At 42.1% G+C, this 72,089-nt stretch overlaps 1 protein-coding gene across 2 annotated transcripts; it reads left to right on the top strand.

Annotated features, from left to right (window-relative positions):
- Positions 1 to 594: 594 nt before the first annotated feature.
- ADTRP (androgen dependent TFPI regulating protein) lies at positions 595 to 55,085 on the top strand. 2 transcript variants are annotated; one of them, XM_089682162.1, is made up of 6 exons: positions 595 to 912; positions 8,820 to 8,954; positions 12,635 to 12,736; positions 41,435 to 41,550; positions 53,498 to 53,649; positions 54,654 to 55,085. In XM_089682162.1, exons 1-6 carry the CDS (start codon positions 760 to 762, stop codon positions 54,686 to 54,688), a joined length of 693 nt encoding a protein of 230 aa, XP_089538288.1. In that variant the 5' UTR covers positions 595 to 759; the 3' UTR covers positions 54,689 to 55,085. The 2 variants fall into 2 exon arrangements, with proteins under 2 accessions (XP_089538288.1, XP_089538289.1); XM_089682163.1 differs by having other exon boundaries at positions 54,657 to 55,085.
- Positions 55,086 to 72,089: the final 17,004 nt, after the last annotated feature.

Below are 72,089 nucleotides of genomic sequence, written 5' to 3' on the forward strand. Positions count from 1 at the left end.
GAAAGTTAGTAGAGCTGCTCTTCCTAAACTGACAGTCCTTTTTTTCGTTCAGCCCACTGGGTTGAACAAAAAACCTAGTAGTGTGATCTAGGCTTTAGGTTGCTGCAGGTTAGTATTTGTATTGTTAGATAAGATTACATGTCTCACAAAGAATCTTTCATAATGATTAAACAACCTTCATCTTTCAAAGAGATACTGTGATAACATTCACTCTTTCCTTTATTTACTTTATACAAGCTTTATTAGTCATCATACATACATTTAAAACAGTCCAAAACAAATCCAGTACAAATAATGTACCGGGAAAGGGTATTATACAACTTAATGCAACTCTTTATACAACAGTTCTATGTAATAGTTACATGTGATTGAATTTCTTGTGTTAAAATCATGTAGTGTCTGTACAAAAAATGACAGCTTGAATTAGTTATTTAATAAAAAAAGCTTGGAGTGAGAAATCTAACAATGATCCTTGTTTCTTTTCACATAAGAGTCTCGAAGAAACAAAGATCTTGCTTGTTTCATATGACATTACATAACCTTAATCTTCTCTGATTTAGACTGAATCTTTAAAATCCACAGTGTACAAGAACGTTTCATGAGCACTGTTAACTAACACCAGAGAACCAATTTATTCTAAATCTAACCTATTAATCACAACAAAGCTCAGTGCTCCTCAGTGCTTTCCATGAAGCTAGCACTGCAAGAACCGTTCAGAGGAACTAGTCATTAGGCCTATTATCAGACTGCTGGATCATCATGGCCACCGTTTCTCTACTTATGTATCACTGTTCAGTTTTTACATGGTATTTTTTCCTAGCCTATTTACTTTTTTCTGTTAGTCCAAAAGATCCTCCAGCTGGCGTTTTCCTATATGGTGGACAGTGGAAATACTTGACAGTACTTAATGTGGTAAGGATTCATTTTCATTTAATGGCTTCTTTATACATAGTATTTTGCAAATGTAAAAGTAGGATTTTCATTGATAGATAACCTATTGAGAAACTGCAACTGTGTGAAAGGGCTTGTTTTATCTGCTATCATTTTTACAACACAGAGATATGTAGATAGTGGCAAAGGAGTGATTAGTGCAGCCTTTCTCAAGCAGGGTTCTGTAAACCCAAGGGTTCCTCCAGAGTTTGCTAGGTGTTCTTTGAGCAATAAGCAATTTCTGTCTCTTAGATAAGTAACTGTTGACAATAAGGATCTTTTTAGCTATCTGTAGGGAGGGAATTCCTCCCATTGACCACAAATATAAGAAACAATCCTCGAATTGACTATGACACTAATTTATCATGGACTGTAGATATCGTAATTAGTAGGGGCTCCCTGAGATCGGAAAGTTATTTCAAGGGTTCCTGTGTGATAAAATGGTCAAGAAAGACTGGATTATTGTGTCTTCTTATACTTTCACTGCCCTTTTATATCCATTTATTAAATGCATACCAAATCTATTTTCACGAAAACTATAAAGATCTACACTTCTGCAAGTTACTGAAGGCTCATTCTACCCAAAATGGTATATAGGTTATATATCGGTTATAGGTGCGACCTGCTGGCCATTGTCAGCCCCTGGCTTCTTATCTCTCCATTCTTTCTACAGCAAGATCTGTTTGTCAAATTTATTATTCTGTTTCAGTCTTGGAATTTTGAGTGCAACTACTAACATTTCTGGGTTTTAGTACCTCCTATAGTGTTTTACGTAAATAAAAAATCCAACAGGGAAAGTAGGAGCCCTCATTGTTGCTGAAGCAGACAAACAGACCATGCTCAGATATTGCTTTTTGCATTCTTTACCTTGTGGTCACTTCATTTTTTTATTGGTATCTGCACATAAAAAGCCTCTGGATGTACAGTGAACAGCAGCCACGCACAGTGCTACACCCAGTAACTGCAACAGAGATGCCATGCTTGCAAATACGTCCTATAGGATAACTGCCCAGACAAAATCAGAATTAGAAAAAGCTTTAGATACAAATGTAAAGTAGTAATGAGAAAAGCCTTGGATGATTTAAATTAAAGAAAATAATGAAATACTGTATATGCATGGGAAACAACTTTGTTTTATTTCTTAATTTTCTAGCTTATAATTTCATATAAAATGTGAAAATATTCAATAGGTAATAGATCAACTGACAGATGTAGATAAGATATTAGTTTCACTGTTTAGTTGTATTAAAAAATGTAATGAGAAAAATATAGTGCAGTAAACCAATACTGAAATGAAAGCTTTTACATACAGCTAGTGTGAATACCTTAAATTCATGTTTTTATTAGCTTCTTGCAATCCCCTGTGTGTCAGTAATCAAACCGGCAATATCAGATACAAAGTTCTTGTGCAGTGCACAATGCTGTTACTCTAACACTCTGGACATGTTTACAGGAATGGAGCGCACAGAGATGTGCATTGTGTTCTGCTCTTTCATTGTGCAATAAGCTGTGTAGCCATGGGTAGGTTAGTTCTTAACTGTGACAAAGAAAGTGATGTCTCCTCTTTGCTGTTCAGTGTGACAGAGGTGTGTGAATATAAAAAGTGGCTCCTCACAGTCACAATTATTTCTTATTAACAGACACAGCTCTTCTCATTCTTGACCATAGGGTATAGCGCCACCTAAAGGAGTAGGACACTGAAAAAGAAAAAGAAAAGAACACAGTACTGCCTATGGGCAGTCCTAGCTGGTATAAACACCCTCTCTATAGGCAAGTCTATTATTTCTGCCTAGTGTTTCAGGAGTGAGGATCTAGTTCCCTGTTGGACCTGTGGTTCCATAGTTTTTTTCCTCTTTTTCTTTGTTTCTGGGATTTGTTCCTGCTGATATCTTCAGTCAACAGCCATGCTGTGCAGCAGGCTGGATAATCTAGGTCCAGTAGTCACCACAGCATGGCCAATGAGTGCACACAGATCTTTAGCTTCATTGCGGCAGCCCCATCTTGGACCAGGGTGGCCAACATGATAAATGTCTTACGGGAGCACATATGACCGGGCAACTGCCGTTTGTGTTACAGTGCAACCCTGGCTGACAGTTCCCCCACTGGTGGGAGGCAGATCTGTCTTGGGAGTGTTAACCACAAACTTCCATGGATCAGTAAGTAGATTCCCACTCCCCAGGAAGCAGTACTGGGCTCTGGTACTCCCTGGGTTGGTTGGTCTTATAGGGTTCACCCCCCCCTCCAGGCCTGTCTGCCTACAAATGCTGCCCCCCTCCTCTGGCACTATCACCCTCCTAGTGGGCATTGCTATATGGGGTATAGTGCGGGTACCTGCAGGTTAAGGATTCCTCCTCCTTGGCTCTGGTTGGTGGTTCCTGGCAGCGGGGTGTGGCTGTCTGACTTTTGGAGACATGTGACTGCCACGTGCCCTGGGTTCCTGGTGGCCATTTTCCCCAGAGTGTGACTGCCATTTTTGCTCTGGCCATGTATGTGTATTGCAGTTGCCATTTTCCTGGGGATTGACAGGTGGCGATTTTGGCATGGTCCTTTCCACATAGGCTTGGGTTACTGTATGGATGACCTCACTCAGCCATCTGCAATTTAACTGGGAATTTCTTCTGACATTTTTCTTTAGCAATTTTCTTTAGCCTAAACTAGAGGGGGGCATATGCTCCAGGTGCCACATTGATAGGGGAGCCACCATCCCAATGCTCCACACTGCACACTTGGACAGGAGAAGCGGCGGAGGTGGCCTTTACTAGAACTGATGGGCTGAATTTTCCTTCTGCAGCCGCTGAAAGCTCGGTTCTAGTAAATGCTACCCCCGTCGCTCAGCCTGTCCAGATGTGGACTTTGGAGCATGGGGACGATGGCGCCCCTGTCAATCCTATGTGCACTACCTTGTGGCACCCAAAAGTGTCTCAGGCCTTTTACAATCCTATAGTGTATAGCATAGATGCCAACCTCCTGCAGCATTTTTTACTGACAAAACATGGAAAATGTACTAACAGCACATTTTTCACTGGCAACCTGAAAAATTACATTAAAATCTAAGATAATCAATATATAAAGAGTATAAACACAATATGGAAACACTAACAATACCCATAACAAGTAATTTGATTGGTTTACACTTACAAAAGTCAACACAATATTACTAATTATCAGCCCCTGATATTTACAGGCAGTTAAAAAAATCAGAGACAGAGACCCCTGGTGGATGCAAGAGACATGCTAGTAGTGCCATGGGTCAGTATTGTCTCATTTATGTTTTTCTTCCCCTCAAGCTCCTTCGTCATTAAAGGGATTCTGGTCATTCTGGTCACTCCGGACTGGCTTCGACTACAATGGAAAACCAATGTGGTGAGGCTGGCCACAGACATTTCCTGGCAGCTGTCACTTGGGGAAGATCTTCTGCCCCAAGGGCTGGTCTTCCACCCTGCTTTATAGTCTCTGGATTGGAAGGCATAGCTATTGAAAGCAAGGTTCTAAGAGACAGAGTGTTGTGGGGTTCAGTGATCCCTGCAATCTTGAAAGTTATGTATTGGAAGATTTATCATTGCACCTGGAAGTCTTATGATGCCCTGGAAATCTTTCAGTGACCCTTGGTCATGGACTCCTTGATTGCTACCTTCATCCAAGGGATTCACCATATGGCACCCCTGTGCATTCACCGACCTGAACTTGGTTGTGTTGGTCCTCTAGAAGCCTCCCTGTAAGAGCATTCGGGATATTCCCCTATTTACGGTATCTCAGAAAGTCACCTTTTTGGTCGCCATCACTTCTGCACAGCGGATGTCGGAGCTTAACCTGTAAGTCTTCCTATTTGGTCTAACACAAGGTTAGGGTGGTTCTCCATTCATGTCCCTCCTTCCTTCCATAGGTGGTCTTGGATTTCCACCTCAATGGGGACATTGTCCAGCCTTCTCTCTGTCCATGGCCTTCATATCTTAAAGAGGCCGAACTATACTCCTTGGATGTGGTTTGGGTCATTTGTGTATACCTGTCTGCTAGGGCTTTCAGAGGTCGGATTCTCTTTTTGTGATCACGGACTTTCCATGAAAAGGCCTGGTGGCCTCCTCTGCCACTGTTTTCCAAAGGATTTGGCAGATGATTGTTCAAGTGTATGCCATTAAGGGTTCGGCTCCCCTCTTCCCGGCACTCTCCACCAGGAGAATTTGTGCCTCTTGAGCATTCTGACATCAGGCGCCTGCATCTCACATTTGCATAGTTGCTACTCGGGCACACTTTTACCAAATTTTACAAAGTTGATGTATTTGCATCTTTGGATGCTTGCTTTGGCCTCGAGGTTATGCGTCCGCTGTTTAAGGTTCTTGTTTCCCCTTTTGTCTGCACACCCCTCATTGAGGCACAGCTTTGGGATGTCCCTATGGTCAATGAGTTCATTGGTGCACGCAGCACCTACCCCTCTATTTGCTTCTTTTACTTTTCTTTTACTGGTTTTTGACTTACCGGCTTGTCCATAGCAGAGAGGGGGTTTATACCAGCTAGAACTGCTCATAGCCAGTGCTGTGTTCTTTTCTGCGTAGTGTCCTACTCCTATAGGTGATGCTATAAAACCCTATGGTCAAGAATGAGAAGAGCTGTGTCAATGCATTCAGAGAAAAGGATTTTATGGTGAGTATCAAAAAATCCTGTTTTTAGTAGGTAAAACTATCCACATGCATATATTTTGGTGATATATTCAACTTTTTTGCCGAAGTTCAACTTTAATTCTAATCTAGTTCATAGAAGGGATGGAAACTGATGGAAACAGAGATTAAATGTGCTATAGTATTGCAGTATTCATATTTGTTTAATCATTACCATAGTAACATTAAATATAGACAAATACAGGTATATACTGTTTAATTATTGTTATCAAATATTTAAAGCTGAACTCCAGGTTGGTTATGTAAAAAAAAAATCATTATATCTATTTAAAAGCTGAATTCTGGGATAAAAAAAATATCTTGCAGTAACCCCCACCCCCACACTGCAAATGTTACATGCTGGTTAAGTCTAGGGGGTGGAGGAAAACGCTGTAATGCTTATCCTATTCTTTGCTACCCTTGGCCATTGACGCTCTTCTCTGCTTCAGCCTCACTGCAAGGATTTTTTCCTGCCTGGAGTGAGGCTTTAAATGCAGGTATGCACCCTGAATTTAATTTGATTATAGTATCTTGTTATCCCTGTACAGCAGTACAGCAGGAGAGCAAGTGGAAACATGGAGGTTAATCACGTGTGCTTCATGCACATGTACTGGCAAGGAGCCTGCTGACAGGGAAAGAAAGCAGAATGATTACCTTGTCACGCACTTGCTGCTCCTTCCTTGTCAAGTCACAAGCAGGGAAAATGGATGTGACCTAGTTGTGTTGCTTAATAGCAGCAAAAAATGTCAGCTCATTAGTCTGGCTATGCTGTGTGACAGGGCAGTGTAAATTTCAGATTGAAATGGTAAGAAATACTAATTCTCTGGCAAGTACAACAGCTCCCATATATGCACTTCAACCATGTATTTAGCTGTTTGCCTGGAATTCAGATTTACAATACAGTGCCAGTTTTTTCAGCTTAATATGAACATATGCTTTTTATACCAGTTAAGCACTTGAATGGTTATTTTTTTCTGCTACTTTTTTTCTTTTATTCATAAAAAATTAAAAAGTCAGATTCTACACTATTGACGGTGGATCCCCATAGAGAATGGTTGCAAGTTGTAAACTTGATTCTTCCCCTAATTTGGTACACTTGCAAATAAATGTGCTCATCAAATATGTGACGTATGTGCAATGAATACCAAAGAATAATATTTGGGGATTACCCAACCTTACAAATGTGCAGGTCAATCTCACTGCAAACTTTGCTTATTGGTAAATAGAGTGAATGCCCTCCCCTCCAGTGTATGTATAATTCAAACACTTTGTTCTAATTTATATTTTTATTCACATTCTCAATCAATGTTACAGAAAACACATTTGTGCCTGCTCATTTAAAGGTAAAAATGTAGAAGGGATGTGTTATAATACTGTACCAATTGCCCACTCTCCTGTCTGATGGCAAAATATGATAACCACGTAATGCACAGGACCTGAGTTGACTTCTCAATATTTATGTTGGTTTCTATGTTCTAAGATGATATATACACTATGTTGCCAAAAGTATTGGGCCAGCCCTCCAAATCATTGGATTCAGGTGTGCCAATCACCTCCATGACCACAGGTGTTTAAAATCAAGCACCTAGGCATGCAGACTGCTTCTACAAACATTTGTGAAAGAATGGGTCACTCTCGGGAGCTCAGTGAATTCAAGCGTGGTACCGTGATAGATTGCCACCTGTGTAATCCGTGACATTTCCTTGCTACTAAATATTCCATGGTCAGCTGTTAGTGGTATTATAACAAAGTGGGAGCAACTGGGAACAACAGCAACTCAGCCAAAAAGTGGTAGGCCACGTAAAATGACAGAGCGTGGTCAGCGCATGCAGACATGAAACAACTGTCTGCAGAGTCAATAGCTAAAGACCTTCAAACTTCATGTGGCCTTCAGATTAGCACAACAGTGCTTAGAGAGCTTCATGGAATGGGTTTCCATGGCTGAGCAGCTGCATTCAAGCCTTACATCACCAAGTACAATGCAAACCATCGATACAGTAGTATAAAGCATGCTGCCACTGGACTCTACATCAGTGGAGACGTGTTCTCTGGAGTGACCAATCACATTTCTCTGTCTATCAATCCGATGGACGTGTTTGGGTTTGGCGATTGCCAGGATATTGGTACTTGCCTTACTGCATTGTGCCAAGCGTAAAGTTTGGTGGAGCGGGGATTATGGTGTGGGGTTGTTTTTCTGGGGTTGGGCTTGGCCCTTTAGTTCTAGTGAAGGGAACTCTTAAGGTGTCAGCATATGACTGTGCACCAGTGCACAATGCAAGGTCCATAAAGACATGGATCAGGGAGTTTGGGGTGGAGGAACATGACTGTCCTGACCTCAACCCGATAGAACACATTGGGATACATTAGAGGGGAGGTGCAAGCCAGGCCTTCTTGTCCAACATTAGTGCCTGACCACACAAATGCGCTTCTGAAATAATGGTCAAACATTCCCATAGACACACTCCTAAACATTGTGGACAGCCTTCCTAGAAGAGTTGAATCTGTTATAGCTGCAAAGGGTGAGCCAACTCAATAATGAACCCTATGGACTAAGACTGGGATGCCATTAAAGTTTATGTGCGTGTAAAGGCAGGCGTCCCAATACGTTTGGCAATATAGTGTATTTTTTAAGGCAAGGATTTAGATGCACTCATATAATTTAAATAGTGTCTTAAAATGCATCTCTAGACACAAAATTTGTTGTTTGCTTTAGGAATACAATGCAATGGGTAGGCCCTTTATACCTTTTTCGGAAATTGAGAGAAAATCTCTCCAAAACAGAAAAAAATGATGACATCCTCTGTTATACTGTTTTTATCAGAGCATAGGTCCCCATTGGAAACTGTCCCCCTCATTCTCTTCTTGTGTGAGCTGTAAAATTTTGGATTTCCTATCACTTTCTGTTCTGGTGACAATGGCGGCTAGGACAAACAGAGAGGAAGAAACTAACCAGTGAGAATTGAAATCTGACAGGGGCTAAACACATACAAACTGAAAAGCACCACCACGTTTTTGTGATGAAGATGATGACGACTGATTACAATGATATTTATGTTTATGATGATGATTTTTATTATTATGAGCATTACTAATCAAATAAATAAAATGGTTTAATCAATCATGCACTAGATACTGATTAACGTATAGTAAATTACTTAACTACTGTATAATCAGTAGGACTATGAAAAAATGACCTTCTGGTTTTGCAATTACATGTAATATATTTATATGTCTTAGGTTTTGCAGACACTATTTTATGCTGTCTCCTTTTTGACGGATCTCCTGCTTCCAATAAGAGGAATTAAATTAGTAAAGTTTGTTATCTATTGCAGAGACCTTCTCTTCTCTGTTCTGGCTTTTCCAGCATCAACTGTAAGTTTAAATCTTATAAAGTGTAAACTGTTCTCCTGGTGGGATTAGCGTCAGTGTCAATCAAAATGCAGTCAACTGTGCTTGTGTACTGATATCTTGATTTGTCACTGAGAACCTCTCGCTTATCACTCCAAGTCAATAAGAAAAGTTACTGCTGAAATTTCTTTCCCGATAACAGGAAAAAGAAAGATGAATTTGTGACAAGCACACATTTAAAGTGTACTTGTGGCAGTTTCCATCATGGTAAACTAACCGCCAACTGCACAGCAGTGGTGTAGCTCTGGTCAGAAGGCAACTCACTTCTTCAACTGAACGTTTGTGCATCTGAAAGCCACTGCATACAGTCCAGGTCTAGTTTACTATGGTGGAAGATGCCTTGAAAAAGGGCATTTTACTCACCATAGGTAGCTGCCATCCTTGCCTCCATCTAGTTTTGCTTTAACACATACTGAAGTCTTTAAAATTACTTACATCTTTGTAGTGCCCTTACTCATACACACACATTAAGATCATTTTTGAGTAGCGTGCTAACATGAAAATGTCCTGTTACCAAAAGCAACTATATAAAATCCTTGTCTTATTTCAAACTTGAATGGCAGGCATGGTATTGAAAGCTGATTTTTACTATTGAAAGTTTTACTGTTAAAAGGCTTTGTACCAGGGGCAGATTGACAACTCAAGGGGCCCCCGGGCAATAGGGGATCATGGGGCCCCTGTATCCTTGCCCAAACTCAAAAAAGTCTATGAAAAAGGTACCAGGGGCATCTCATGGGGCCCCCTACTGACCCCAGGCCCTCGGGCAGTGCCCTAGTTTCCCAATGGTCAGTCTGCCCCTGCTTTGTACATAAGCTCAATTTTTGCATAATTATATTGCTGTAAAATGTTGAATGGTAAAACTATAAAAAAGATACAACAAGGGGGAGATTTACTAAAACGGATGCAGTCAGAATCTGGTGCAGCTGTCCATGGTAGCCAATGAGGAAAGAACAAAGAGAGGGCGCACAGGCCTAGTGCATTACCATAAAAAATGTTTAATAAGAAATAAAATAGGTGTTGTACTCACAAACGACAATAAAGTCAAGGCACATCATAAAAGAACAGCTGGGTCAACACTGTGCTGAGTAACAGTCCGTAATGGGGAATGTAGACATCCAATAGGCTGACACGTTTCAAGGACTTGCCTCTTCCTCAGAGCGGTGTTGACCCAGCTCTTCTTTTATGACGTGCCTTGACTTTATTGTCATTTGTGAGTAAAACACCTATTTTATTTCTTATTAAACATTTTTTATGGTAATGCACTAGGCCTGTGCGCCCTCTCTTTGTTCTTTCCTCATTCAGTATATTTGGATTCCCCTGGTCTGTTGAGGGCAGCAAGGTGTGCATGTTCCAGGACATTCTTAATGTGGTTGTAGCATCGAGTCCATCCCCAAGCGCAAGAGCATTTGTGTTTGCTGGTTCATTGTCCATGGTAGCCAATCAGCTTCTAAGTTCAGGTTTTTCAATTAAGCTTTGAAACTGGAAGCTGATTGTTTGCAGAATTGCTTTAGATTTTACACTCTCCAGTCTAAGTCAATGACCCCCATAATCTATTTTTTTTTCATAAAAATACTGTATCAGTTGTAATAATTTCATGGCTGATCAATGTAGGTACAAAAACTTAACCCCAATATTCCCACCACATTGATTTTATGCTATGATTTAACCACTTCCCGACCACCCTAAAGCAGAACTACTGCTACAGGGCGGCAGGGCTGCGCAAAATCACATATATATATGTGATTTGTATTTCCAGGTAGGGGGCGTGCGCACCACACTGCCCACTCGGCCATTGGCGGCTACAGCTGTCGATCACTGGATCCCGGTCGGATATTCTCCGCTGGCACCCTACGATCACTAAGGAACACTGACAGAGGAGAGGTCTGTATGTAAACAATACAGATCTCTCCCATGTCAGCACCAGCATGCTGCTTTGTAATGCTCTGCATAGCAGAGTAATACAAAGCAGTGTGCTTAATCAGTAAAGCACACACAGCACAGAGTTAACCCTTTGAGTACAGTGTCAGTGCTTTTTATTAGCACTGGTCACTGTATTAGTGTCAGTGGGATGTCAGTGGCAGCTATTCAGTTCCCCTCCAGTGTCAGAATGCCTGCCGCTGTCCCTCTATAAGTCGCTGATCTCCACCATTGCTAGTATTAAAAATAAATTTCCAGTATATATGCCGCCATTTGTAGATGCTTTAACTTTTATGTAAACCAATTAATTTACACGTATTGAGATTTTTTTTTAACAAAGACATTTAGCCAAATACATTTTGGCCTAAATTTATGATGAAATTTTATTTTTTTATTTTTTATTGAATATGTTTTATAGCAAAAAGTAAAAAATATTGGGTTTTTTTTCAAAATGATCGGCCTTTTTTTGTTTATAGTGTAAAAAATTATAAATGCACAGGCGATCAAATACCACTGAAAGAAAGCTCCATTTGTGGGAAAAAAGGACACAAATTTAATTTGGGTGCAGCGTTGCATGACTGCACAATTGTCAGTTAAAGTAACGCAGTGCCGTTTTGCAAAAAAGGCCCTGGTCAGGAAGGGGGGTAAATCCTCTGGAGGGCAAGTGGTTAAGTATTACATTTTGAACATACAGCATAATCTGCAGAGCATTACAGAGTATAAAAAGCTATTATTATTAATTTATATTGCCAGCATGTTTCAGTGTCCCCCCCCTTCCTCAGCTTCAGCAACATGCTGCACCAGGCACCCATCTATGAGTGGTAGTATTGCAAAACAGACAAGGCTAATGTATATTATATATGTGTTAGGTTCATACTTTTCATTTAATGCAGGACATTTTAGATATGTTTTAAATTCAGTACCACTGATCCCTGGAAGGTGTTTCTCAAAAAACTGCAACAAAAATACAGCACCTGGATCTTTAAAAATGAGTCAGACTTTTGATAAGTATGATACTGCCAGTGTCCACATTTATCAACCACAGGAAGAATTGTTAGAACGTCTTTTTGATATAACTGTCAATGTAAGGCTGTCAGCATCTGTCACTGTCAATATATATGTAGGACTTTCATTGTCAGCTTATCTGTAATTATTTCTATCTATGTCAAGTTACATTTTTGCTAAGTTAGTACTCATTTCATTGCCAGGTTCTACCAGATATATATATATATATATATATATATATATATATAAATATTTGGTTTTTTTTCCCCTAGTTATTCTAATTATTGTTGGTAAATATTTGTCGACTAACACTTAGCCTGAAATAAAATGATATGAAAGGTCACCTCAGTTATGCTACACTTGTATTGGCAAACAGAAACACAAGAACTATGGCTTCATGCATTTATAATGACATAAAACTATGCAGTGTTTTATAATATACTGATGTTTCACAGACGCAGTTCATGATCCCATATATCTTCAACTGAGCCTAATCCAACATTGATTTTGGCAAACTCCTGTTCTTGAAGGCTGTAATAGCACTGTAATTGCACAGGAGCAATCAATAATTGTGCACTGACTTTTTATTAATTTTTAGTCCAATATATGACATTGAATAACATTCACATTTGCCCATTTTCAAAGCTCATAAACTGGTTTATATTGTGAAAGCTGAAAGTATTAACTGTCCGTCTCATACATGATTCTTTCTTTGATTGCAGTTTGTGTTTTTATCCTTCTGGGCATTGTATACATATGACAGGCAGTTGGTCTACCCCGAAGGTCTGGATAAAGTCATTCCACTATGGCTGAACCATGCTGTGGTAAGTTAGCTAAAGGCTAAGAGGAAATTTTACAGCATGCTATTGTTGTTTTATTCTATTTCCAGTCAAGGGAATCTTACATTGAATAACAATGGATTGAATGGATGTTTAGTTCATTCTCTGTAATGTACATACAGTATATAGGAGTTCTGCTCACAGACAGCAGAGTACTTGTCCTTGTGATGGCGCTTCCAGTTTTAACAAAGACAACTTACTGTACAAATATTTTGTAATGATCTCTTTTAGTCTTGTTAAAATGACAAAACTGTGCAGTTATTGTATACTCTAAAGCAGTGTTTCTTAACCTTTTTTCAGTTAAGGCACCCTGTAAAATTATGTAAAGTCCCAAGGCACCCTTTAAAATTATGGACAGTCTTTTAAGGCACCCCTTTCTAAAATGGGGCGCCTCAAAACTGTCCATAATTTTAAAAGGGCACCCCATTCTAAAATGTGAAACTGTTCTTATAATTTTATATAATGCAGCAACATCCACACATGTATGACGCCCAACATTAGAGGTGATTTATTCTACCAAAGCAAATACACTTTTGTACACTGGTACTGACTAGTATTCCAATGTTTCTCTTCTCCCTCAGTTTTGCACCATCACTGAGCTAATGTGACCCAAGCACTGATGGAGAGGGGCAGGGGAGGGACAAACTAGGATTCTGTGCAGGCAGCTGCCATCCTCCTTTTCAACTGATGATGGCAATGGTGGTTGGAAGGTCATAATGGTGCACAATGAAAACCTGTGGCTCTGTGTAACTAAAAGACTGGCTTGTTCTACCTGCTATCTATTTGTAGACATTTTGCCACGGCACCCCTGGAGAAACCTCAAGGCACCACAGGGTGCCTAGGCACCCTGGTTGAGAAAGACTGCTCTAAAGAAACCTAACATTATTTGAAAGCTTGCATCTTTTTTTAACTTAAGGTCCCGTTCACATAAGGTGATTTTAAATCGCAGACAGAATCACTGTGATGCTGCTCACAATTCAATATCACGGCAGAATGCGTGACACACATGTGGGTGCCATTATTCTTAATACCAGCCCAAACTTGGTGTGATTTTGCCACAATCATTGCACAGCAATTGTTACGAAAAAAATGCAAGGTTAAATATTGTGTTAAGCTTGTTGCCCAAAAAGGAGCAGGAGCTTCTTTTTGGTGACAAATGCGCATAGGGCAGCCCATTGAAGTGAATGGGCTTTCCTATGCAAATTACATGTTTCCACTTGTAGATCGTGCTTTAAAAATTGCTAGCAGGAACTCTCGCTCCTGCTAAGCGAGGTGTGAATAGGGCCTTGAGCCTGGGTTCACACTGATGTGGTCTGGAATTCGCAGTGTTTTCTGTGAGAATTCTGCACCGCATGAGAATCGCACCCTGTTCATGCGAAGTGCTGCGGGTGTGTATATTAAGTTAACAACACCCCGAAATGGGTCCGCAAAATGCAGTGCGATGTGGAGAATCGGATCACATAGGTGTCAATACCCATGTGATCCGATTCTAGTGCGGACCCAAAAAAGGGTCCTGCACCTTTTTGGTGAGGATGCGGTGCGATTTGAGCCATACATAATGTATGGCTCAAATCGCACTGCACACAATTTGCATGTGATTTGACCAGGAATGCGGTGCATTTCTGTGCGAATCGCATGCAATGTACCGAGTGTGAACCTAGCCTAAGCGTATGTAAACCCTAACAAAAATGTTTTCTTATTCGCTAGTCTGTTAGATATACTACTGATTTTGTTACATCTGATTCATAATGACAAAGCTGATAACTTGCTATACTCTTTGCTTCTGCACACTGTTATCATTTAGCAATGTCCCCATCTATTCCCTCACTGTGGACTACAGAAAACCTCCCCCTACATTGTGCAGAAGAAGGGGGGGTATCTTGTGCTTCAAATACACTTTGTCTTTTTAGGACAACACTTCTTCTCCCTACATACAATACAGTAGGTAAGCGCCGTCACCCTCAGACAATAACTGCAATAACTGATGCTGGCATGATCACTAGGTGAAAAAAAAAAGGGGGGGGGGCTTAATAAAAAAAAAATCCATCACTTTTTGTCCTGTAGACACAACAAGAAGTGAAGAGAAAGTCTCTGAATTTTGGGAAAACTGTCCTTAGCTGTCACAAATAACCTTGCGATTTCAGTTGCAGAGGCAAATAGAGAAAGTGCATCTCTTGAGCAGGGGAAAAGCAGCAATAAAAACCTGACAGAATTTCCAACCCATCACCACTCAATCCAAGACTAAAATAAAATGTTTAGGCTTTAGGTACCAGGCCATTTTCCACTTTATAGTGCTATGATAGTTTAATGTAATTACTCAGTCATGCAACACTATTGTCTAATTAAATTTATGTCATTTTATGAGAGCAAGAGCTTTCTTTTGGTGATATTTAATAGCCCCTTTTTTAATATTTATATTGTATTGTATATAAGGTGTGACTATTTAATTCCCGGAATTAAAAAAAGTGTGAAAAAAGATTGTGTGAAACTCATTAACAAGTCCTGTATTCATGTCCTGGTGTTTTGTGTGTCCTGTGGATCAATAAAGACACACTATATTCATCTATCCTCCAGTGTGCGGCTGACCCTTATTCCTATTGCATCGGTTGTAGGGGCAAGCCAGAGCCTGCAACTGTTGTGGATTGATGTGGATTGTTTGCCTGAGCGGTATACCTTTTGTTCTTTGTAGCTCTTATATACACAGGACCAGTGGGTCAGTCAGTCCCAAAGATCCCGCCAAAGACCCAGGAACAGAGTTGACCCTAACCCTCCTGTCTGGGGCAACACCTAACTACCTAAATTGTAGCCCACTTTCATAGGCTGCAGGCATTCCGGGAATTAAACTGTCATACCTATATATATATATATGAGAGAGAGCGAGATACCAACATTCTGTTACAAAATAAAAATGTAGTCTCAGTTTTTGCCACTTTTTTTGGTAATTTTTTATTTATTTATTTCAGGTATTAAAGGAATATGCTGGTATTGAGAGGGTTAAAACATGGAGCTTGGTAATGATGCATTAGATACAATGCATACAGATCATACACAGAGGAAGGAGGTAGCGAAGGGGTTAATGGACAGATTGCAGAGTGGGAAGATGGAGATGAAAGGGTACATGTGTATATTTGCAGGGTAAGGGAGGTGAAGGGTTATTATGCAGGTCACTTAGAGACACCATGGAGATCAGTAGTGCAGGCGAGGAGGGGAAAGAAAGGGTTAAACTTTATATGCAGCTACTGCAGCCATGATTGTACTGTGTTTGAATGAGTCATGTATTCATTAGTTCCTATTTCTTCCCTTTCTTCCATTGAAAGGGGAAGAGGAGAGTTCACTGATGTAAATACACACACAGGCTTTCAGTGAGAAAGTAAGGTGTTCTGATAACGAAACATGTTGGGGCGGGGCCTTGGATGCCATCAGTATGCTATATGTCTATACAGGAAGTGGGGTACTTGTTTTACTGGCAGTTTATCAGCAGTTTGTTTTTTTGCTCTATCTGTGGGTGTGTTGCTGTGCACCTGATAATGCGAAGTTTTATTAATTTGGTGGATCGGAAATAAAGGTTTTATTTTAAGGTAACTAAAGCTAATAAACATTAAGGAGTATTTTTTTTTAGTGACACTATACCTTGGGGGAGTAGAGAGCGGAGGATGTTATTGGCAGACAGATGTCAATTAAAGGGACCATACTGGATCTGAGCAGAGAGAAGAGACGAGAGAGACTATATTTAATGTGGACAATATTTATTCATTTCGTTTTCACGTGTTTGGTTTTGTTCTAAGTTGTAATAGTGCTACATGTCTTTATTTTTGTATTGTAGTGGTTTGAGGTTGCTGGCCTTGTTTCAACTTGGGGAGCCCCATTTAGTGCTAGGAAGTCTATGTGGAGGACAACCAGACCTTCAGAGTGTGTGTGTGCGGGGGGGGGGGGGGCACCAAGTATAAGTTGCTTCTGACTGGCTTCCTTCTTGATGGTGACAAAAATGGACTATTCCTGTACAATGTGTGCGGGAAAAGAGATGTGACCAACACATGTGCAGGGAAACTTCAATCCTTATTAGCTCTAGCACCACCCAGGATACATTTTACCAGGATTGGATGCTGTTTTGGGAGTATAGATACACTGTTCCCTCATTCTGCAAACTCAGTGGTGCTGGTGTTTGTTAGATTCTTATGACCTTTCCAGAAATAGAAGGTCTGGGAGATGTCAAATCTAAATTTATTGTGAGTAGAATTATAAGTGAATGAAAGAAGGGGTGAAACGATAAATGTTTTGATAATATGCTACGGTTTTAATGAGTATGTTTGTATAACTTGTTTATCTGAAAAATTCATAAATATTTAAATAAAAAAAAATAAGTGAAAGAAGAAAAATCTCTCAGATGGAGACAGAGACAGAACTATAAACCAATGTCCTGACACCTCCCACTCCATCTCTGTCTCAAACAAAAAAAGTTGCCACTGAAGCTTCTCCTTTAGACTTTGCGTTCATGTTATTGCTGAAGCCCAGACATGACATTTCCCGCTAGTAAACTCTGTGCAAAAAAAAAAAACTGATCCCCTGCAAACTAATGCCATAATGTGCTAGTATGCATCGCATGCTAGCACATTATGAAAGTCTTACCTTAAAGCAAAGCCCTCCAGTGGCGCGCTTCCATCTTCAGCTCTGATCCCCCCCCTTTTCCAGAACATAGCTATAGTTTCAGAGGCGCCTTGAGTCAACAAGGGTCTGGGTCTTCATAGGACCGGTTATCTCCCCTTAGGCCAGAGATCTGGGTGGGCCTGCTAGCAATCAGCTCCTACAGTTTATCACTTTCTGGAGTTAATTGGAAGTGACCTATCGTAAAACTATGCCAAAATCTTTCAGTTCTGTCACTTTTGGTTTGTAGGGCAATTAAAGCACTAGGGGCGATCTTTCGTAGACCTCTGCCCAATTTACAACTTAACAAAATCCACTCAAAATTCATAAAATCAAACAGGACCAAAACACATTAATAATAAGAATATATCTGAATGAGGAACAGAGGCGTAGCTTGAAGCTTGTGGGCCCCGATGCAAAAATTGACCTGGGGCCCCCCGCTACCTTCTAACGTGCGCCAAGATATGATAGCTGTATGGGGTCAGGTGTTATCTAGGAGTGAGGGGAGTGCATAGAGTCTGGTGTTATCTAGGAGTGGAGGCCTAGGGGATCTGTTGTTATCTAGGATTGGGGGTTAGGGTGGTCTGGTGTTACCTAGGGACAGAGGGGTTTATGGGGTCTTGTTTTGTCCAGGAGTGAGGGATACAGGGGGTCTGGTATTATCTAAGAGTGGAGGTTTAGAGGGTCTGGTGTTATCTATGAGTGGGGAATACAGGGGGTCTGGCATTATATAGGAGTAGGGGACACAGCAGTTCTGGTGTTACCTGGGATATGGGAGTCTAGGGATCTGGTGTTATCTAAGAATAGGGCTACAGGGGTTTTGGTATTATCTTCTAGTAGGGTGGTACAGGAAGTCTGATGTTATCTGGTACTTTGGATAAAGGAGAAGGAATTAAATTATCTGGAATAGAAGGAGAACATTTTTGGGATTAAGGAGGTCTAGTTGTATGAAGGGGTGCACAGGTGGTGATCAGGTATACTGACTGATGGCAATATGTAAAAAAAAAAAAAAAATACATTTTTTAAAATATATATATTTTTTTAAACTTTTTGAAAAAATTTTTTTACTATTTTTTTTATCCCGTCATCAGAGTAGCTCTGTGTCACCATAGTGACATTGTACTACTCTGGTGGAGGGTTTATCAGGTTTTTTTTTTTACACTGTAATTGCTTATATAGTGAAGATCACTGTACATGGGATAGATTTTGCTGTCATGAATGGGTTTCCCATTCATGAACAGCTTGCGTTTGATTGTGATCTTTGAAAGGCTAATCTTATCACATGGAATGAACAGGTACCATGTGATTGCTGTGGGCCAATCACAGATCACAACAGTAAGCAAGCTGTTCTTGAATGGACAGCCATTCATGACAGATTGTTTGTTTACAATGTTATGATGTGATCATAGGGATCACATGATCCCTAGTTACCTGTAATGGTGATCTGCTGTGTCCGGTGGACACATCTGTCACAGGAGGCAAGCGTGCTGCGTACTCCTAAACAGGAGCAGGCTCAATCACATATACATATATAAGCGATTGAGCCTGCACATGTCGCCCTGGTTGAATAGAGCTTAGGGGATGCAAAGTAAACAGAAATCTCCTTTATAGGACACAGACAGAAAAAAAACAAACCTGAGAGGGGTTTTTCCCATTTCCTATATATTTCAAAGCTGAAATAAAATGTTGTGAATTTGCATATCTAATAAAGGGTATCATTTAAACGCCAAACGTTCTACATTGATCAATGGCTAGCAGTTCAGCATTCTTGTATTTCAGGGAAAAAATGAAGCTCTTCTTTTTTCTCGCAGTGGGAAACTGTGGAAAGATTTAAGAGCCCTCAGGGGATTTACCTTGCACAGGAGAACAGAGAACTATTTGAAGTCTTGGTCCTCAGTGATTTATCACGTGAGGTAGATTTGTTGCTAGGATATGTGCTATCATAGAAGTGATAGGTATCTTTAGTGGTTCCTCCTCTCAGAATCAGTCCCTTTCAGCAGTGTAGATCACGGTTAAGTGCTGACACTTCAAAAAGCACTCTGCTATCCTGTAAAATGACAGTGATTTCCCCTCTGTAGACAGTAGTACTCCAGAAAAGAATGACACCAATTTACTGACCTCAATTGTTTATTCACACACTGGTGCAATCAGCAAAACTCCATCAGCACAGTACCACTGTGGTATCCCATGGGGGGCTAGAGTGCCCATCCAAACTTGGCTGGATTATTTTGTGTATTCACAACAGCTTGGTTCCTTTAAAAGATTAAAGCGGAACTCCAGCCAAAAGGGGTAGTTGTGCTTTAAGGCTTCCTATTTTTCACATTTGGCATTCTTTTTGGGAGGGGGGGGGGGTGTTTACCTGATTTTGTCATTGGTGTCAGTGGGAGGAATAGTGCCTCATCATTGGTGTCAGTAGGAGGAATAGTGCCCCATCATTTGTGTCAGTGTGGGAGGAATAGTGCCCCATCATTGGTGTCATTGTGGAAATAATAGTGCCCCATCATTGGTGTCAGTGGGAGGAATAGTGCCCCATCATTGGTGTCAGTGGGAGGAATAGTGCACCATCATTGGTGTCAGTGGGAGGAATAGTACCCCATCATTAGTTTCAGTGGAAGGAATAGTGCACCATCATTGGTGTCATTGGGAGGAATAGTGCCCCATCATTGGTGTCAGTGGAAGGAATAGTGCCCCATCATTGTTGTCAGTTGGATAATTAGTGCCCCATCATTGGTGTCAGTGAGAGGAATAGTGCCCCATCATTGGGGTCAGTGAGAGGAATAGTTGCCCATCATTAGTGTCAGTGGGAGGAATAGTGCCCCATCATTGGTGTCAGTGGAAGGAATAGTGCCCCATCATTGTTGTCAGTTGGATAATTAGTGCCCCATCATTGGTGTCAGTGAGAGGAATAGTGCCCCATCATTGGGGTCAGTGAGAGGAATAGTTGCCCATCATTAGTGTCAGTGTGGGAAGAATATTTATTTATTTATTTCAGGTATTTGTATAGCGCCATCAATTTACGCAGCACTTTATATATATATTGTACATTCACATCAGTCCCTAACCCTCAAGGGGTGTACAATCTAAGGTCCCTAACTTACATTCATACATACACATACTAGGGCCAGTTTAGACAGGATTCAATTAACATACCAGCATGTCTTTGGAGTGTGGGAGAAAACCAGAGTACCCGGAGGAAACCCACGCAGGTACAGGGAGAACATGCAAACTCCAGGCAGGTGGTGCTGTGGCTGGAATTCGAACCAACAACCCTAGTACTGCCAGGCGGAAGTGCTAACCATTTAGCCACTGTACTGCCCCATCATTGGTGCTAGCCTGGGAGGAATTATTCCCCATGGTTGGTGTCAGTGAGAGGAATAGTGCCCCATCATTGGTGTCAGTGGGAGGAATAGTGTCCCAAGGTTGTTTTCAGTGGGAGGAATGGTGCCCCACCGTTGTTGTCAGTGGGAGGAATGGTGCCCCACCGTTGTTGTCAGTGGGAGAAATAGAGCCCCAACATTGTTGTCAGTGGGAGGAATAGTGTCCCAATGTTGTTGTCAGTGGGAGGAATAGAGCCCCAACATTGTTGTCAGTGGGAGTTATAGTGCCCCACCTCTGTTGTCAGTGGGAGGAATAGTGTCCCAATGTTGTTGTCAGTGAGAGGAATAGTGCCCCAACGTTGTTGTCAGGGGGAGGAATAGTGTCCCAATGATGTTGTCAGTGGGAGGAATAGAGCCCCAACATTGTTGTCAGTGGGAGTTATAGTGCCCCATCGTTGTTGTCAGTGGGAGGAATAGTGTCCCAATGTTGTTGTCAGTGAGAGGAATAGTGCCCCAATGTTGTTGTCAGTGAGAGGAATAGTGCCCCATCGTTGTTGTCAGTGGGAGGAATAGTGTCCCAACGTTGTTGTTAGTGGGAGGAATAGTGTCCCAACGTTGTTGTTAGTGGGAGGAATAGTGCCCCATCGTTGTTGTCAGTGGGAGGAATAGTGTCCCAACGTTGTTGTCAGTGGGAGGAATAGTGTACCAACGTTGTCAGTGGGAGGAATAGTGTACCAACGTTGTTGTCAGTGGGAGGAATAGTGTCCCAACGTTGTTGTCAGTGGGAGGAATAGTGTCCCAACGTTGTTCTTAGTGGAAGGAATAGTGTCCCAACGTTGTTGTTAGTGGGAGGAATAGTGCCCCATCGTTGTTGTCAGTGGGAGGAATAGTGTCCCAACGTTGTTGTCAGTGGGAGGAATAGTGTACCAACATTGTCAGTGGGAGGAATAGTGTCCCAACGTTGTTGTTAGTGGGAGGAATAGTGTCCCAACGTTGTTGTCAGTGGGAGGAATAGTGTCCCAACGTTGTTGTTAGTGGGAGGAATAGTGTCCCAACGTTGTTGTTAGTGGGAGGAATAGTGCCCCATCGTTGTTGTCAGTGGGAGGAATAGTGTCCCAACGTTGTTGTCAGTGGGAGGAATAGTGTACCAACGTTGTCAGTGGGAGGAATAGTGTACCAACGTTGTTGTCAGTGGGAGGAATAGTGTCCCAACGTTGTTGTCAGTGGAAGGAATAGTGCCCCAACGTTGTTGTCAGTGGGAGGAATAGTGTCCCAATGTTGTTGTCAGTGGGAGGAATAGTGTCCCAATGTTGTTGTCAGTGGGAGGAATAGTGCCCTACCATTGTTCTCAGTGGGAGGAATAGTGTCCCAATGTTGTTGTCAGTGGGAGGAATAGTGTACCAACGTTGTTGTCAGTGGGAGGAATAGTGCCCCATCGTTGTTGTCAGTGGGAGGAATAGTGCCCCATCGTTGTTGTCACTGGGAGGAATAGTGCCCCATCGTTGTTGTCAGTGGGAGGAATAGTGTCCCAACGTTGTTGTCAGTGGGAGGAATAGTGTCCCAATGTTGTTGTCAGTGGGAGGAATAGTGTCCCAATGTTGTTGTCAGTGGGAGGAATAGAGCCCCATCGTTGTTGTCAGTGGGAGGAATAGTGTCCCAATGTTGTTGTCAGTGGGAGGAATAGTGTCCCAATGTTGTTGTCAGTGGGAGGAATAGTGCCCTACCATTGTTCTCAGTGGGAGGAATAGTGTCCCAACGTTTTTTGTTAGTGGGAGGAATAGTGCCCCCAATGTTGTTGTCAGTGGGAGGAATAGTGTTCCAACATTGTTGTCAGTGGGAGGAATAGTGCCCTACCGTTGTTGTCAGTGGGAGGAATAGTGTCCCAACGTTGTTGTCAGTGGGAGGAATAGTGACCCACCATTGTTGTCTGATTGGCTCTGTGCTGATCACATGCACTCTCCCAAGGAAAAAAAAAAAACCTCTTTAGCAATACACACCAAACTGAGCATGTGCAGAGTTTCGCCACGCGATATGTCTTATCAGGAGATAACAAGGGGACACTGGAAGAAAGAACAGAGAAGACAGGATCAAACAGCATTTTTATACAGTGCAGATGATTAACCCCTTTTTTTCCACTTAATATAACAAGCATGTTTTACTGCATATACAGACTGATTTTACTTTAATGAATTGTTCCAAAATTAAACACATTTTTTGTTCTGCACTTGTCTAACAGCAACTCTCATAGATGTATGATTTAGGTATGGTGTGCCCAGAAGTAGCCAAACTGCTGATTATCTGTCTGTGGCAGGGTGAATGTCCCTCTCAAGCTGGGGAAGTGCTGGGATGTCTTTTTTCTTCTCTCCTGCTAGGCAGACCTGTGAAAGTACAGAATTTGAGCCTGGGACCACTCAGGATAGAGCAGCGGTGTGAGAGACTTGCAGAAGTAGATGGTAGCTGAGCATGGTTTTTTTTGAGTTACAGTTCAGAAAGGCAGAATTAGGATTTTCACCAAGTGCAATGTCCAGCACATAGAGTTTCCTGCAGATCATAGAGCTGCATTTGAAACCGTTGCTCCAGCAAGTGATCAGCTATTCAGTACCATTTGTTCTCCATCTCTTCCTACATAAGAAGAGAGCAGATTTATGTATTCCTTAATAGACTCTGATAGCCACTGCTTCTTAGAATGTTCTTCCAGAACCTGCATTTTATATGTATGCGATTGTAGCAGAAAGCAATAACATTGCTGTTTATGTGAACCTGCTCTGGGTTTGCATCTACCCTCAGTTATTAGCGTACTGTGGGTCTATGTAAAATAACAGTGCCTGATATTTCTTTGCACGTACATGTGGCTGTATAAATGGACTAATGCACTACTGGCCGAGTCCTGGAAAGGCCACAGGGTGTAAACAGTCACCAATGAAAAATTGCCAAGTACTTGCTTCAGATATCGGTGCAAGATTACAAAGTGATTTATTTGTTTAATATGAGCTCTAATGGGCCCCAACATTGCCAGCTGTGGACATTTACTTATGTTTTGTGTATCTTTTTTTCACTGGCCAATTTGACAAAAGTAGAGACTATTTTTAAATTGTTAGTTGTAGTTAGGTTTGCGTCTCCTTTACCATTCACACTGCTGTCCTAATTTATGAGATGTATGTCTGTAAGTGTTGTTTGTATTTACCAATTTAACTCTTCATGTAGGTCTGCATTGGGTTGTTTAGTCACTAAATGGTTCCCTCTTACACCTTGTGCACACCATTACTTTTTATGCACATGTTCTGCAAGGACTCAAAAAAACTAATTGTTCTCTATGTGTCCTGTTCACACCACAACACTAGTATCATGTGCAGATATTTTCTGCGCAGGAATGTGCAACATGTTAAAAACTCATTGAAACGCACATGAAAACTGATGTAAAGTCGTGTTTCAGTAAGTGCAATATGCTCGGCAGTTTTCATTAGTTTTTCTTCACGTATGGTGCGAATAAGGCCTTAGAGTTGCAGTCCAATTTAAAAAATAAGCTGGTGTTTCAGTGCATTCTGGGTACCATTCAGGGTGTCACCACACAGAAGATAGGAGAACTCTGCAATCAAAACCAGTGACTCTTACAAGAGTAGGCTACATGACTTTAAAATTGACAATTTACATATTGCTTGAGGAAAACCAGAGTCTTTATTGTAGCCAACAGTATCAGTAGACTCCACACCATCCCAACTTGCCAGGCTAATATCTTTTATAACTGTCCCCCAAGTGTAGTTAAAAATTCTGGCTGTAATATTCACCTTTAACCCTTTCGCTGCCAGGCCATGTGCTCCACTTTTAGACCAGTTTTGCAATTTTGCTTTTTTTCCCCCTTATAGCTTCCAGAGTTTGTAAAAGACCCCCCAAACCATATATTTTCTGACAGCACATGACCAGTAGAATAAAAAAAGAAGGTGCTACTAATTTTTACAGCCCTCTGACACAGCAAATTTGACAAAATTCCAGCTAAATTCCTACTAAATATAAAAGCTTAACCTGTATTGAGTTAATAAATAACACATATTCATCAATTTTAATTTGCGCCTTTTTGCGAAATGGTGAAAAAGATACGTACACAAAAATTGCTCTAAAAATCTGGAGGTTTTCATTTTTCACTCACAGCTTTCAGAGTTTGTAAAAGACCAAATCATATATTTTCTGAAAGCACATGACCAGTAGAAAAAGAAGATGCTATTACTTTTTAGGCACCACATTAGTTGTGCGAATGTTTATCAAATCACTATTTTCACTAACAAAACACTAAACATGACATAACTTGCAAAATTCCTTCTAAATTCCTACTAAAGCCTCGTTCAATGGGGTGTACTAAAGTGAACATCCATGGAGGGCCATGTTTAACCGCATGGGGATGCAGAAGTGTTTTGTGCATCCCTGTGCAGGCAGTCCTAGTCATGTCAACTTGGACACAGCAGCTGCAAGGACAGATCTGACATCCGTGTGGGTGTAGATTCATGGCCCCAATTACAGACAGTGTGAGTTCAGGGACATACACCCACACAGATGTGAAGTTGGGAGCAGTGGCTGTCTTGATGCAGCCGCTGCGTTCCAATTTATATGGATGGGACTGCCTGCACAGGAATGCATGGAACACCCATGTAATCATGTGCAGCCACTGTGTCTCAATTGATACCAATGGGACTGCCTGCATGGGGATGCATCGAACACCTGTGCATTCCTGTGCATCTAAACATGGCCTTGATGTAGCATGCCCCATGTGAACAAGGCCTTAGACCTTGTTTAGATTTGCAATTGGGGGTGGCAAAAATGTGCAGTTGAGTTGCATTTTTGCCATCTGCCAAATGTCCCCCTTAAGCTTCAATTGGCAGTGGACAAGGTGCTGATGCTGTCATGCTTTGTGCCCATGGCAAAGGTGACCCAACATGTAGTGATGCCATCCACCATGCACTACACATTCATGTCAACAGGGCAGCATTTGTAGGTAAAATGGGGTAAAACAGGCCGCGAGGAGGCATCATATCGGTTCTTTACTGCCTGACAGTAGCTACTGGAGCGTGGATCGAGCTTCAGAGGCAAGGGAGATATAGACGCATGTCTAAATCTAACCTTTCTATGTTTTTATTTTTATTGATATTTTTTTTTACAACTTACTTTTTTTTGTAGAGATACATTTTTTGTACTTTTTTTTTTCTTTGGTCGGGGGGGTTCTTTGGGGTCTACACAGACCTTTAATGTCTATTTTTTTAAAACAGAGAAAGGGAATGAAGGTAGTCCTTTTCTCTGCAGCTTGGGCTGCACTGTAGATGAATGGATAGGAGTCTGTATAGACTCCTATACATTCATAAAATAAAACATAGTACTCACTGTTTACTATGTTTCATTCACAAACTGACAGATTGTAGATATGTGTCAGCGATTAGTGAATACAGAAGCAATGTGTACTGATTGCTGTCTGTATTCTTTCAGGGAAGGAAGAGGGATGGTAAACACATGTTTACCAGCCCCCCCACTCTCCATGCTGACATCTGTCAGCTGGGAGGGGGAGGAGGGCGAGTCAGCTAGCAGCTGCAGGAAAGGGGCACCCAGACATCAGGGAGGTGGGGGAGCACTGAAGGGGAGGTTGGAGCAGTGGGGGGTATCTATTTTAGGAAAAGGACCCCCCTGTGGCTGCCCTGCAGCACCAAAAGCCAGAAGTAAGGCAGAAGAGGGAAGCCTACAGCTGCAGGGCAGCCACAAGGGGATCGGGGTTTGGGGGAACAATTGGTGCTGGGGGGAAGGGAATCAGAGCAGGCAGGGTAAGATAGAATAATGGAGAGTTATAGTGGGGGTTTGGGGCAATAGAGCCGTCAGAGGGTTCAGGGGCGGTAGACATAGGGCAAAGAAGCAGCAGCAGGGGGGGGTGTCATATTTTAGGTAAATGGCTCTGATCCGTGGCTTCTCAGCAACTGGTCAGAGCTATCAGTTTGTTCAGCAGCATCTTCTGAACAATTCTGCTATAATGTAAGTTCATGGTCACGCTTATACCTGAGGCGTAATGTAGGCCCGTACAGTGTGTCGGACCAGGCCAGCTAGAAGCAGTACTGTAGGTTCGTACGTCATACGGACCTGGCAGTGAAAGGGTTAATTCAGAGCTGTCACCTTCACTATTTCCTCTTGGCCTTAAGATTTCCTCAGTCTTTTGGTTTATTGCCCAGCATTACTCAATGCAGGGCCTAAGGGTGATGCCTCCTGGGAGGGTGTTACCATGAAGTCACACACATGGTGTACTGGTCCAGAGAGTGGCACTGACATCAACACATCAGCATTGTTTTCTGCAGCAGTAAGGAATTTCCAGCTCAGAGAAGAGGCAAAGATAAATATCACCCTGTGTCATCATACAGCAAGCCTGAAAACATCAAAAAAGGAAAGTATTTAAAAAAAAAAACCCTTAAAACACACATGCACATACAGTAGACCACAAGAGGTGGATGGGAATGAGGGCATGGTTGGACTTGCAGTTTTGAGTATTACCGAGACACAACTAGAAATCCCATTTTTGTACCCATAGCTTTACACATTTATCTGCTATAGCCTACATTTTAGCAGTCTTAAATATATTTGTATTTCATCTCAGTCATAGATATTATAAATTCCAGTATATCATATTTAGAACGGCAAGGTATCTCTTTAAGGCTAAACATAGATATTCCTTTGTTTCCTTTTATACTTCAATAGTCCAAGCAGAAATATACATCTGATACTCAGTGCCCCAAGCAAAGATCATTTGTGCAACAATTGTTCAAGATCCAGAAAAACATTAGTGTTTCCCAATTGTAAAGCACTGTAGCTGTATTTATTCTAATTTTTGCAGAATATAGTACATTGCATAGCTTTGCCACTCTAGCATATTTATACCCTTTAATGTCTCTTATTGTATGTTCCAATTGCAGACTATATGGAATACAAATTAAATACAGTTCCTTCTTGCAATTCTACATTTTGTAACTTTGGTCTGCACATACAGTACAACCTTCTATATTCAGCATTAACCAACATAAAAGCATAAAATGTTCAAACCTTATCCCACATTCCTTATGTATTGCTGTTATTTGATAGTTTATATTCCACCTTCCAGAACAAGAAAAGGTACTAACAGTCTTTGGATTCAGTTGGTTTCTGCTTGCCTCAATAGCTAGTACAGTGCAGGGAAAAGTCCCAGCCAAAATACAATATTTTCTCTTCACCATCTTCACCATACTCTCAGTTATTAGAACTGCTGCATTGTACATATTATGTAGTCTCCATGTGACACAGTGTTATTATAGGGTTGCAGTGTGGAGGGCCCAGACTTCCCTGGAACTGAGGTCCAGACTTCTATGATTCATGTTCCTTTGATACTGGAAATCAACTTGTCAGACTTTGAGTAATACACAAATTAGCATGTCAATATTATCAGTATAGAGCAAAATCAAGCACTCAGTGTAAATTTTATTGTGTGGGCAATGGATAAGGGACCCTGAAACTTCATGGAGAAGGGGCTTTTAGCACAAGCTGTCACAGCCGGGTGCCCACACTAAAGATTCCGGCGCCGGGGAGAGAAGATGGTGAGGACATCGCTGGACTGAGGAGCAGGTTATGCTTCACAGAAAAGCTGAGCGGCCAGCCCGGTATTCTAACATGGCGGCGGCGGAAATACCAGGATGGCTGCTTCATATTCACTCCATAAGACGCACAGACATTTCCCCCCATTTTTGTTGGGGGGGGGAAGTGCGTCCTACGGAGCGCAAAATATGGTATTTATAAAGCAGTGAAGGTGGTTTTCTCCAAATATTCACTGCAGGTGTATATTCCTGGTGCACATACTTTAAAGTAGAACTTTACCCATAACAATGTGATAAACAATAATGCAAGGAAAATACATTGCACATTAAGGCTACTTTCACACCTATATGCGTTTTTACTGTGTTTTTTTTACCAGGATATGTGATTCAAGAATGCACTAAAAATACAGGGTGCGTTTTTTAAATGTTTTTGCCACATTTTCCATTGATTTCAATGGGGAGGTGTGTTTTTCCTTTTTTTTTTTTTTCCGCACCAAACCTACACCAAGAATGCAGCAAGCAGGATTTTGAAAACTGCACCTGACCTGTTAGTGGATCAATGTGAAGAGTTCCACAGGAATACATGGTCACACATTTTTCTTCCACTTTTTTAAAAGCAAAAACAGAAGAAAAACGGATCAGTGTGAAAGCAACCTAATTACCAAAATTAGTGTGTGCTGTAAATTGCCTCCAGCATTGTTCCTGTTTCTTCTTGCTGGAGGATGCCAATTTGTTGAAGCCGAAAGACCTGAGCAGCATTCAAATTTTAGGCTGTCAGCACATTGGCCTCTACCAATTTGGCATAGTGCCTAAAAATAAAGAGCGACTGAGCATGTGCAGGGGGAGACAGTGTTTTACTATATTTTAAATAGTATAGGCACTTATTTTTTATATTTTACAGAGCTATACTTGCAAAAAGGGGGCCAGCCTGAAGTGATCTAGCAGGACTTAATTTTCTGACTAAAGTTCCATTTTAATTTGCATGGAATAATTTACCATCTGTGAATGTTTGGTGAATGCCCCATTCACTGCTATATAAATAAGCCCTAGAGGTGATAAAATATATATTCATAAATGTATGTACATGTGTTATTGTGGAAACCTTGGGGATGCTAAGACATGAAGGGTGCATAGTAAGAAGATTGGGTCCAGGTCCGCAATTCGTACTGCAGTCCCGGTAGATTGAACACTGGTGTTTGCCTTCTTTTGTACACCGGTAGCCAGCACATTTCAATAACTTACAGATGCTAATCGCATGCAAAGTACAAACTGGAGTAAAACTGCAAAGGCTTCTTATAAATAACAAAACTGTGATATATATATTTTTTTGTACATTTTAAAGAGTGTAAGGCTGTGTCTTTTGTAAATGTCTCCTACTGCATTTATTTTAACAGACAAATAATGGAGGTTATTTAGAATGTAGACGCTTCAAGTAAATGCACATATCATATTCACTTCAGTCTATTAAATTCCTCCACATTAGATAAAATGTGCCACATTTTCAGAATTTGCTGTTTAATGGAGAGTGCTTGTGTCTATCTTTTAAATAAATATCTATTACCCAGACAAGTGGGACTGCATTTGATACAGCTATATCTCCATATTGTGACATTCAGAAAAATCTATTCAACTGAATAAGAGCTACTGTGCTGATGTGATAAGGCTTAAATTAGTAAGACCTTACATAACTAAGAGAGAGAGAAGAAATGTCATTGATATTTAGACCGTTGCAGTCCATCATTATGTTAACATTTCTTGAAAAAACTAAATACCGGAGGTAATTTACTTAGGGTGTTTACACCTTTGCAGCCAAAGTGGGATACTACCTACTTTATATTTGTCATATGTCCCCATTCACAAAGCAAAACTTAGAAAAATGTTTTTAAAAATTGCAGCTCACTTTTTGTAGATGATCTTTGATGATAGATGATTCTACTTAGTTTTCTTAACCCTGTTCGTACTGTGCAGGTAGATATCGTCTCATCAGTTGTACTAGATTTGAACAATGTGGGGTTGATTTACTAAAGGCAATTTGACTGTGCACTTTGCAAAGTGCAGTTGCGCCAGAGCTTAGTAAATGAGGTGAAGCTTCACTTTGCAAAGAATACCCAATCACCTGCAAGGAAAATTAAAAAAACACATTTTTTGTTTGCATCTGATTGGAGAATGGAAGTCAGAAAAGCTTCTGTTCATTTAGTAAGCTCTGGAGCAGCTGTTCTTGCAGAGTGCAACTGCACTTTGCAAAGTACACAGTACATTTGCGTTTAGTAAATCAACCCCTCTCTGTTTTAACCACTTGCCTGCCAGGCACTTATACCCCCTTCCTGCCCAGGCCAATTTTCAGCTTTCAGCGCTGTTGCACTTCGAGTGACAATTGTGTGGTCGTGCAACACTGTACCCATATGAAATTTTTATCATTTTTTTCACACAAATAGAGCTTTCTGTAGGTGGTATTTAATTGCCGCTGGGTGTTTTATTTTTTGCGCTATAAACAAAAAAATAGCAAACATTTTTAAACAATTTTTCTTTGTTTCTATTATAAAATTTTGCAAACAGGTCATTTTTCTCCTTCACTGATGTGCGTTGATGAGGCTGCACTGATTGGCAGCACTGATAGGCAGCACTAACGGGCACTGATGGGGACTGATAGGCAGCACTGATGAGCTGGCACTGATATGCAACAATGATGGGCACTGATAGGCGGTACTGATGGGCACTGATAGGCAGTACTGATGGGCACTGATAGGCGGCACTAATAGGCGGCACTGATGAGTTAGCACTGATATGCAACAATGATGGACACTGATAACGTGTTTTCTCAAATTTGACTGCAAAAGTAGAAATACACTCCTGTGACTGAGCCTACCAGGTGTATTGAGAAAAAATGTATATACTGTATTTACTGAATTTGTGCAAAGTTTTATCTACTTTAACAATGAAAGTGGGGACATTTTAAGACAAAATCACAATATCTGGTCATATCCACTTTGTATTTCTGTCTTTGAGCTTAAGAATAGTAAGAGCACATCGTGGATGTGCATTGTGACATATGCATCCATTAATTTCCTATGGCATCTAAATATATATCTATGCAACAAATTATGCATGTGACCCTTTTTTCAACACACTACCATGTAATGCAGATGTCTACTGTTCTATATGTTGTGATGTGTGCCTTTTTTGATGCATGAATATTCAATGATTGACTGCGCCCACAAAACACATGAACAAAGCACGCCAATGTTCTTGGCAAAGCACACATGTATGCGTGAATGCATGCTTGAACTTAGGCAACTCACGACTATTCACTGAGCTTAGCAGATAAGGTGAAGCTTTGTTTACATCAGTCTATCAATCATGTCCTAGCAAAACAGCTTGCTGTTCTTATCCAGTGACAGCTTTCATTTAAAGTGGATTTAAATGTGCTGGATCACTTTTACAGCACTCGGAAGAAGGCCCCCCTGCACTCACTACTTATGGTCTCTCCCATTCCACCAGGGAGCCCAGGACCACTTAGCTGATCATATCTATCTCTATCTGACTGGCTGCCTTGTAGGGCAGAGGAGGGCTCAGGGGTCTAATAGACCCCTAATCTCTCCATAAAAGTAACTCTCACTGTCCAAAGCTATCACAAGGGGCTTATTCACCAATGGAATTAAAAAATGAAAAAATAAGATAAAAAAAAATAAAAAAGTGTAAAAAAATGTAAAAAAAATGTTTTTCTTCGAAAAGCTGTCAGTCTACATTGGATGGCTGGCAGGCTGACAAGATTCTGTTACAATAGAAAGTAACAGGTTGTGAATTTTAAAGATTAATCCTTTCAGAATGCCTATAGCTACCAATATAAACGAGGACTTGTTTTAAAGTGCTGCTGCCTGCTATATAAACATTTTAGTGTGCATAATCTAGCCACAGGGTAACTTTATGTAGTGCTATATCCGTAGGAGCCAACTGTTAGATAGATCCCTAAGGTCTTTTCCCGTCTTCTGCCCCACAGCCAGGCACTCAATCACAATCACTCTTTGGCTCAAAAACCATTCTAGGGGTTTTCTTTTTGCTTTTATTTTGGAGTAACTGGGATAGGGTTGAAGGAATTGAGCAGGATACGTCACAAAGAAAACTATGTACAGGTTGAGGACAATAAACTCCTTTCTGAAAAGCTAAAGCGGAAGGCCTTGCAATAGCAAACTGTGGACTTGACTTTGTAGTAGAAGCAGTTAAAAGCAGACTTCTTTCTTTAGAGCAATCAGAGTAGAAAGAAAGAGATAGACTAAGCTCTTCAGGACACCAGCCAATGTCCCCAATGTCCCCCTTGGCCAAACACATAGCTGACTCTCTAGCACAAAAGGGTTGGCAGCAGCCCAACAGTCTCTAAGATCTCTCACAGCAGTCTGTACTCACAAATGTCCAGGGAACATTGGTTGCCTCCTTCCAACATCCATGTGACACCTTTCTCCTGTGATGCTAGACTACATCTTCAGGTGACAGACCCTCAGTCAGACCTCTGTAGCTTCAGTATCTAGGCCCTCAGGTTGCCCACCTGAGGCCTCATGAACAGCAAGCACATGGCAGCACTGCCCAGAGGACAGCAAGCCCACCAGGCTGGACTTCGCCACTGCAGGCTCAGAGTATTTATACAGACTTCCAGCAGACTTGAGGGCCATCCTCCCTGGGATTGGCAAGGGCTGTATAAATATTCATTCTGCAATTTGCATTGCTCCACACCTATATTCCTGAGGATTATACTGCTCTATAGAAAGCAGAGGAAGCAGGAAATCCAGCAGCCGCTGAAATAGTGAGCAGAACTAACTAACCACATGCAGCTTATTACAATAAGAACAACTATATTTACCTAATACAACAATTACAGCCACACTGGCTACAGTGAGACAACCCAAGTTTACCAAGAAAACAAACATACAGCTTCATTGAACACAGTGAACCAGCACTAAATCTAACTATTCTTAGCACCTATCTAAGAGGGTGCTACATTTAGGTAGAGGGAAAGCTTTGCAGTAGAGGATTCAGAAAGCAGACCCACCAACTTCACATCCTGGATCTCAAAACACAGGGTAGATATCTCTGTGATCCATTGAGAAGACTGAACATTGCTTTATGGAAAGTAGGAAACACACCGGTGCACTAATTTTCGTATAGCTTGTGCTACTGATTTCAAGAACCCTGGGTGGGGTTGCACAGAAGAGGAAATCTGATGCACTTGTAGATTTTTCCACCTTGTGGTGCCTTCTATTACCGCTCTTACCACTGAAGTGTATGTTTCTGCTAAGGTTGATTTAGGTCATTAGAGAGTGTAGCTTTAATACCACACTGTGATGCCCATACAAGAAATGGAAAGAAGGGAGAGCCTCACGAGGACAGCAAAACATGGACAGTAATAAAAAAAAAAAAAAACATTGTTAGAGGTTATAACCATTTACCACTCTACTAACATGTACTTAGGCTGTGTCTGTCTCCTAATTGGATAGATTTCCAATTACTTATTGTCCTGGTAGGAAGTGAAGAAAATAAGGGAACAGACAACAATAAAAACTTGACAGAGGATCTATTCATGTCCCATTCTATTCCACATTAAATAATAAGTAGAAACAGTGAAGTGGCGAGCGACCAGTTATGATTATTTAAGTGTTGATATTTCCTCCTGCGCTTATATGGATGTTCCTAAATGCAAGCTGCTCCCACCCAACCTGACCTAATTGGTATGTGCAAATAAATATAAATAAATTGGTGAAGCGCCATACAATAAATATATTAAATATATATATATAATTAAATATAAGCAAATACATATAATAATACCCACAAAAAGTGATCTGATCCAGTCAGCATCCCATCAGTTTCCAGTGACGTGGTGATGCACTTCCGGGCATGGGCGCCATATTGGTACACCCAACAAAACCCATGCAGTACACCCATAGCATGAGGTTTAGATGCTCTTTACTGATGGAACAAATGTGAGTGGGCAATTGGTTTTTTATGTATTATTGAGTAATAAACGTTATTGCACCATGGAGGATCTTTTTTCTTTTTTACTAATATGATCCTGAGTGGGGAGTGAGCTGTATTGTGGTACCTGTACCTGGAGGGAACCTGAGAGAAGTAAGTGGTATTGCTGAAGGGAGCTTATGCGGCATCTTTCTCCTGTGAGAAGATAGTATCTACAAGGATCGGAGTGTGATCCTGTAAAGCGAGCTGGCCCTTTTGGTCTAGGTTTGGATGTGAGGGGGCATTTCTGCTATTTGAGGATATCTCACAAGTGTGAAGAACACCTATTCATTTCATTACTTGCATGAATTGTGTGATTTGTGTTTGAAGATCACAGTTATATGTTTTATGTTTATTGGACATTATTTGTGATTGATTTTGTGATTGATTTGCATTTGAGATATTTTTTGGGGTTTTTTTTTGCAAGTGGGTTTTGTTTTTGTATTCATTAGGTTTGGCACCAATCACTATTATTGATTGTTTTTCCCCTTCACCATTTTACAGCACATTATCCTTTATTTCGGAATTAGTCCCACTTTGAGGGACGGGGGGGGGGGGGGTTGGCTTTATTATTATTGAGTCACTCAAGGAGTGTGTATTGAAATAGGTTTATTCGTGTATTTTCACTAAGTTTGCACTTTATTTCACTGATGGAATCCTGACTGGATCAGAGCACTTTTTGTGGGTATTATTACTGTATATGTATTTGCTCATATTTAATTATATATATTTTTTAATATATTTATTGTATAGCGCTTCACCAATTTATTTATATTTATTTGCAGATATGATTATTGCACCACATCCCTTAAAATTGCAAATATTCAATAGAGAAGTTAAAAAGTTATATAATTTTTATTTAGTACTTTTGCAAAAAACACAACAAGAAAGGAAAAAATACAGAAACATAAAAACAATTTCAGTTCTAAGATTACAATTGAGATTCAAACTTGGCTATGTAATTGTAGTTACTCCCTACATGTTTCGTCCTCACGGGCTTCTTCAGGGGTGATATTTGTGAAGAAATTTCTACCACCGAGGCAGTCTAAAGGTATATCAAAGAAAAATTGTTCAATTACCAAACAACTTAATATATCCAATACATAGTATTTAATCAAATATATATACATATATATGGGACTCAATGGCTCACCCTGGATGTGAAAACTCAGGGAGCTAGGAGAAAATGACCTAAAAAAAATCTTAATTGGCCTACACGTCCAAAACAGTTGTAGAGGATATAATGGGCATCACATATCATCTAGGCATAATAGGATAGACAAAAAAGAAGTTAATTAAATTTAACCGAAGATATGAAAAGATCATGATTCACTAGGTTAAGGTTAACTTTGGGCAATTTTACCTGTTAAATGCTTTAGAAGGATATATAGGTATAAACAGGGGCGGACTGACAATTTGGAAACTCGGGCACTGCCCGAGGGCCCGGGGTCAGTAGGGGGCCCCATGAGATGCCCCTGGTACCTTTTTCATAGGCTTTTTTGAGTTTGGGCAAGGACACAGGGGCCCCATGTTCCCCTATTGCCCGGGGGCCCCATGAGTTGTCAGTCCGCCCCTGGGTATAACCTAACAAATATCTATTTGACCTATACATCCACAACCATAGGAGAGGAAACAATGGACTTCAAACATCCATCTAGACATAATAGGCTAGACAAAGAGATCAGAAACTAATTTTATTTCAAAAAAGAAATCAAGAGATGTTAATTAACAAAAATTAACTTAATCGATTTTACCTGTTGAAAAATGCAGAGAATTATAAAAGTATATTCTGTCCAAAGGTCTAATTGGCCTATAATGTCCAGAAAAGGTTGAAGAATATAATAGGCATCAAATATCCATTTAAGCATAACAGGATACAGTTGGAAAATATAATGGGCATCAGATATCCATATACGTATAACGGAATAAACATAGGGGAATGAAAAAATTTATTTAATTTGAAAAAGGAATATAAGGAAAGGGTTATAGGTTAATGGAGGGTTAAGGTTAACAGTTAGCAGAAAGACCATTTTTAAATTTCCCACCCTCTTTTATATCCTCCACGCTTGCCGACATATGATGTCATCGGCCGGGTGCGGACGTCCGAGATACAACTGGGCATGTGCAAAGGCTCTACTGCACATGTGCAAACCAGTAATAGACTACTGCAATGAAAGGCTGACAGGACATAGCTCATTAAGGGAGGGAGCAAGCCAGGTGAAACTTCAGCAAAGCTGGCTTGATTAGACCAGACCCCAATTCTACTGCCATCTTGTGGCTGAAAAGGAAAATTACGGCAAAAGAAGTTTTATAAAGAATTGATCAACAAAAAAACATGAATAACTAAACTAACTAACTAGTTATTCATGTTTTTGTTGATCCCCACATTTCCCTTGCTACTTGAATTGCACTATTTAACAGGTAAAATCGGTTTAGTTAACTTTAACCCTTCATTAACCTATAACCCTTTCCTTATATTCCTTTTTGGAATTAAATACATTTTTTGATTCCCCTATGTTTATTCCGTTATACCTAGATGGATATCTGATGCCCATTATATTTTCCAACCTTATCCTGTTACGCTTAGATGGATATTTGATGCCCATTATATTCTTCAACCTTGTTTGGACATTATAGGCCAATTAGACCTTTAGACAGAATATACTTTTATATTTCTCTTCAATTTTCAACAGGTAAAATCGCTTAAGTTAATTTTTATTAACTAACATCTCTTGATTTCTTTTTTGAAATAAAATTAGTTTCTGATCTCTTTGTCTATCCTATTATGTCTAGATGGATGTTTGATGTCCATTGTTTCCTCTCCTATGGTTGTGGATGTATAGGTCAAATAGATCTTTGTTAGGTTATACCTATATATCCTTCTAAAGCATTTAACAGGTAAAATTGCCCAAAGGTAACCTTAACCTAGTGAATTATGATCTCTTCAAATCTTCCGTTAAATTTAATCAACTTCTTTTTTGTCTATCCTCTTATGCCTAGATGATATTTGATGCCCATTATATCCTCTAAAACTGTTTTGGACATGTAAGCCATTTTCTCCTAGCTCCGTGAGCTTTCACATCCAGGGTGAGCCATTGAGTCCCATATATATGTATATATATTTGATTAAATACTCTGTATTGGATATATTAAAGTTGTTTGGTAATTGAACAATTTTCCTCTGATATACCTTTAGACTGCCTCGGCGGTAGAAATTTCTTTAAAAAAAATCACCCCTGAAGAAGCCCGTGAGGGCGAAACTACAGTGGAGTAACTACAATTACACAACCAAGTTTGAATCTCAGTTGTATTCTTAGAACTGAAATTGTTTTTATGTTTCTGTATTTTTTCCTTTCTTGTGTTTTTTACAAAAATAAGAAATAAAAATTATATAACTTTTTAATATGTTTGGTATTCATATTCATTCACTCTGAAAGTTCCATCTTCTCTATTAAATATTAAATAATAAGTCTTGCTTGGAGTTGGGCAATAAAGTTTAGGTATGTTTTTTTTTTCAGTTACATTTGTCCAAATTAGACCAATGTACAGTAAGTAGGCACATCTCACACTTGATGGATCCCTGTGTAAGTGTTAGAGATTCTGTAAATAGCCCTACAAAACAGACAGTGCACATGCGTTTATCTGCTGCTTCACTGCAAACAGAAAACAGGAACTTTATTAAAAGAAAAGACATAGAGTTTAACCATAGAAGTAGCTACAAACTTATAAACATTGCCATCTACTGGTTGAAGAGTATATCTCTACTTAAAGTATAAATGAAAGCAAAACATTTTTTTAAGTTTTGTATAGAGTGGAGAGTAATTAGAACGTGTATTAAGTTTCCACTCTTGTCTGTGCCCCTGGATTCACCCTCTCTATTTGTTCTGTTTACCATTATCATTGAAAGTAAAGGAAAAAGAAACCCCACATTTTGGGTTGTCCCCAGAAAAATAATAGAGGGGAAATTTTCCAATTGAGGCCCTAGTTCTGGTGACCTTGGGATTCCAAAGGAATTTCCTAATTTTGCAGAGATTTTCTCACTTGCTGTTTTCGCTATGGGACAGGGAAATCTCCCCAATGGGACACAGATGGCAAAAAATAAATTGGCAGGGGCTATATCCTCCCCCCCTTACTCTATCCAAAATGAAAAAAAAAAAAAACGTTTTGCCTATAGTTTTACTTTAATACTGATGCTGATGTAGTTGTTGCACAACAATACATGAGCATTGCATTCCAAGTAAGCTGTAAATCACTATAGTAGTTGCTGTTACTAAAGTGATATCAGCACTGTGCATTTCTGCATTGTAAACATTGCTGCTGTTAAGAGGATACTTTGTATTTTTTTCAATCAATACAAGGAGTTCTCTGGATGTATAAGATGGAGAGGTAGGGCTGTGAAATCATATTCTGCACCTTGTCTAATTACAGAATGCTTTGCATTCATTGAGAAAAATGCAAGGCATTCACTGAATGGTGGCCATGCTGAGCAAGCAACCTCCTGTTGTTACAATGCAGAAGGGCAGGCTTTGGCACAGGATCCAGAAGACCACAGTGCTCCGTATACTAATGGCAACTACTACAGTGAGTTTTCAGGTTATACAAGGTCTGTTATAAAATATGCATACTTACATTGGTTAAAGCTGGTTCAATGTAACTTTACAAGAAAAACCATCTAAACCTCAGCTTTAACGTAAAAATGATTAACATCCACTTTAATTTCTAGTCCTTCTGTTTTTTTTTAACATGGAACACTTACCCCACTGCAATTTAGTATTACCATTATACCAACCACTTTAATTTCTACTCCTCCTGCTATTTTATTTTATTAATTATATCTTTTATTACATTTTATTTCAATACATAGACCATCATAATATAATTTATCAAAAACACGTTCAATCCAAATAACTTTTCTATACCCATCCCTCCCTTATCCCTTCCCCCCATGAATTTACCCCTGTCCACATCTTTCCATCTCTTTCCTTCTTTGTATACCAATCTATATCTAAAACCCTGTTTTCTCTCTTTACTTTTCCACTCTATGATTATTCAGTTTAATTCTCCAACTCTACTACTGGGGTACCAGTCACTTCAAGGCATTTTTCAGGTGTCTTAAAATCTTACCACCTACTCCATTTCTTTCTAAATTTTTCCATTTTATCTTCATCCATATGGTATAACTCCTCCATCTTATTTATATACTCGATCCTATCTATCCAGTCTCTCAATGTTGGAGGCTCTTGTACCTGCCAGAATTTGGGGATTAAACCTTTTGCTGCACTAATTAGATGATATAATATACTATTTTTATATTGTTTCACTGACATCTCTGTCCTAAAAAATAGGCACACCCATGGATCCTTCTGGATAGTTATCCCCAAAATCTCCTGTATATATTGAATTATATCTTGCCAAAATACCTGTATTTTTGGACAGTCCCACCATATATGTGCCATTGTCCCCCTCTCCCCACATCCCCTCCAAAACAGTGGTGAAATATCTACTCGTTGTTTATTTGCCACACTCGGTGTACAATACCATCTGGTTAAACATTTATAATTCATTTCAACTGTGTTCATATTCATCACCCTGTGCAGTAGCCTCCCTAGCGGTCTGATTATGTCCATATTTCTGTGCTCAAAGCGGTACATTTTTTTGCATGGAAATATGTATTTTTTTTACTGTAGGCCTGTAAGTTTTAGGAATAACTCACTGAAATCTGTCCAAACAAGAGTCTAGTAAACATTCCGGGTATGTTAAAATTTGAAACACAAAATCATAAATTATAATTTAATAAATAATCATAAAAAATAATAATATAATAATAATAAATGTAATTAAATAATATAATCAAATCAAAAACACTGAAATTTGAAATATAGCGCCAAGTTCACACATCACTGAGCAAAGTCGCAAAATCGTTTTCAGTGTCTGATGATGAATTTCCCCACGAATCATTATCACTCAATTCTGCAAGTAGTTCTGATTTACTATCGCTGTTATCTAGCTGGTCTAAAACCGCTTTTGACCTAAAGGGACGCTTTTTGGACGCCATGGATGTTTCTCAGTTTCCAGGCAGAAAGAACAGTAAAAATGCAGGCAGGGGACAAGACAAAGCACTCGGGACAAAATGTATGTGAAATGGGTTGATACAGTAATGTTTTACTATGTGATTTTAGTGTATTTAGTGAATGTCACTTTTACAACTTTCAAATTTCCCGCCAGTTCCATCCCCGTACGTCCTGAAGTCGCAGGGAACGGAACCCGGAAGACAGATTCCGGCATCGGCCGGAGGATATTGCCAGGGACACTGCAGGAGGGACATCGCGGGAGCGCAGGACAAGGTAAGTGCAGAAGAGATCCCGGAGCAGCGCTGCAAGGTATTTTCAAGTGTAGCTCGGGATTACCGCTTTTGGTGTTGAAACTTTACCCCGAGCTACACTCGGGAATACCTCCAGGGAGGTTAACTTAAACATTTTATTCTTCTGTTGCCCATTCATTTTTTGTACCCAATTCTCTTTCCCATTTCTCTAAGAATAATGGAGGTTCAGATCCCATCAATTCATAAGGATCTTATATATCCTAGAGGTTACATGGTCCTCCTGCTATTTTAACATGGAACATTTACCCCAGTGCAACTTTGTATTTCCATTACACGGTCCACTTTGTTTTCTAGTCCTCCTGCTATTTTAATATGGAACACTTAGCCCAATGCAACTTAATATTTCCATTAGACCGTCCACTCTATTTTCTAGTCCTCCTGCTATTTTAGCATGGAACACTTACCCCAATGAAGCTTAGTATTCCGATTACACCAATTACTTTCATTTCTAGTCCTCATTTTTTTTTTAACATGGAACACTTACTCCAATGCAGCTTAATATTCCCATTACACATTTTGTAGAAATACATCTTTATCTTTCATGTTTCTTCAACATTATGCTAAAAGAATCCAATCTAGGTTCAAAATTTGCATACCAGTGTTATAATTTTCTGCGCACTATCTTCATAAATCATTTATTTTAAGCTCATATTTGAATAGTGAACATCATAGCATATTTTTAGAGTATATTTTAAAATATCCAATTGAATAACAATCCATCTGATGCAACACAAATGTGATTTTGTTTGTTTTCCAGCACACAGCTGTGTTCCCTATTGCTGTCTTGGAAATTGTAACATCACCACATCACTATCCTCCAAAGAGAAAGGGACTCACTCTCTTGGGGATTTGCTCAGTAGCGTATCTAAGCTGGCAAGTAAAAAGAATACAGAATACTTACACAATTTGTTTTCCTTTGAGAATTCAAACATAATAATTTCTAAAAGATTGTACTGTGTACTGTATTTCATTAACATTATATTTCACTTACTGCCACTGACAGAATGCTTGAGTGTAAAACTGGCATTTAATCGCATTTTTCATCGTCAAGGAACGTGATTATTTCTTTTGTGGTCCAGAAAGATTACATATTTTCTGATCAGGAACTGACAAAAAAAGCATAACAGCCCCAAATTGGCCAGCAGCCTTGGGACTGTTTTTATGTGGAAACAGCCGATTGGTGGGGTTTCCATGATGGGGTCCCCCCACATCAGACCACAACATCTATAGTTTCTTGTAAGAATACTGAAAACCCCTTAAAGTCTATGTAAACCCCAAACTTTTTTCCTTAGTTTTGGATAACGTAAGGAAGGGTTATAACTCCTTGCAGGTTTTATCAATACACTCCTATGTTCTGCTGGAGAAACTGCCTCTCACTTCCCATCCTAGAGACACAGCAGGAAATGAGAGTAAATCACTCCAAAACCATTGAAATTCCTAGCTTAGAGTTCTTTCTTGGATGTGTACTTATGAGCCATAAATTTAAGCCAAAATGTATTCTGCTACATGTCTTAAAAAAAAAAATCCCAAGAAGTGCATATTAATTGATTTGTGTAAATGTTACAGCGTCTACAAACTATGGTATATTTATTTGAAAATTGATCAGTCCTGTGTACTGACAGTCTATCTCATTTCTTGAGGCCCTTGAAATGCCAGGACAGTACAAATATTCCCCAAATGACCCCTTTTTAAACAGTAGACAGTGTGAGGTATTTAGTAAGAGAAATGGTAAGTTTTTTGAAGGTGTAAATTCTTTTTGTCACAATTGTCTGGAAAATGAATAAAATAAATAAAAAATCTTTTTTTTTTCACATTTATTTTTTTACATACTGTCACCAATGCAGTACACTGTCATCATATGGCTGATCAGGGATACTGACTGATGACAGTATTTTACTTTTAAATATTTTTTATTCAATTTTTTTTTTACATCCTGTCACCAGAATAGCTCAATGTCATCATAGTGACACTGTACTACTCTGGGGGGGGGGGGGGGAGTTGATCAGGATTATTTTTTTACACTGCTATTGTTTACACAGTGATGATTAATGTATAAGCAATAGCTTTAGCTGTCGAGAATGGGGTTCCCATTCATAAACAACATATGATTGTGATCTGTGATTGGCTATAAATAATCACATGGTACAGATAATCAGGTACCATGTGATTGCTGTGGGCCTATCACAGATCATAACAGTATGCAAGCTGTTAATTACTTAAAATCCATTTATGACAGGTTGTTTACATTGTTATCATGTGATTGCTATGATCACTAATCAATAAAATGATATTCGGTTTGGTCACCGGTAACAATCATCCATGGTCACAGAGGTGTGCGCTCTTAAATCGGATCAGGCACAATCATGTGCCACACAGTGGGGCAAAAAAGTATTTAGTCAGCCACCAATTGTGCAAGTTCTCCCACTTAAAAAGATGAGAGAGGCCTGTAATTGGCATCATAGGTAGACCTCAACTATGAGAGACAAAATGAGAAAATAAATCCAGACAATCACATTGGCTAATTTGGAAAGAATTTATTTGCAAATTATGGTGGAAAATAAGTATTTGGTCAATATCAAAAGTTCATCTCAATACTTTGTTATATATCCTTTGTTGGCAATGACAAAGGTCAAACGTTTCCTGCAAGTCTTCACAAGGTTGGCACACACTGTGTTGCTGGTATGTTGGCTCATTCCTCCATGCAGATCTCCTCTAGAGCAGTGATGTTTTGGAGCTGTCGCTGGGCAACACAGACTTTCAACTCCCTCCAAAGGTTTTCTATGGGGTTGAGATCTGGAGACTGGCTAGGCCACTCCAGGACCTTGAAATGCTTCTTACGAAGCCACTACTTTGTTGCCCGGGCGGTATGTTTGGGATCATTGTCATGTTGGAAGACCCAGCCACGTTTCATCTTCAATGCCTTTGCTGATGGAAGGAGGTTTGCACTCAAAATCTCACGATACATGGCCCCATTCATTCTGTCCTGTACATGGATCAGTCGTCCTGGTCCCTTTGAGGAGAAACAGCCCCAAAGCATGATGTTGCCACCCCCATGCTTCACAGTAGGTATGGTGTTCTTTGGATGCAACTCAGCATTCTCTCTCCTCCAAACACGACGAGTTGTGTTTCTACCAAACAGTTTTATTTTGGTTTCATCTGACCATATGACATTCTCCCAATCCTCTTCTGGATCATCCAAATGCTCTCTAGCAAACTTCAGACGGGCCCGGACATGTACTGGCTTAAGCAGGGGGACACGTCTGGCACTGCAGGATCTGAGTCCCTGGCGGCGTAGTGTGTTACTGATGGTAGCCTTTGTTACGTTGGTCCCAGCTTTCTGCAGGTCATTCACTAGGTCCCCCCATGTGGTCCTGGGATTTTTTCTCACCGTTCTTGTGATCATTTTGACCCCACGGGGTGAGATCTTGCGTGGAGCCCCAGATCGAGGGAGATTATCAGTGGTCTTGTATGTCTTCCATTTTCTAATTATTGCTCCCACAGTTGATTTGTTCACACCAAGCTGCTTGCCTATTGCATATTCAGTCTTCCCAGCCTGGTGCAGGTCTACAATTTTGGTTCTGGTGTCCTTCGACAGCTCTTTGATCTTCACCATAGTGGAGTTTGGAGTGTGACTGTTTGAGGTTGTGGACAGGTGTCTTTTATACTGATAACAAGTTCAAACAAGTGCCATTGATACAGGTAATGAGTGCAGGACAGAGGAGCCTCTTAAAGAAGAAGGTACAGGTCTGTGAGAGCCAGAAATCTTGCTTGTTTGTAGGTGACCAAATACTTATTTTCCACCATAATTTGCAAATAAATTCTTTCCAAATCAGCCAATGTGATTGTCTGGATTTTTTTTCTCATTTTGTCTTTCATAGTTGCGGTCTACCTATGATGCCAATTACAGGCCTCTCTCATCTTTTTAAGTGGGAGAACTTGCACAATTGGTGGCTGACTAAATACTTTTTTGCCCCACTGTATGTATATATATATATATATATATAGTTGTGCTCATAAGTTTACATACCCTGGCAGAATTTATAATTTCTTGGCCATTTTGCGGAGAATATGAATGATAACACAAAAGCTTTTCTTTCACTAATGATTAGTGTGTAGCTGAAGCCTTTTTTTTATCAATCAACTGTGCTAACTCTTTTTAAATCATAATGACAATACCTTGGTGATTTTGGCCTGATAACATGCACACAAGTTGACACAAACGGGTTTGAATGGCTATTAAAGGTAACCATCCTCACCTCTGATCTGTTTGCTTGTAATTAGTGTGTGTATATAAAAGGTCAATGCGTTTCTGGACTCCTGACAGACCATTGCATCTTTTATTTAGTGCTGCACTGATTCTGAGTCATGGGGAAAGCAAAAGAATTGTTAAAGGATCTGCGGGAAAAGGTAGTTGAACTGTATAAAACAGGAAAGGGATATAAAAAGATATCCAAGGAATTGAGAATGCCAATCAGCAGTGTTCAAACTCTAATTAAGAAGTGGAAAATGAGGGGTTCTGTTGAAACCAAACCAAGGTCAGGTTGACCAACTAACATTTCAGCCACAACTGCCAGGAAAATAGTTCGGGATGCAAAGAATAACCCACAAATAACTTCAGGTGACATACAGGACTCTCTGAAAACATGTAGTGTGATTGTTTCAAGATGCACAATAAGGAGGCACTTGAAGAAAGATGGGCTGCATGGTCGAGTCACCAGAAGAAAGCCATTACTACTCCAATTCCACAAAGTATCCCACTTACAATACACCAAACAGCACAGAGACAAGCCTCAAACCTGGCACAAAGTCATTTGGAGTGATGAGACCAAAATTGAACTTTTTGGCCACAACCATAAACGCTACATTAGGAGAGGAGTCAACTAGGCCTATGATTAAAGGTACACCATTTCTACTGTGAAACACGGAGGTGGATAGCTGATGTTTTCAGGATGTGTGAGCTACAAAGGCACAGGAAATTTGGTCATAATTGATGGCAAGATGAATGCAGTATGTTATTAAAAAATATTGGAGGAAAATTTGCATTCATCACCCCGGAAGCTGCGCATTGCACGTACTTGGACATTCCAACATGACAATGATCCAAAACACAAGGCCAAGTCGACCTGTTATTGGCTACAGCAGAATAAAGTGAAGGTTCTGGAGTGGCCATCTCAGTCTCCTGACCTCAATATCATTGAGCCATTCTGGGGAGATCTCAAACGTGCAGTTCATGCAAGACAGCCCAAGAATTTACAGGAACTGGAGGCTTTTTTGCCAAGAAGAATGGGCAGCTTTGCCACCTGAGATGATAAAGAGCCTCATCCACAAATACCACAAAAGATGTCAAGCTGTCATTGATGTTAAAGGGAGCAGTACACTGTATTAAGAACTGGGGTATGTAAACTTTTGATCAGGGTCATTTGGGTAGTTTCTGTTGTCATTATGATTTAAAAAGAGTAAACACAGGTGATATTGATAATCAGTCAAACACTAACCATGAGTGAAAAAAAAGCTTTTGTGTAATCATTCATATTCTCTGAAAAATGGCCAAGAAATCATAAATTCTGCCAGGGTGTGTAAACTTATGAGCACAACTGTATAAATATATATATATATATATATATATATATATATATACAGTATGTATATATATATATATATATGTGTGTGTGTGTGTGTGTGTGTGACTGAGCCTTCTTGTGCCGCTCAACTTCAATAAATGTACTGCAGCGGGGCAGAAAGTGGTAGAAGATTTATTACCACAATTGCAGTAAAAGTTGAGAAAACACAAATATATGTTTGTTATGGTTCCCCATTCACACAGCACACCTGTTTTAAAACTATTCTTACCGTTTAAATGTTTTTCAGGAGAAGGCCTCATGACTAACTACAAATATTTCTGAACAATGTCAGTCAGTCTGTACAAAGGCTTAGGACAGGTTGAGGCTCCTCTCATTAACGTACAATGTACAATGCAAGAAGCCCAACTTCTAAATCTTTAACCCTTTTGTTTGGACATACAGAGGTCAAATCAGTTTACAAGTGATAATTGAGATCTGGCAGCACAGTACAGAAAGGGTTATTTATAGTAATTTGCTCCCCAGCCCCCTCAAAAGCAAAGAGAACTAAGTAGGATTTTCCACACTGGAGTTATCAGAAAAGAGAATTTAAAAGAGAAAGCAGTAATTTAAATTTACATTATTAAAAGGTTTGTGTGTTTTCTATGCCACCTTTGAAGCTGCATGAACAGAATCCTGTCTACACTGCAATTTTTTTTCTAATTTTGGCATTGGTACAGGCTCCCCATGGCAGTGCCCAGCTTCCTGTGCCTTTTTGGACATCAGGCTACTAATTATTAATAATAGCTAATAAAATGGACAACATCCATTAACAGGAATCACCCCCTATAAACTTAAATTGCATTCACTGCAAAGTTTTGCTTTTGTCAATCCTATACAGGATTCCATAAACCCCCCATGAATCAAACTTGGGCATATTTGCACATCCCTCCTGAGCATATATTACATTGAAAAAGCATCTTAGGAAACTTTCATATGCACATGCTTCAAAGAAATGTTTCACGATTGACTTGCAGAGTTCAAATGTGGTGAGCTTAAAGTGTTACTAAACCCACAACAGTAAAAACAGTCTGTATATGCAGTAAAGCATGCTTGTTATACTCACTGTGGAACCTAAGAGGTTAAACCTCTCCATTGTGTAAAAAGGCTGTTTGATCCTGTCTTCTCTGATCCTCCCCTTCTTCTACTGTCCCCAATCCATCTGCCATAATTAGAGCAGCAGTGGCACGTCTGCACATGCTCTGTTTGGTGTCTATTGCTAGAGAGGTTTTTTTTTTCAGAGGAGAGTGAAAGCTTCTACAAGATTAACCAGTGTTCAGCTGGACTCTGATAGAAGTCTCAAGACTGCTATATACTGCTGATGAGAAAGGGCATTAAGCAGTTTATATTTACTAATGTAGCACCCTCAAGTGTGCATAGTTAGGTAAATTTAGTTTTGACTCATAAGTAGCTAAAGTGAGCATGTCTGTGGGAGTCAAGCTCAGCTCAGGCTGGAGGGCTCTGCAGGTCTGGCCTCTGCCACCTTCCCGTTTCTGGAATTTCCAGAAACTTCTAGAAGCTAGTGGGTGGGGGTACAGAGGCAGGGATCTGAATATTCATAGGAGTTTGACCAATCCCCAGACAAGAGGCCTGGCAAGGTGGTAAGATGTGCCTATAAATATTGAAGAGCCTGGCCAGCAGGGGTTCATCATTGCTGGTTGGAGGATGGAGTGCTGAGTTGAGGTTCATGAGGCCTGGTTGGAATCCTGCCTCCAGGCAGGAGCTGAAGAAGGAAGGAATGTAGCAGTTTGAACTGCTATCACTCTTCAGTCTCATCCAGGAAACACCCTGTATTGCAGGGGTGGACTTATACAGCTGGAGGCCTAAACAGCAGTCTTTACCAAGCAGCAGGATTTAAAGGGACAGTGTGAGTACCTCTACTTTCACCACCAAACAGCACAGAGACAAATTAAAGGAACACTTTTTAATCAGAGTATAGCATCAGACGTGAAAGGGTCTGGAGAAGCCATGGAGAACATTATGCTGCCTGTAATATCGTTCAGCATGACCGTTTTGGTGGTGGGTCAGTGATGGTCTGGGGAGGCATATCCATGGAGGGACACACAGACCTCTACAGGCTAGACAATGGCACCCTGACTGCCATTAGGTATTGGGATGAAATTCTTGGACCCATTGTCAGACCCTACACTGGTGCAGTGGGTCCTGGGTTCCTCCTAGTGCACAACAATGCCTGACCTCATGTGGAGAGAGTATGCAGGCAGTTCCTGGAGGATGAAGGAATTGATACCGTTGAATGGCCCCCACATTCGCTTGACCTAAATCCAATAGAACACCTCTGGGATATCATGTTTCGGTCCATCCGACACCGCCAGGTTGCACCTCAGACTGTCTAGGAGCTCAGTGATGCCCTGGTCCAGATCTGGGTGGAAATACCCCAGGACACCATCTGTCGTCTCATTAGGTCAGGCATGCATACAAGTACATGGGGGCCATACAAACTACTGAGTACCATTTTGAGTTGAATGAAATTTCTGTAAAATGGACTAGCCTGATGCATCATTTTTTCACTTTGATTTTCGGGGTGTCTGAATTCAGTCCTCTGTAGGTTGATCATTTCTATCAAACGATGGGGCATCCTTACATTCTTAACACATTACCCAGTCCATATCAGTATAGATATCCAGCATATTTTATCCATTGAGATCTGATGTGTTTTCAAAGTGTTCCTTTAATTTTTTTTGGCAGTGTAGAAATTTTCTTTTTCCCCTTTTCCCCTGTTTTATAAGTGATCACACTCCCTCAAAGCTCTTTGTGCAGCTAGGAACAGGGAGCTGGGGGAGTGAAACAGCATATCACTGAACTTCCCAGTAAATGGCTGTGCAAGGGAGGTGGAGGTGGAGGTGTAAACAGAAGTCTGATCATTGGAGGAGAGCAGGCTGAGTTCCCAGCACAGCTAGAGAACTGAGCACGGTGTGCTGTCCTGTCTAATGTGGTCAGTTTTTAATAAGAAAGCAGAGGGACTGGGAGGAACACAAGAGATTTCACACAATGGAAGCAATACAAAAATAACAGGATACTTTTTCATACAAGTACAAGGTACAGCAGGCACATATCAGGAATATGAAATGTTGGGTTTGCATACTCTTCAGTTAAACATTCTCTATGAAGTTTTTTTTTTCTGCAGTGTTTCTTTTGGTATTTTTGTTTGTATACCCAAAATGTTAGAATTCAAGTACTATAAAAAGAAAAACTATTACTTTATGTCTTTGAGGCATTGAATTAATCTAGTACAAGGAGCAATATAAAAAATTAATAAAAAAACACATTTATTACACACTTACTAACCTGTTGACTGACACTATAAACACTTATTCTGTTTTGGGTGTAAAAGGCAAACCTTATGCCCTCTCTCCAGCAGTGAGAAGTATCATCCAAATAAAGCCTAAACTCCATATTTCCTTTTACTTTAAGTAGTTTGTTTGGGCCAAGCTGGTTCAAACAAACCATTTCCTTTACTAGTTGCTGCAGCTGCTGTCAGTGCTGTGTTAACTATATGTAGCATCATCTACAACCAGTATGTGGCGCTGTGTTCTGACAGTACGCGGACTTCCCTTTTGCTGTTGGAACAACATAGAACCAGGTTGAGTGCTTCTCAGCCAAAGAATTGTATTTGTATCAATGCATACAAGGCTTCCTCTGAATGGTTGAGGTGGAGAATGTAATGTCATCTGCCTTTCTCTCCACCTCAGCCATTCAGAGGAAGTCTTGTATTTATGGATAAAAATACAAGCCTTTTTGTGAATGGCTATGAATCACTCCTAATTTAGTTTTGTGTCAGCGGAAAGGAAGTCCCCAATGGCAATGCCAGAAAACAGCGATGCAAATGGAAGGTAGCTGATGCTACATATAGCTTATACAGAGCTCGCAGCAATGAGTAGCAGGCTGGCCCAAACAAACTATTTAAAGTGAAAGGAAAGATGGAATTAGACTATAAGACCAAAGTAAACTTCGACAGAGGACAAAGTGAAGATTAAATGTGTAATTTATTTTTATTTTGAGAAATATTCTGTGCTTTTACCTATATTATACCTAGATGAAGGCTATTACTATTATTTTGCAAGATTGCATTTTATTGTTACATTACCTTTAGCATGATATTTATATTTAGCAAAACATCAAGACAAAGCAGCATTGAGTGTATTAAAGAATCCACATGGGAGCTCTCTGCAGGTTTCCCCTGAATTATGGATGACTAAGAGAAGTCAATAAACTAAAGATTACAGACAAGTCAGCCGCTCTGTTTACTTGTGTGTCTCTTATGATTATACATGTAAATGAAAATTACTGGAACACAGCTTTTACGTTGCACATATTAAACTCTGGGTATAATTTAATGATATTAACTAAATTACATGTAGAGAATGTGATACAAGCAGCTACTTGTTAGTATTTAGAAATGTATATACAGATTATGGTGGCAAAAACAGAAAGATAAAATTTATATCATTGTACTTACAATAATAATATAGCTAAAACCGTGCAAATAAGATGCACATATTTATATAACTGAAACCAAAACCTTTTCTGTTCCAAATTAATTTTAACCAATTCAACACCAGATACGTTCATCCCCTTCCTGCCCAGGCCAATTTTCACATTTACACACTTTGAATTCCAATTACTTAGTTATGCAACACTGTACCCAAATGAAATTTTTATTATTTTTTGAGGCACATAGAGCTTTTTTTTGGTGATATTTAATCAACACTGTTTTTTTTTTCTTTGCTAAGCAAACAAAACAAGATCGAAATTTTTGGAAAAAAAGCCCTCTTTGCTTTTGTTATACAATTTTGCAAATAAGTGATTTTTCACTGATGTGCACTGATGGGGCTGCACTGATGGGCACTGACAGGCTGAACTGATGGGCTGCACCACTGAGGTTTTTATTTTTTTGCTATATAAATGAAAAAATACTGAACATTTTGAAAAAAAAAAACCCACATTTTCTTCATCTCTGTTATAAACTTGTGCAAATAATCTTTCTTCATAAATTTAGGACAAAATGTATTCTACATTTTTTTGTTAACAATAAACCAAAATCAGTCTTTATATATATATATATATATATATATATATATTTCTTTTTTGAAAATTGATCATTCCTGATCTACTGATGGCCTATCTCATTTCGTGAGTCCCTAAAATGACAGGACAGTAAAATTACCCCCAAATGACCCCTTTTCAGAAAGCAGACTTTGAGGTATTTAGCAAGAGGGGTGGCAACTTTTTTGAAGTTGTCATTTTTTTCACAATTGTTTGTGGGAAAAAAAAACTAATTTTATTTAATTTCTTCATTTTCTAATTTTTTTTACATACTGTCACAAAAGCAGTACAGTGTTATCATATAACTGGTGTGGCAGTGATCAAACTTACTGACTGGTGGCACTATGTAAAAATAAATAAATAATTATTTTTTTCAATTTATTAAAACTTTTTTTTTTTGTTACAATTTTTTTCAGTTTTTAAATTTTTTTTAACCACTTCCCAACCGGCCGTTGCATATAAACGGCCGGACGGTGGCAGTGCAGAGTCGGGTGGCCGTTTATAAATGGCCTCCCCGCCCCCTGCTTGTGCGCACTCCCTCGGAGCGTGCAGCACTGCAACTCGGTGCCTGCTGTGTCCTCCGGACACAGTGAAACACCGATCGTCGGACGGGACCTCTGTACGATGTCCCAATCATGTGATCACTGATTGGCCAATCAGTGATCACATGCAAAGTAGTAAGCAAGATGTCACTCGTGACATCATTGCTTACTACGTGTGAAATCTGTGAATGATCACAACAACCTGGTTCCATGTGACAGGCTGTGACCAATCACAGCTCACTCAGTACTTCTCAATGAGTGCAAGAATGCACACAGAGAGAAAGAGAAATGATTGCTTTTACATCCTATATGGGTGTAAAAGCAATCAGTGTAATAAAAAAAAAAAAAAATCTTCATCACCCCCCACAAATGGTGACACTGTACTGCTAGGGTGACAGTATGTAAAAAAAATAATAATATAAACAAAAAAAAAATAAAAATGAAAAAAAAATGTTTAAAAATTATAATTTTTGGTTATAAACTAATTTGGATTTTTTTTTTACTAAAAAGATAATGGAATACATTTTGGCAAAGATTTATGATGAAATATTATTTATTTGCAAAAGTTTATTAAAAAAAACACTTTTTTAAAAAAATTTTTGACGTTTTCATTTACAAAGCAAAAAAAATAAAACCCCCAGCGGTGAATAAATACCACCAAAATAAAGCTTTATCTGTCTCAAAAAAATGATAAAAAATTAATATGGGTACAGTGTTGCATGACCGCGCAATTGTCATTCACAGTGTGATAGCGCTGAAAGCTGAAAATTGCCCTGGTCAGGAAGGGGGTAAAAGTGTCCGGTCTGGAAGTGGTTAATACTGTGACCAGAGCAGTGCAGTATTACCATAGTTATACTGTACTTCTGTGGCGAAGTGATCAGGATTTTTTTTTCCACTATGATTGCTTATAACAGTGATGATCACTGTTATAAGCAATTATTTTAATCAAAAGCATCCATCCATAGCCAATATGTACTACTGTGAGAGCTGTGATTGGTCACAGCTTTTACATGGTACAGATGTGCTGTGATTGGACCTGTCTGTACCATGTGATCACTGGCCAATTACAAAAATCATGATAGTACATCACGATAGTACATTATACCATTCTTTGTGTACAAATGTCATGTGATTGTTGTGATTAGTCACAGTGATCACCTGGTACTGGCCTGGTACAATGATCTGTCATCTGCTGCATCTCGTGGTCATAATGGGTGATAGATCATGCAGCATTTTGGCTGGGAGAACATCATATGATGTCCTCAGAAAGTTCCTGCTCAGCTGTCATTTGTCAATAGGCCGGGTGGGAAGCGGTTAAAGCCAATCTGTCTTTTCCTTAGTAAATTTATATTGATGTTTCTGATGCCTACTTATGTTTTGAAATGTACATTCTTTTCTACATGACAGTTTTTAAGATTGTGTTTTTGCTGTAGCCATTAAAAGGCGTCACATTCTCTCAGCTTTGTTCATTTAGTTTTCAGGATTGTTGGACACAAATCACGGTTGCCAGTTTTAGTTTTCCTTCTGTCGTCTTACTTTTATTAAATACACTGTTGGTTTAAACATTATTTCTTTTGTTATTTTTCTCATTTGTAGGGTTCTTTGGATTTACATCGCTGATGGCAACTGGGTTTACCCTTTTCTGGGATTATTAAATCCATTTGGTTTTATATTATTTTTATTGAGCAGTAATATACTGGCAGCATTGGTGTACATTGCTGGAGATACTCTGAATTATCTAATTTGGGGTAAGTTCAAGAATAAAAGAGAATTACCCTCACTTCCTGTCCTGTTGACTGAAATGGAAATGCTTTTTTTCTATAATAGGGTAATGTTAGAGTCCCTGTCAATTTTATTTTCAATTCACTTCCAAGAGTTATTAATATTATTATTATACAGGATTTATATAGCGCCAACAGTTTTCTCAGCGCTTTACAATAGAAAGGGAGACAATACAATTAGAATACAGTTCAATACAGAAGGAATAGGAGGGCCTTGCTCATGGAGCTTACAATCTAAAGAGTAATCCTTCTCCACTGTAACCAAAATAGATTGTAGGCAATATATTCACTGAGATATACACATTTCAAATAGTTCAGGAAACGAACCTTTCCCCATTTTTGCCAGATTAGGCCTAAACTGGTTTCTCCTAGTTGGAAATCATTCAATGTATGGTCCTGTTCACAGCAGCCAATGTTGACATAGTAAATGTCAGTGATTTCTTTTCAATTTATCCAAGTAGAAAGGATGACTAGTGGTTGCTAAAGGGCCTTTTCACAGTCTAAATATATTTGTTAAGGAAACAAAGTATAAACTCCAGGGAGAACAGAAATGCATTTTAAATAAACTTGGAGAGTACAAGCAGTAAAAAAACAGAACTTTAAGTAAATGTTTTTTTTTGTATTTTACCTCCAAATGGTTTAAATGACAATTGAAATCAATTTTAAGTAGCAGGCTGGGACAATCTTGTAATGCAGTTTTTCTAATGATGCAGAATGGCCATTATTCAGTAGATTTATTCAGCAAGACAGAAAGCAAACATCCAAATACATTTTTTCAAAGACGTGACATCAGGGAACTGCAATCTGGTTGCTATAGTTTACAACAATTTATACATCACGGTCGTTCTGTGAAATTCCATATGAAATCAGCACATGTATGTTTCATGTGACAGTATGGTGATTTTATCATGTTTTAAATGATGTTTTTCAAGTTTAAATTTTAACAGTTTCTGTTTTTCCCATAATTCAAGCAGGAGAAGTTCGACACAAGAAAATGAAATTGTAAACCTCCTTGGCAATGCAGCAAGCCCTCCAGGAAGAGTGGGGAATGGATGTGTTAACATATCCCGTTTCTATAATGTAGAGCTCAGTAGCAATCAGTCATAACTGACAGCATGTGAAATTGGTCTATTAAAGAACAAAGAAACAGTCAAAGCATAAACCTTGTCCACCTATTGAATTGAAAACTACACATTTTTGTGCCTTGTGAACTCATTATTCTGATTTACAAACGTATTTAACAAAGAACAAGTTCAAGTCAGTCTCTGGTCTTCTGCTCCAGGAAATATTAACTGAAAAATCTTCACTAGAGTTATAAGCAGGTTGCAGACGACTTAAGAAATGTACAGAAATAATTAAGCATTTCCATTTCCATATTAAGGAGTAATAAAATGTGACAACTGCTTGCTGTTATGAAGCACTGTCTGTTCACACCATAGAACATACATTTGAATATGCAGCAGATTTATTTGCATAGAGCTATAATGTGTATACTGGAAAAATGCCTTAGCATCACTTCATATAACCAGTCAGCAAGACTTGTGTAGTGTACTGTTTTTGCAGCACTTTTAGACTCCCTAGTTTTAGAGGTATAAACATTGCAAGAATTAGATTTTAAAAAATCATATTTTTTAAGTGAACTTGAAATAAAATGTTTCTAAGGTCCCCGTTCAAAGGCCTGACCGCTCTCATATAATTGTCCAGTGCCATCCCACATGGAAGAAAAATATATTTGAAATGTATTTTACAAATATTCTTACCAAATATATTAACATATATTTGAAATGCTACAATTTTGGCCACATTCAATATGTTTCAAAATATGTTTCAATAAATAAATATATATATATATATATATACACACTGTATGTTGAAATACGTTTTTATTACAAAATATATGAAAAATATTTTTAAAAGTACATTTCAAATATACTGTATGTCTTTAAAAATACAAATCTGCATTTTTGGAATGCATTTACAAAAATATATATTTTTAAAATATATTCTTAAGATTTTTTTTAACTTATAAAAAAGTAATTTTAACATATATTTTTACATTTATTTGTTAATGCATTAAAAAAATGTAGATTTGTATTTTTAAAGACATACAGTATATTTGAAATGTATTTTTACAAATATTTTTCATATATCTTGTAATAAAAGCGCATTTCAACATACAATATATATATATATATATATATATATATATATATATATATATATATCTTGAATATATATTTTGAAATATATTGAATATGGCCAAAATTGTAGCATTTCAAATATATGTCAATATATTTGGGAAGAATATTTTTGAAATATATATTTCAAATATATTTTTCTTCCATATGGGAGCCTCTATTATTGAAATTGTGGCTTGTCACTTTAATGGTCAGGTGATGGTGCTTACCATTAGTGGAAGGTTCATCTCCACTTGAGCAGAAGTGGATGACCCATGTACATCCTTGGCTAAGGATCCCAAAGGTTTCATGGATTGATTAAAAACTAACACAGGCATGTTGATGCGTATACTGATGAGCAGAGATCCACTTCCCCTTTACATTCCAGAGTCCACAGAGATTCCACTTACAGTGTAGGTGGAAATTCTGTGCACTGCGATGTAGGGGAGTTCTGTGGACTCTGATGTAAGGGGCCTCTGCAGACTCTGATGTAAGGGAAGCTCTGTGGACTCTGATGTAGGGGGGTCCTGCAGATTTTAATATAAGGGGGGGCTCTGTGGACTCTGATGTAAGGGGAGTTCTGCAGACTCTGATGTAAGGAGTGCTGCAGACTTTATTGTAAGGGGCGCTCTGTGAACACTGATGTAAGGGGTGCTCTGCAGACTCTGATGTCAGGAGGGCCCTGTAGACTCTGATGTAAGGGACACTCTGCAGACTCTTAGGTAAGGGGGGGCTATTCAGACTCTGATATAGGGGGGCTCTGTAGACTTTGATGTCAGGGGCGCTGTCCAGACTCTGATGTCATAGGCACTCTGCAGACTCTGATTTGTAAGGGGGGGTTTTGCAGACTCTGATGAAAGGTAGGACTCTTGTGAATAAATGCATATGATTAGAAATGTTATTTATTCACAAAAAATACACGGCTCAAAAAATTCAACACTTTAAAAACACATCAGATCTTAATGGGGGAAAATATGCTGGATGTAGACTGTGTAATGTGTTACGATCGTAAGGATGACCCATCGTTTGATGGAAATGAAAATTATCAACCTACAGAGGACTGAATTCAAAGACACCCGAAAATCAAAACGAAAATCAACGTGAAAAAATGATGCAGCAGGCTAGTCCATTTTGGTGAAATTTCATTGCAGCAACTCAAAACGGTACTCAGTAGTTTGTATGGCCCCCACGTGCTTGTATGCATGCCTGACAACATCGGGGCATGCTCCTAATGAGATGACGGATGGTGTCCCTGTGCACCTCCTGGACAGTCTGAGGTGCAATCTCGCAGTGGCTGAAGGACCGAAACATGATATCCCAGAGATGTTCTATTGGATTTAGGTCAGGCGAGGTTGGGGGCCATTCAATGGTATCAATTCCTTCATCCTCCAAGAACTGACTGCATACTCTCGCCACATGAGTCTGGGCATTGTCATGCACAAGGAGGAACCCAGGTCACACTGCACTAGCTTAGGGTCTGACAATGGGTGCAAGGATTTCATCCCGACACCTAATGGCAGTCAGGGTGCCATTGTCTAGCCTGTAGAAGTCTGTGCGTCCCTCCATGGATATGCCTCCCCAGACCATCACTGACCCACCACCAAAACTGTCATGTTGAACGATGTTACAGGCAGCATAACGTTCTCCACAGCTTCTCCAGACCCTTTCACGTCTGTCACATGTGCTCAGGGTGAACCTGCTCTCATCTGTGCCAGTGGCGGACCTGCCAATTCTGGTATTCAATGGCAAATGACAATCATGCTCTATGGTGCTGGGCAGTGAGCACAGGGCCCACTAGAGGACATCGGACCCTCAGGCCACGCTCATGAAATTTGTTTCTGATTGTTTGGTCAGAGACATTTACACCAGTGGCCTGCTGGATGTTATTTTGTAGGGCTCTGGCAGTGCTCATCCTGTTCCTCCTTGCTCAAAGGAGCAAATACCAGTCCTGCTGATGGGCTAAGGACCTTCTACAACCCTGTCCAGCTCTCCTAGTGTAGTAACTGCCTGTCTTTTGGAATCTCCTCCATGCTCTTGAGACTGTGCTGGGAGACATAGCAAACCTTCTGGAAATGGCACGTATTGTTGTGCCATCCTGAACTGTCTGTGCAAGCTCTGTAGGGTCCAGGTATCGCCTCATGCTACCAGTAGTAACACTGACCCTAGCCAAATACAAAACTAGTGAAAAACAGTCAGAAAAAATGAGTAGGGAAAAAAAGGCAGTGGCCTTCACCTGTACAACCATTCCTGTTTTGGGGGTCATCTCATTGTTGCCCATCTAGTGCACCTGTTGTTAATTTCATTAACACCAGAGCAGCTGAAACTGATTAACAACCCTCTCTGCTACATAACTGACCAGATGAATATCCCAGGAGTTTAATTGACTTGATGCTATACTCTGAATAAAAAGTGTTCTTTTAATTTTTTTTGAGTAGTGTATGTATAGTGTGTAGAGATGAGCGAATCGAAGTATCCGAAGTGGAATTCGAGTCGAATATCGGAAAAATTTCGATTCGTGCCGAATCCGAAAAACAGCCTAATTCGGACGCGCGAATCGAAATTTTTCCGAAAATGGCGGCTGACATGTGCGGCGACGGAGCGGGGATGTCGGGGAAGGCGCGCAGACAAGGCGCGCTGCCCCATAATGCATTCCTCAACGACATGTGATCGCATCAGCCAATCAGCAGCCAGCCAGCCAGCACTGTGTAATGGTCGAGGTATATATAGCGGCCATTTTGGAAATCTTCATTTGCCTGCAGTCATTGAACAGAGGCAGACCGCTCTGTACTAGGGACAGGGACAGAGTTAGGGCCACAGAAACGAGAATTGGGGACAGAGAGAAGTTACTTAGGGACAGAGAACCATTACTCAGGGACACAGACTTGTTAATGAGGGCCACAGAATCGTTATTTAGGGACAAAGAAACGCTAGTTAGGGCCACAGAATTCATACTCAGGGACAGACAGAATTGTTACTCAGTGCCAGAGAATTGTTACTTAGGGCCACAGAAACGTTATTAGGGCCACAGAATTTTTACTCAGGGACAGACAGAATTGTTACTGAGTGCCAGAGAATTGTTACTCAGGGACAGACAGAATTGTTACTGAGTGCCAGAGAATTCTTACTCAGGGCCACAGAATTCATTCTCAGGGACAGACAGAATTGTTACTCAGGGACAGACAGAATTGTTACTGAGTGCCAGAGAATTGTTACTCAGGGACAGACAGAATTGTTACTGAGTGCCAGAGAATTGTTACTCAGGGACAGACAGAATTGTTACTGAGTGCCAGAGAATTGTTACTCAGGGACAGACAGAATTGTTACTGAGTGCCAGAGAATTGTTACTCAGGGACAGACAGAATTGTTACTGAGTGCCAGAGAATTGTTACTCAGGGACAGACAGAATTGTTACTGAGTGCCAGAGAATTGTTACTCAGGGACAGACAGAATTGTTACTGAGTGCCAGAGAATTGTTACTCAGGGACAGACAGAATTGTTACTGAGTGCCAGAGAATTGTTACTCGCACAGACACAAAATTGTTACTTGCACAGACACAGAATTGTTACTCGCGCAGACACAGAATTGTTACTCAGGGCCACAGAATTCATACTCAGGGACAGACAGAATTGTTACTGAGTGCCAGAGAATTGTTACTCAGGGACAGACAGAATTGTTACTGAGTGCCAGAGAATTGTTACTCAGGGACAGACAGAATTGTTACTGAGTGCCAGAGAATTGTTACTCGCACAGACACAAAATTGTTACTTGCACAGACACAGAATTGTTACTCGCACAGACACAGAATTGTTACTCAGGGCCACAGAATTCATACTCAGGGACAGACAGAATTGTTACTGAGCGCCAGAGAATTGTTACTCAGGGACAGACAGAATTGTTACTGAGTGCCAGAGAATTGTTACTCAGGGACAGACAGAATTGTTACTGAGTGCCAGAGAATTGTTACTCAGGGACAGACAGAATTGTTACTGAGTGCCAGAGAATTGTTACTCAGGGACAGACAGAATTGTTACTGAGTGCCAGAGAATTGTTACTCGCACAGACACAAAATTGTTACTTGCACAGACACAGAATTGTTACTCGCACAGACACAGAATTGTTACTCAGGGCCACAGAATTCATACTCAGGGACAGACAGAATTGTTACTGAGTGCCAGAGAATTGTTACTCAGGGACAGACAGAATTGTTACTGAGTGCCAGAGAATTGTTACTCAGGGACAGACAGAATTGTTACTGAGTGCCAGAGAATTGTTACTCGCACAGACACAAAATTGTTACTTGCACAGACACAGAATTGTTACTCGCACAGACACAGAATTGTTACTCAGGGCCACAGAATTCATACTCAGGGACAGACAGAATTGTTACTGAGTGCCAGAGAATTGTTACTCAGGGACAGACAGAATTGTTACTGAGTGCCAGAGAATTGTTACTCAGGGACAGACAGAATTGTTACTGAGTGCCAGAGAATTGTTACTCAGGGACAGACAGAATTGTTACTGAGTGCCAGAGAATTGTTACTCAGGGACAGACAGAATTGTTACTGAGTGCCAGAGAATTGTTACTCAGGGACAGACAGAATTGTTACTGAGTGCCAGAGAATTGTTACTCAGGGACAGACAGAATTGTTACTGAGTGCCAGAGAATTGTTACTCGCACAGACACAAAATTGTTACTTGCACAGACACAGAATTGTTACTCGCGCAGACACAGAATTGTTACTCAGGGCCACAGAATTCATACTCAGGGACAGACAGAATTGTTACTGAGTGCCAGAGAATTGTTACTCAGGGACAGACAGAATTGTTACTGAGTGCCAGAGAATTGTTACTCAGGGACAGACAGAATTGTTACTGAGTGCCAGAGAATTGTTACTCGCACAGACACAAAATTGTTACTTGCACAGACACAGAATTGTTACTCGCGCAGACACAGAATTGTTACTCAGGGCCACAGAATTCATACTCAGGGACAGACAGAATTGTTACTGAGTGCCAGAGAATTGTTACTCAGGGACAGACAGAATTGTTACTGAGTGCCAGAGAATTGTTACTCAGGGACAGACAGAATTGTTACTGAGTGCCAGAGAATTGTTACTCAGGGACAGACAGAATTGTTACTGAGTGCCAGAGAATTGTTACTCGCACAGACACAAAATTGTTACTTGCACAGACACAGAATTGTTACTCGCACAGACACAGAATTGTTACTCAGGGCCACAGAATTCATACTCAGGGACAGACAGAATTGTTACTGAGCGCCAGAGAATTGTTACTCAGGGACAGACAGAATTGTTACTGAGTGCCAGAGAATTGTTACTCAGGGACAGACAGAATTGTTACTGAGTGCCAGAGAATTGTTACTCAGGGACAGACAGAATTGTTACTGAGTGCCAGAGAATTGTTACTCAGGGACAGACAGAATTGTTACTGAGTGCCAGAGAATTGTTACTCGCACAGACACAAAATTGTTACTTGCACAGACACAGAATTGTTACTCGCGCAGACACAGAATTGTTACTCAGGGCCACAGAATTCATACTCAGGGACAGACAGAATTGTTACTGAGTGCCAGAGAATTGTTACTCAGGGACAGACAGAATTGTTACTGAGTGCCAGAGAATTGTTACTCAGGGACAGACAGAATTGTTACTGAGTGCCAGAGAATTGTTACTCAGGGACAGACAGAATTGTTACTGAGTGCCAGAGAATTGTTACTCGCACAGACACAAAATTGTTACTTGCACAGACACAGAATTGTTACTCGCACAGACACAGAATTGTTACTCAGGGCCACAGAATTCATACTCAGGGACAGACAGAATTGTTACTGAGCGCCAGAGAATTGTTACTCAGGGACAGACAGAATTGTTACTGAGTGCCAGAGAATTGTTACTCAGGGACAGACAGAATTGTTACTGAGTGCCAGAGAATTGTTACTCAGGGACAGACAGAATTGTTACTGAGTGCCAGAGAATTGTTACTCAGGGACAGACAGAATTGTTACTGAGTGCCAGAGAATTGTTACTCGCACAGACACAAAATTGTTACTTGCACAGACACAGAATTGTTACTCGCGCAGACACAGAATTGTTACTCAGGGCCACAGAATTCATACTCAGGGACAGACAGAATTGTTACTGAGTGCCAGAGAATTGTTACTCAGGGACAGACAGAATTGTTACTGAGTGCCAGAGAATTGTTACTCAGGGACAGACAGAATTGTTACTGAGTGCCAGATAATTGTTACTTAGGGCCACAGAAACGTTATTAGGGCCACAGAATTGTTACTCAGGGACAGACAGAATTGTTACTGAGTGCCAGAGAATTGTTACTTAGGGCCACAGAAACTTTAGTTAGGGCCACAGAATTGTTACTCAGGGACAGACACAGAATTGTTACTGAGGGCCACAGAACTGTTACTTAGGGCCACAGAATTGTTACTCGCACAGACACAGAATTGTTACTCAGGGACACAGAATTGTTACTCAGGGACACATAATCGTTGAATTAAATAGTATGTCAGACAACATGCAGAGGAGTGGCAGAGGAGGCAATGTTTTAGGAGCGAGCAGACGTGGCAGCAGAGGAAGGGGTCGAGGCAGCACTATTCGCAGCCAGAGGCCAGTGCTCCCGGTGTCATCCAGCGGTCGTGTCTCCACCGACAACCCTGCCGTTATCGATTGGTTGGCTCGGTCGTCTTCCTCTTTCCAGGTCACCTCTGACACCTACAGCCAACGGTCGGTGGGTACGTCAGACACAAACGTTAGTTGGCATGGCCCGGGACCTAGCCCACTGAAATCACGTGTCCTCTACCTGCCCCTGTCCTTTGGTGTTCCCTCACCAAGCGAAGTATCGCATGCTGTGGGCTCAGCCCCACTGTACAGTGAGGAAGAGCTAACAGAGGGCGGTCAGGAACGGGGGGAGACATCCGCCTTTTCAGCAGCTAGGCGAAGAAGTAGTGGCGAGGAGAGTGGCCCGGTAGCCGGTCTGGAGACAGGTCTGTCTCCTGACCCAGACGCAGCCGAGGGGGCTAGTAGTGAGGCGGAGACCCTACTTGATGATGAGGAGGTTGATCGCACTTGGCAGCCTCGTCGTCATCAGGCAATTTCTTCCGCATCATCAGGAGAAGAGGGTGGCAGCTTGGCAGTGAGCGAAACAGTCGGTGGGTTGCCCAGGAGACAGCAGCAGGGTCGCAGCAGTGTCAGTGGAAGCAGTGTCAGTGGAGCCAAATGGCCACGGAGTAGAGCACCAGCTCCACTGCAGCCTACCACCACGGCCAGTAGTGGTGCCGGTGTGCACGGAGGAAGCAGCAGTCAGCCAGTGAGGAGTATCGGGGGCAAAGTTTCCTACTCGGCGGTGTGGCAATATTTCGTCAAGCCGCCCGAGGAAGTAAACGTAGCCGTATGTCGACTATGTGGCCAGAAAGTCAAGCGTGGCCAGGGGGCCCATGTTGGGACTATTTGGGCCATGTTGGGACAATGGGAGACCTCCCATTGCTGCTGTCTCCATCGCCACACTCTGCCATGTGCCACTTTCAGGTCTCCTCACACACTGCTGGTGTGTTCAGTTTTTTGACATAGGGTGCTGGCAGATTACGGGCCTCCCATAGCTGCTGCCAGGCCCCTAATCTGCCATGGGCCCCTATATACCGCCTCCTCATGCTGCTGCCAGGTCCAGAGTCTCTCATGGGTCCCTGTACGGCCTCCCATTGCTGCTGTCTCCATCGCCACACTCTGCCATGTGCCACTTTCAGGTCTCCTCACACACTACTGGTGTGTTCAGTTTTTTGACATAGGGTGCTGGCAGATTACGGGCCCCTAATCTGCCATAGGCCCCTATATACCGCCTCCTCATGCTGCTGCCAGGTCCAGAGTCTGTCATGGGTCCCTGTACGGCCTCCCATTGCTGCTGTCTCCATCGCCACACTCTGCCATGTGCCACTTTCAGGTCTCCTCACACACTGCTGGTGTGTTCAGTTTTTTGACATAGGGTGCTGGCAGATTACGGGCCTCCCATAGCTGCTGCCAGGCCCCTAATCTGCCATAGGCCCCTATATACCGCCTCCTCATGCTGCTGCCAGGTCCAGAGTCTCTCATGGGTCCCTGTACGGCCTCCCATTGCTGCTGTCTCCATCGCCACACTCTGCCATGTGCCACTTTCAGGTCTCCTCACACACTACTGGTGTGTTCAGTTTTTTGACATAGGGTGCTGGCAGATTACGGGCCCCTAATCTGCCATAGGCCCCTATATACCGCCTCCTCATGCTGCTGCCAGGTCCAGAGTCTGTCATGGGTCCCTGTACGGCCTCCCATTGCTGCTGTCTCCATCGCCACACTCTGCCATGTGCCACTTTCAGGTCTCCTCACACTGCTGGTGTGTTCAGGTTTTTGACATAGGGTGCTGGCAGATTACGGGCCTCCCATAGCTGCTGCCAGGCCCCTAATCTGCCATGGGCCCCTATATACCGCCTCCTCATGCTGCTGCCAAGTCCAGAGTCTGTCATGGTCCCTGTACGGCCTCCCATTGCTGCTGTCTCCATCGCCACACTCTGCTGCCATGTGCCACTTTCAGGTCTCTTCACACTGCTGGTGTGTTTAATTTTTTGACATAGGGTGCAGGCAGATTACGGGCCTCACATAGCTGCTGCCAGGCCCCTAATCTGCCATGGGCCCCTATATACCGCCTCCTCATGCTGCTGCCAAGTCCAGAGTCTGTCATGGTCCCTGTACGGCCTCCCATTGCTGCTGTCTCCATCGCCACACTCTGCTGCCATGTGCCACTTTCAGGTCTCTTCACACTGCTGGTGTGTTAAATTTTTTGACATAGGGTGCAGGCAGATTACGGGCCTCACATAGCTGCTGCCAGGCCCCTAATCTGCCATAGGCCCCTATATACCGCCTCCTCATGCTGCTGCCAGGTCCAGAGTCTCTCATGGGTCCCTGTACGGCCTCCCATTGCTGCTGTCTCCATCGCCACACTCTGCCATGTGCCACTTTCAGGTCTCCTCACACACTGCTGGTGTGTTCAGTTTTTTGACATAGGGTGCTGGCAGATTACGGGCCTCCCATAGCTGCTGCCAGGCCCCTAATCTGCCATAGGCCCCTATATACCGCCTCCTCATGCTGCTGCCAGGTCCAGAGTCTCTCATGGGTCCCTGTACGGCCTCCCATTGCTGCTGTCTCCATCGCCACACTCTGCCATGTGCCACTTTCAGGTCTCCTCACACACTGCTGGTGTGTTCAGTTTTTTGACATAGGGTGCTGGCAGATTACGGGCCTCCCATAGCTGCTGCCAGGCCCCTAATCTGCCATAGGCCCCTATATACCGCCTCCTCATGCTGCTGCCAGGTCCAGAGTCTCTCATGGGTCCCTGTACGGCCTCCCATTGCTGCTGTCTCCATCGCCACACTCTGCCATGTGCCACTTTCAGGTCTCCTCACACACTGCTGGTGTGTTCAGTTTTTTGACATAGGGTGCTGGCAGATTACGGGCCTCCCATAGCTGCTGCCAGGCCCCTAATCTGCCATAGGCCCCTATATACCGCCTCCTCATGCTGCTGCCAGGTCCAGAGTCTCTCATGGGTCCCTGTACGGCCTCCCATTGCTGCTGTCTCCATCGCCACACTCTGCCATGTGCCACTTTCAGGTCTCCTCACACACTACTGGTGTGTTCAGTTTTTTGACATAGGGTGCTGGCAGATTACGGGCCCCTAATCTGCCATAGGCCCCTATATACCGCCTCCTCATGCTGCTGCCAGGTCCAGAGTCTGTCATGGGTCCCTGTACGGCCTCCCATTGCTGCTGTCTCCATCGCCACACTCTGCCATGTGCCACTTTCAGGTCTCCTCACACTGCTGGTGTGTTGAATTTTTTGACATAGGGTGCTGGCAGATTACGGGCCTCCCATAGCTGCTGCCAGGCCCCTAATCTGCCATAGGCCCCTATATACCGCCTCCTCATGCTGCTGCCAGGTCCAGAGTCTCTCATGGGTCCCTGTACGGCCTCCCATTGCTGCTGTCTCCATCGCCACACTCTGCCATGTGCCACTTTCAGGTCTCCTCACACACTGCTGGTGTGTTCAGTTTTTTGACATAGGGTGCTGGCAGATTACGGGCCTCCCATAGCTGCTGCCAGGCCCCTAATCTGCCATAGGCCCCTATATACCGCCTCCTCATGCTGCTGCCAGGTCCAGAGTCTCTCATGGGTCCCTGTACGGCCTCCCATTGCTGCTGTCTCCATCGCCACACTCTGCCATGTGCCACTTTCAGGTCTCCTCACACACTACTGGTGTGTTCAGTTTTTTGACATAGGGTGCTGGCAGATTACGGGCCCCTAATCTGCCATAGGCCCCTATATACCGCCTCCTCATGCTGCTGCCAGGTCCAGAGTCTGTCATGGGTCCCTGTACGGCCTCCCATTGCTGCTGTCTCCATCGCCACACTCTGCCATGTGCCACTTTCAGGTCTCCTCACACTGCTGGTGTGTTGAATTTTTTGACATAGGGTGCTGGCAGATTATGGGCCTCCTATAGCTGCTGCCAGGCCCCTAATCTGCCATAGGCCCCTATATACCGCCTCCTCATGCTGCTGCCAGGTCCAGAGTCTCTCATGGGTCCCTGTACGGCCTCCCATTGCTGCTGTCTCCATCGCCACACTCTGCCATGTGCCACTTTCAGGTCTCCTCACACACTGCTGGTGTGTTCAGTTTTTTGACATAGGGTGCTGGCAGATTACGGGCCTCCCATAGCTGCTGCCAGGCCCCTAATCTGCCATAGGCCCCTATATACCGCCTCCTCATGCTGCTGCCAGGTCCAGAGTCTCTCATGGGTCCCTGTACGGCCTCCCATTGCTGCTGTCTCCATCGCCACACTCTGCCATGTGCCACTTTCAGGTCTCCTCACACACTACTGGTGTGTTCAGTTTTTTGACATAGGGTGCTGGCAGATTACGGGCCCCTAATCTGCCATAGGCCCCTATATACCGCCTCCTCATGCTGCTGCCAGGTCCAGAGTCTGTCATGGGTCCCTGTACGGCCTCCCATTGCTGCTGTCTCCATCGCCACACTCTGCCATGTGCCACTTTCAGGTCTCCTCACACTGCTGGTGTGTTGAATTTTTTGACATAGGGTGCTGGCAGATTACGGGCCTCCCATAGCTGCTGCCAGGCCCCTAATCTGCCATAGGCCCCTATATACCGCCTCCTCATGCTGCTGCCAGTGCCAGAGTCTCTCATGGGTCCCTGTACGGCCTCCCATTGCTGCTGTCTCCATCGCCACACTCTGCCATGTGCCACTTTCAGGTCTCCTCACACACTGCTGGTGTGTTCAGTTTTTTGACATAGGGTGCTGGCAGATTACGGGCCTCCCATAGCTGCTGCCAGGCCCCTAATCTGCCATAGGCCCCTATATACCGCCTCCTCATGCTGCTGCCAGGTCCAGAGTCTCTCATGGGTCCCTGTACGGCCTCCCATTGCTGCTGTCTCCATCGCCACACTCTGCCATGTGCCACTTTCAGGTCTCCTCACACACTACTGGTGTGTTCAGTTTTTTGACATAGGGTGCTGGCAGATTACGGGCCCCTAATCTGCCATAGGCCCCTATATACCGCCTCCTCATGCTGCTGCCAGGTCCAGAGTCTGTCATGGGTCCCTGTACGGCCTCCCATTGCTGCTGTCTCCATCGCCACACTCTGCCATGTGCCACTTTCAGGTCTCCTCACACACTGCTGGTGTGTTCAGTTTTTTGACATAGGGTGCTGGCAGATTACGGGCCTCCCATAGCTGCTGCCAGGCCCCTAATCTGCCATAGGCCCCTATATACCGCCTCCTCATGCTGCTGCCAGGTCCAGAGTCTCTCATGGGTCCCTGTACGGCCTCCCATTGCTGCTGTCTCCATCGCCACACTCTGCCATGTGCCACTTTCAGGTCTCCTCACACACTACTGGTGTGTTCAGTTTTTTGACATAGGGTGCTGGCAGATTACGGGCCCCTAATCTGCCATAGGCCCCTATATACCGCCTCCTCATGCTGCTGCCAGGTCCAGAGTCTGTCATGGGTCCCTGTACGGCCTCCCATTGCTGCTGTCTCCATCGCCACACTCTGCCATGTGCCACTTTCAGGTCTCCTCACACTGCTGGTGTGTTCAGGTTTTTGACATAGGGTGCTGGCAGATTACGGGCCTCCCATAGCTGCTGCCAGGCCCCTAATCTGCCATAGGCCCCTATATACCGCCTCCTCATGCTGCTGCCAGTGCCAGAGTCTCTCATGGGTCCCTGTACGGCCTCCCATTGCTGCTGTCTCCATCGCCACACTCTGCCATGTGCCACTTTCAGGTCTCCTCACACACTGCTGGTGTGTTAAATTTTTTGACATAGGGTGCAGGCAGATTACGGGCCTCACATAGCTGCTGCCAGGCCCCTAATCTGCCATGGGCCCCTATATACCGCCTCCTCATGCTGCTGCCAAGTCTAGAGTCTCTCATGGGTCCCTGTAAGGCCTCCCATTGCTGCTGTCTCCATCGCCACACTCTGCTGCCATGTGCCACTTTCAGGTCTCTTCACACTGCTGGTGTGTTAAATTTTTTGACATAGGGTGCAGGCAGATTACGGGCCTCACATAGCTGCTGCCAGGCCCCTAATCTGCCATGGGCCCCTATATACCGCCTCCTCATGCTGCTGCCAAGTCTAGAGTCTCTCATGGGTCCCTGTACGGCCTCCCATTGCTGCTGTCTCCATCGCCACACTCTGCTGCCATGTGCCACTTTCAGGTCTCTTCACACTGCTGGTGTGTTAAATTTTTTGACATAGGGTGCAGGCAGATTACGGGCCTCACATAGCTGCTGCCAGGCCCCTAATCTGCCATGGGCCCCTATATACCGCCTCCTCATGCTGCTGCCAAGTCTAGAGTCTCTCATGGGTCCCTGTACGTCCTCCCATTGCTGCTGTCTCCATCGCCACACTCTGCTGCCATGTGCCACTTTCAGGTCTCTTCACACTGCTGGTGTGTTAAATTTTTTGACATAGGGTGCAGGCAGATTACGGGCCTCACATAGCTGCTGCCAGGCCCCTAATCTGCCATGGGCCCCTATATACCGCCTCCTCATGCTGCTGCCAAGTCCAGAGTCTGTCATGGTCCCTGTACGGCCTCCCATTGCTGCTGTCTCCATCGCCACACTCTGCTGCCATGTGCCACTTTCAGGTCTCTTCACACTGCTGGTGTGTTTAATTTTTTGACATAGGGTGCAGGCAGATTACGGGCCTCACATAGCTGCTGCCAGGCCCCTAATCTGCCATGGGCCCCTATATACCGCCTCCTCATGCTGCTGCCAAGTCCAGAGTCTGTCATGGTCCCTGTACGGCCTCCCATTGCTGCTGTCTCCATCGCCACACTCTGCTGCCATGTGCCACTTTCAGGTCTCTTCACACTGCTGGTGTGTTAAATTTTTTGACATAGGGTGCAGGCAGATTACGGGCCTCACATAGCTGCTGCCAGGCCCCTAATCTGCCATGGGCCCCTATATACCGCCTCCTCATGCTGCTGCCAAGTCCAGAGTCTGTCATGGTCCCTGTACGGCCTCCCATTGCTGCTGTCTCCATCGCCACACTCTGCTGCCATGTGCCACTTTCAGGTCTCTTCACACTGCTGGTGTGTTTAATTTTTTGACATAGGGTGCAGGCAGATTACGGGCCTCACATAGCTGCTGCCAGGCCCCTAATCTGCCATGGGCCCCTATATACCGCCTCCTCATGCTGCTGCCAAGTCTAGAGTCTCTCATGGGTCCCTGTACGGCCTCCCATTGCTGCTGTCTCCATCGCCACACTCTGCTGCCATGTGCCACTTTCAGGTCTCTTCACACTGCTGGTGTGTTAAATTTTTTGACATAGGGTGCAGGCAGATTACGGGCCTCACATAGCTGCTGCCAGGCCCCTAATCTGCCATGGGCCCCTATATACCGCCTCCTCATGCTGCTGCCAAGTCCAGAGTCTGTCATGGTCCCTGTACGGCCTCCCATTGCTGCTGTCTCCATCGCCACACTCTGCTGCCATGTGCCACTTTCAGGTCTCTTCACACTGCTGGTGTGTTTAATTTTTTGACATAGGGTGCAGGCAGATTACGGGCCTCACATAGCTGCTGCCAGGCCCCTAATCTGCCATGGGCCCCTATATACCGCCTCCTCATGCTGCTGCCAAGTCCAGAGTCTGTCATGGTCCCTGTACGGCCTCCCATTGCTGCTGTCTCCATCGCCACACTCTGCTGCCATGTGCCACTTTCAGGTCTCTTCACACTGCTGGTGTGTTTAATTTTTTGACATAGGGTGCAGGCAGATTACGGGCCTCACATAGCTGCTGCCAGGCCCCTAATCTGCCATGGGCCCCTATATACCGCCTCCTCATGCTGCTGCCAAGTCTAGAGTCTCTCATGGGTCCCTGTACGGCCTCCCATTGCTGCTGTCTCCATCGCCACACTCTGCTGCCATGTGCCACTTTCAGGTCTCTTCACACTGCTGGTGTGTTAAATTTTTTGACATAGGGTGCAGGCAGATTACGGGCCTCACATAGCTGCTGCCAGGCCCCTAATCTGCCATGGGCCCCTATATACCGCCTCCTCATGCTGCTGCCAAGTCCAGAGTCTGTCATGGTCCCTGTACGGCCTCCCATTGCTGCTGTCTCCATCGCCACACTCTGCTGCCATGTGCCACTTTCAGGTCTCTTCACACTGCTGGTGTGTTTAATTTTTTGACATAGGGTGCAGGCAGATTACGGGCCTCACATAGCTGCTGCCAGGCCCCTAATCTGCCATGGGCCCCTATATACCGCCTCCTCATGCTGCTGCCAAGTCTAGAGTCTCTCATGGGTCCCTGTACGGCCTCCCATTGCTGCTGTCTCCATCGCCACACTCTGCTGCCATGTGCCACTTTCAGGTCTCTTCACACTGCTGGTGTGTTAAATTTTTTGACATAGGGTGCAGGCAGATTACGGGCCTCACATAGCTGCTGCCAGGCCCCTAATCTGCCATGGGCCCCTATATACCGCCTCCTCATGCTGCTGCCAAGTCCAGAGTCTGTCATGGTCCCTGTACGGCCTCCCATTGCTGCTGTCTCCATCGCCACACTCTGCTGCCATGTGCCACTTTCAGGTCTCTTCACACTGCTGGTGTGTTTAATTTTTTGACATAGGGTGCAGGCAGATTACGGGCCTCACATAGCTGCTGCCAGGCCCCTAATCTGCCATGGGCCCCTATATACCGCCTCCTCATGCTGCTGCCAAGTCCAGAGTCTGTCATGGTCCCTGTACGGCCTCCCATTGCTGCTGTCTCCATCGCCACACTCTGCTGCCATGTGCCACTTTCAGGTCTCTTCACACTGCTGGTGTGTTAAATTTTTTGACATAGGGTGCAGGCAGATTACGGGCCTCACATAGCTGCTGCCAGGCCCCTAATCTGCCATGGGCCCCTATATACCGCCTCCTCATGCTGCTGCCAAGTCCAGAGTCTGTCATGGTCCCTGTACGGCCTCCCATTGCTGCTGTCTCCATCGCCACACTCTGCTGCCATGTGCCACTTTCAGGTCTCTTCACACTGCTGGTGTGTTTAATTTTTTGACATAGGGTGCAGGCAGATTACGGGCCTCACATAGCTGCTGCCAGGCCCCTAATCTGCCATGGGCCCCTATATACCGCCTCCTCATGCTGCTGCCAAGTCTAGAGTCTCTCATGGGTCCCTGTACGGCCTCCCATTGCTGCTGTCTCCATCGCCACACTCTGCTGCCATGTGCCACTTTCAGGTCTCTTCACACTGCTGGTGTGTTAAATTTTTTGACATAGGGTGCAGGCAGATTACGGGCCTCACATAGCTGCTGCCAGGCCCCTAATCTGCCATGGGCCCCTATATACCGCCTCCTCATGCTGCTGCCAAGTCTAGAGTCTCTCATGGGTCCCTGTACGGCCTCCCATTGCTGCTGTCTCCATCGCCACACTCTGCTGCCATGTGCCACTTTCAGGTCTCTTCACACTGCTGGTGTGTTAAATTTTTTGACATAGGGTGCAGGCAGATTACGGGCCTCACATAGCTGCTGCCAGGCCCCTAATCTGCCATGGGCCCCTATATACCGCCTCCTCATGCTGCTGCCAAGTCCAGAGTCTGTCATGGTCCCTGTACGGCCTCCCATTGCTGCTGTCTCCATCGCCACAGTCTGCTGCCATGTGCCACTTTCAGGT

This window comes from Staurois parvus, unplaced genomic scaffold (assembly GCF_062004578.1).
Source record: "Staurois parvus isolate SC_StPar_1 unplaced genomic scaffold, SC_StPar_1.0 ptg000287l, whole genome shotgun sequence".
NCBI lineage: Eukaryota > Metazoa > Chordata > Amphibia > Anura > Ranidae > Staurois > Staurois parvus.

Coding starts and splice junctions, on each gene's coding strand:
- ADTRP (XM_089682162.1), top strand. CDS start 760: ATGGCCACCGTTTCTCTACTTATGTATCACTGTTCAGTTTTTACATGG. Junction 913..8,819: donor ACTTGACAGTACTTAATGTG/GTAAGGATTCAT, acceptor TATATGTCTTAG/GTTTTGCAGACACTATTTTA. Junction 8,955..12,634: donor TGGCTTTTCCAGCATCAACT/GTAAGTTTAAAT, acceptor CTTTGATTGCAG/TTTGTGTTTTTATCCTTCTG.